The following is a 71,752-nucleotide window of genomic DNA, read 5'->3' as shown; positions in this document are numbered from 1 at the left end:
CATCTCAGCACGCTGTCATCGTACACCGTTTCTTCTCAATATGAACTGCAGCGTACTTTCTCTACAATCCATCCCAGTCAATCGAGCGCTGGGAACGTACCTATCACGTGAATACATACTCGGGTCTCGTTGCAGTCCTCCAAAAGGTCACATGTCACTCACAAGGTATAACGACTGGCTCTGATGGCTCGTAGGCGATCGCCGTTATTCGTACAAGTACAAAACGTCCCTTTGTCACCCTATAGAATAAAGTTTGAACAAAACTTAAGTATATGGAGTATATACAGTGAATACGGAACCCATAAAAGCAAAGATACATGACAAGAAAACAAAATGAACGAAGCGAAGCCGAAAGCTAACATTTAAATACCTACACAGTAGTGATGGGACTGAGCAGACATGTTCAGTGGAAAGAAAAGTAAACGAAGCACAAAATTAAATGTGGAGTAGATTAAAGCAAAGTAATTCAACTTTAGCCGTGTACAGGCAACAAAAACAGTACATCAAAAACAACAGGTGTTTTAGAATTCACGCTGAAGCTCTTTACTGCTTTGTGCTTGAAATTGTGGGCTCTGTCGCCTTTCGCCGCCCGCCGTTGTGGCAGACCCGGCTACGCCGTTTGTTCCTTTGAATAGTAGTAACTTTAGCCAGTTTCAAATCAGTCGGGAAAATTCCGCTCTCTAACATGCTATTCGCGAGGTGTGATAGCATAGAGATAATAATTCTAGCTACATGCCTGAGTGGTTGAGCCTTCAAGTCGTCGTCAAACGCTGCTACGTTTTTCTTTATTTTATTAATGAGCGTTTCTATTTCATCCATTGTTGTCGGGAAGAACATTATTTAAATTGCTTTCTTCGTCGCTGTCATCACGTGAACGTCTGCGTTTGTATTGCCTTGTGATACCGTACGTCCGCAGATATTTATAAAATGCTTGTTCATTTCGTTTACCATTTTAACGCCCTTCACCTCGTTCCCGTTGATTAGGATTTCTTTCACCGCGGTTTTTTGTTCTTTCAGGTTTGCTACGCTATTAAAACTTTCCATACTTTTCTTTGGTGATTGTGAAGAGACGAAAACAATTTTTTTTGTAATATTTGCGTTTGGCCGCCTTCAAATCCGAGTTTACTTTATGCGTAATTTTTTTTTAAAACACTTTTAGTGCATTCAGGTCGCGCGAACGCAAGACTGCGGAATATATTTTATTATTTTTATTTATTTTCTTTACTAAACTTGCGGTTATTCAGGGTTTCCTAATTTTATTACTTTTCTGTTTTGATTGTTTTAAGAGAAAGGATCCGTTATAAGCAGCTTTATACTTCCGACAAAAGATATTGAATGGTGAACTAGATACATATAAGCGTGGTAGGGCTCGATCTGTTACCGCCAAGGGCTTAGTAAGACAACGATTTTCGTCTGTATTTATTCAGTCGAATATAGCCTTTACAGAGTTAGGTCAAAATACCGTCGCATTTCGCCGCAGTTCGCAGTGAATCACCCAAGACCCTGACCATTTTTTCCTTCGATACAGCAGCGGGATACTGAGTGTGAAGAAAACATAGAGGGGAAGTGTGAAAAACGCGAATAAAGAATGATTATGGGCTTCATGATTTCCGCCATCAAGTGCGCAGAAACATACGACATAGTCACCGAGGCATGTCCATGGGGCCTGTGATATAGCACCTCTTTAAGTGACTCTATTCTTATTTTTTGTGAGAGATATTCTCCAACACATGTTCCTTACGTTCGTGACGTAATAAAAAACTCCTTCATTGATTCGCGCGTTTACATTTTTTTAATAATCTCTGTGTCGTTTACTGCTAGTCCTTCAAATGTAAGTTCTATTAAAGCACGTCCTTAAAACTCCATACGCAATCTTCTCTTGACACCTCCTAGGATTCAGCGTTGCCATGGTTTATGGACTGGTATAAAAACGAACTTCATTCTCCGTTACTTCTATAACGCGCTGCCACATTTTCCTGAACTTTTCTTACTCATTTTTTTTTTCGGTCAAGGAAGATGGACCATTTTTCCATTAATTTCGGAGAAAACCTTTTCTTTCGTAGAGCATGCCGCGAAAAAAAAAAAAGAAACGCAAAAAGGATTTTATTAAGAGCTATTGAAATTGAAGGGAACCGACTAGAATATGCGGCGCTCACTTCGTTAAACGCAGCTTGCCTTTATTGTACAGAGCGTGAGGCAGACAGCATTATATCGCGATCGCTTGGTTTGCCTATCTTTCGCTTACAGCTGAAGCGTTTTTCTATCATGGCAGCGCATCCTGGTTTGCATAAGTGAGGCCTTAATTTAAAAGGTAATCTTTGTAGTTTGGCTCTGCACCCTTAAACAAATGTTAGGAAAACATATCGAAACTGCAATAGTCACTATAGTTTTATGGTTGTTACTACCTTTTTGTTAGCTGTCCAGCCACCTGCATAACGAAACAGTCAGTAAATGAACTTTTTTACGAGCCAAAAAATATGGGATTGTAGTCATTACTATATTTATGGGCAACTTTTTGTGGCCATACAGCAAAAGCTATGTGCGCATGGGTTTAGAGGACTTTCAACGCCAATCAAAGTTGTGCAGCAGAACTCTTCACACCTAAAGTCTAACAGAACATTGTTTACGAGTAGAGTATTGTTGGGGACCTACATGGACAAGGGAAAACACGGACATGAAAGTGCAGAGAAGGTATAGTTGCGTCGACTGTAGCAAATAATTTCAGCGTGAATGTTTTAATTTTTCTAAGACATTCATGCCTCGAACCATTCAAAATCAAATTTCACAAAAATACACTACTGAAGAAGAAAAGCAAAATTTTAGCACAATTATTCATTGTTGTGGTCATCAACGAGAAAAGGTGTGCCTTCAAGATGGCGGGTATAAAAGGCAGAAGAGCATTCAACGAAGTAAGCGACTGGTGTGACGTGCTTTCATGCTAGTTTTTCTTTGTGTGCCCCGTGTTTGAGTATGAACCCTGGATGGTGATGCGTACAGCCTATTGGAGGTGCTGAGCTTTTTGACTGCAATAAGAATTAAAATATTTATTGTTATGATTGTGATACCAAATTTGGAGGCAGTGTCCGAATTGCGATAACTGGATACATTGTATGTAATGTGGTCGTTCTCCGCTCCAACCTGGAATTTGTCTTTGTTAGTGGGCAGCTCAGTCAACAAAATATACCATTTTTTGCATGTCACCAGCCGCCGAACGAAACATCGATTTTTGTGACCAAGTACATAATGTTCCTAATAGCGTACGTAGTTCTGACATTCCTATTTTCTCTGTTATTTTTGCTGGGTGACTTTAATCTCGCTAAAATAATTGGCCCACGACAAATCACAAACTCCGTGCAACCTCAGTTGAAAGATATTTTGCGAGCCAATGCTAAAACTTTAACTGCACTCAGCTTGTCACTGAACCCACCAGTACTGGCCCTACGTCGGCAAATGTGCTAGCCATATTTTTCGCATTTGCGCGCACTGGTGTGTATCCCGAGAAACGTTTTCCACTAATCACATTGCTATCAAAGATGCAAGGCACATTTCGTTTCTACAGTAGGCTTCCCTCGAGTCTAGCTTGTGTCCCGTCACAGTTTTGGAACAGTATAAAACATAGAAAAATACCATATGTTGTCGATTCAAGGGATCACGTCATTCGCAGTGAAGAATATTGTTCTGATACGATACGACGTTTTTTCGATCATTTCTCAGGTACTTGTGTACACGCAGTGCCACATTTAGGTAACCGAGATTTATTTATTTACATTGCACCTACATCGCCCTTCGGGAATTATTGTTATGTACTGTAATAATGTTGAGAAAACATTCTTACAAGTAGAAAAAGAAAACGTCGTTATCATCAATGGATCCAATATATATCGGGAGGTCGTTTCACTCTCTCGCGTTTTTGACAAATAATGAATTAGCAAAAATGGCATTCCTGTAACTGGGAACAGCTACCTTTTTTTAGAATGATCACAACGGGAAGAGATGTAGTATGGCGCCATGAGATAGGTGGCGCTATCAATTCCTGTTTTGCTGCGAAAGACACGCCAGAAGAATTTTAGCCTTAGTTTTTTTTTGCTACTAGGTTTGAGTGTTTCCTATCCCAGCATAGCTTTCATGTCTTTAACACTAGCTTAAGGGTGATAGTTGTTCAGTACAAAATGCGAGGCCTGATTTTTATCTTTTTTTCTAGATTATTGATAAGGAAGTCGTGATAAGGGTCCTACATAACGCACACATAATCAAGGATAGTTCTTATCAAACCTAAAGAACGTCTCTTTTAATGAACCCTGTTGTTACTGATTTTATGGAAATTATAATGAAAAATAGTGAGTAATTAAATTAAAGTTTTTCTCTTGTTGTGGCGTTAATGTAATTACCCCAAAGTTTTGGGAAAAAATCATTGAAGTGTATTCATCTGTCTTTTCATCACACATATTCACACAAGTTTACTCAGTGCAACACAGTGCCATTGGGTTGGAAAGAGGGGAAGGTAATTCCTTTTCTCAAGCCATTTCAGTATGGTTTTCAGCGATAATATTCCAGTCAAACACTGCTCTCCTATATTCATTACGTAGCGTCAGTCCTTCACCATAGATCGTTTTTCGACTGCATCTTTTTCGACTTTGCAAAAGCGTTTGACAATGTACATCAATAATCCCTCCTCCCTAACAGCACCTTAAATATTGAGCCTAACGAAATCAAATAGATTAAATACTTTTCAATTAACCTCACCAAGTTTGTAACCACGAATGCCTGTGCCTCCTCTCATTGTCCTGTGAAGTCTGGCGTCCCTCAGGGTTCTGGTTTAGGCCTTTTGCTTTTTTAATATATATTTATTACCTTCCCCTTGGCATTCAGTCCACTAGAAAGCTATATAGCAACGACTGTGTCCTTTGCCGTGACATAATCAATCAACGTGATCACTCTCTTCCCGAATCTGATCTCAACAGTATATCTATATGGAGAAATAAATGGTTAATGACTTCTGACATTAGCAAATGTAGGAGCTCGAAAATTGCCGCCTTACTTATTCCTCCAAACCCTTTGTTTATAAAGTTCCCGGTGCCCCACTAGAGCATGGCATATCACACAAATACCTCGGAGTTCACGGGACTAATAACTTTTTAATGTGTAACCACGACACCTACGTCATAAGTAACGCTAAACGCACCCTCGGCAGCCTACGTTGCCATTTTCGTAAAGCCACTTTCTCTCAAGTTGATTTTGTAACCCACACGTATTCGCCGGAAGATCCAATTTCCGTTCGCCATATGAGACCTGGTTCAACGTGTTCTTATCGATGCTATGAAAATTGTTTAGCATTGTTCGGCGCGTTCTATCCGCTCTAGCTATTTACGTCTCACTAGCGTTTGACTAATGAAATCTATTCTTCCGCTCCATTAACTACAATTTCGAAGAAAAATCTCGCATCCCTCACGTTTGCATAACATTTTCTTTTATAATTCATCACTGTTGCACGAACTTCTTTTACAACATTCATACCTATCATCCCGCATTGATCGCAAGTTTAACGTTGCAATTCCTCATTGCAGAACAAATAAATTTAGTGAATCATTCCTGCCCAAATCCAGCTCAGAGTGGCACCGCCTTTCCCACTCAATCGCCTTCATTGAAGACGTCTTATTCTTCAACATGATGGTCAGCTTAAACTTGTGTCGGGAGTAAGAATTAAAGGCAGAGAAGAAACCAGCTGACTATCAAATAGCTTTAGTGAGGAAACGTTTTTATTTTTATCTTTTACGCATCCTTTTCCTGTTCAGAAGTATCAATACACAAATACATCGATTTACACACAACAAACGTAGTCTGTACAAACACAAAAAAAATTAAATTCTGATCATTATTCTAGAACACCTTCGACTTAGAAAACTGCTAACCACACCGCACTTTTGATATTACCCGCCGAAAACCAAGCTATTAGTCAAATGACATTGGCACACCGCGGCTATTTTTTTTTTTGTATGGATGGAGATAGACGGGGGGCAAACACACTTATCCGCGTGGTCTTTTATGGCCAGTGCCTCGGACATCTTTCGAACAAAACGGTTCTTCTTTGTTGCAAGTATCGCGATGTCTTGGAACGTTGTAGTGCATTTGCAAGTTCTGCAATGGGATGACAAATGGCCTCCTGACGTGCCTTCTAAGACGCCGCGTGCTCCCTGGTTCTGCACTGGATGCATCTGCGTGTTTGTCTGTTAAAATACTTTCTGTAGGACAGCGTAATTTTATGGACAACCCCCTTCATATATGGAGCATATTTTGTTGGGTGGGCGATGCCACACTGTCACAGACATTTTGTTTTGTTATCCTTTCTGCACATGGCATATAATTTATTTGGTGCAGATGCATCGACTGGAACATTCTGCTTTTGGGGATCTTCTTTAGCTCGTGTGAAATACCATGCATGTAAAGAATTATCGCATTTTTGTCAATGTCCTTCTTTTTGTTCAATTTTTGTCTTCTTGCTCTTGAATTTTGTGCAGATCGATTCATAAACGGCTCCCAGGCGACCCATTGGGTGGTCAGATTCCCTTAGACAAGAAATTTGTCTTTCAATACTTGGTCCATTTCGATCATAGCATGATTTGCTTAGGGCGGAGAGTACCGCCGTTTTGGTAACACTCCTTGCAGTAGATATTGAATAGCCCGATTCAAAAGAATGAAATATTTTTTCCGACCTGCGTTCATACTGTCACGGATGGGCAATAACTAGACCAACGTAAACTGAAATTAAAGGTTTATCGGCGCAGTTGGGCCAAACAATACAATGAACGGGCGTCGAGACAGCAGGAGAGCGGGCGGCGATTCGGCGTAACAGCAAGCGAGGGCGAGAATGACTCAACATGGTCACGGGCAGTCCTGACTAAGTCAGCGTCAGCATCGCGAAAATTCGACCCAGGAGGTTCAAGCATTGAGGGCTGGGGGTTAGAATGAACAGGTACTTTCGACAATATTATGTATCCCAGGCAAGGACTCAAGCTCGGCGTAGACAAGCGTCCGGACGTTACTTTAATGGCGCCTAGGATGCCCGTCTCGAGGCCCAGAAACCCGTGCACCAGGCCCGTGCTCTTGAAAGCGCGGGAGTCCGCTCACGTCCTGTCCTGGCCCCCGGCCGGTACATTACACTTCCCCCTCACTTAGTTGCGACTCCTAATCTTTCCGGTGGTCTTCGCACATGGTTGCTGGTGCGTTGGTGTGTTTCACTACGCGCGGGCTCCGGCCTCGGAGGCGTACGTGGTGTCTCTGGGTTTGGGGGTGCGGATGACGGCTCGTCGGGCTCCAGGATCAAGTCCCACACTGGAGCGGGTGTACTGCTGTTTCTGTACTGCGAGGTGCAATTCCTTGGACGAATATGATCCATGTGCCGTCTTTCGTGGCCCTCCTCGGTGTCGATCATCCACGACCGGGGACCTAGACGGCGTGTAATAACGCCAGCTGTCCAAGTCCTTCCGCTTGGAAAGTTCCTGATCCACACGGCCTGACCAACCGAAAAGTCCTGCGAGTGTGTCGAATCTGAGGTTATCAACGTGGTTGGAGGGTCATGAGTAGGCCGCTGCAGCAGTCTCTGTAGCGGTGATGGCAACTCTCGACTAAGAAACATCCACGCCGGCGTCTTGCCCGTTGCAGTGTGTACCGTGGTATGCTGCTTGTATAAAAACCGTGCCAGTGTATGTTTCACCGTGTCTTTTTCTCCCTTCGCCAGAGCCTTCTTTAATTGCTGTACCATTCTTTCGGCTTGGCCGTTCGTTGCCGGGTGATAAGGTGCGCTTGTTACCGCTGTGATTCCATTGGAGTGGTAAAAGCTTTTTATCTCTTGCGATATGAAAGCGGTTCCGTTATCCGACATTACTTTACGTGGTATGCCGAACGTTGCAAAAATGTTGCGTAATTCACAAATCGCAGTTGATGACGTCATGTTTCCAACTGCACGAACCTCTAACCATTTAGAGTATGCATCTACCACGACAAGATAGAGACTTGTCCATCTACAGGCCCTGCAAAATCCAAATGGATGGTGTCCCAAGGTACTGTAGGTCTGTCCCAGGTGGGACTGGTGGCTTTTGGTGGTGCTTTCTGGTGTAGCTGGCACTTCTCACATTGAGCTACACATAATTCGATCTCTTTGTCTATACCGGGCCACCACACGTAGCTTCGGGCGTAGGCCTTCATGGCTACGATGCCTCGGTGTCCTGCATGTAGAAGTCTCATAGCCTCGGGTCTCATTGACGCTGGGATTACCACGCGCGCACCCCAGGTGAGACAACCACGATGGATGGACAACTCAGTTGCCTGACCTTGAACGCGTTGAACCGATCGCCCACCAGTCTCTTTACCTCGCCATTCTTGACTGCTCTAAAGACCTCAGCCAGAGTGGAATCAATTGCCGTTTCGTCTTCCAGTTCTTTTGCAGTCATGGGAGGCTTCGTCAGTGCCTTCAACATCAGGACATCGCGGGGGGATCCTGTTCGTCCTGCGTTTCCGGCACCGGTAGTCGGCTCAGAGCGTCAGCATTTTGATTGTGTTTTCCCGCTGTGTAGATTAGGTCATAGTTATAGGCCGCGAGCCTGATACACCAGCGTGTCATGCGTGGTGAAAGCGCATTCGGTACTGGTGATTTCGGGCCCATGATGCCCAACAATGGTTGATGGTCCGTCGTTATTTTCACGGGACGTCCCGCGACGTAGCGATGAAAACGGTCCATTGCGAAAATGATAGCCAGCCCTTCACGGTCCAATTGCGAGTAGTTTTTTTCAGCCTTGCCGAGCGTTCTTGATGCGAACACGATCGGAGCCTCATTTCCGTCTGCATCTAACTGTGCTAATACTGCGCCGACGCCGTAGGGGGAAGCGTCACATGACACGATCAAGGTTTTGTTCTCGTAGTAGTGCGCGAGGACCAGCTGCAGAAAGGCTCGTCGATGATTTTCTTTCCATTCCCAAGGTCTGTCTTTCTCTAGCAGTGCGTAGAGATATTTTGCTATTGTTGCCCGATTTGCCAAAAATCGGTCGTAATAAGGTAGAAGTCCGAGAAACGACTGTAGCGTTGTTCGACAGGTCGGCTCTTGCATCTCGTGGATAGCTTTGAGTTTTTCCTCAGTCGGGTGTATTCCGGCAGCATCGATGGTGTGTCCGAGGTATTGTACTTGTTCCACTGCGAAGCGGCACTTAGATCTTTTTAGTCGTAGACCAGCTTGAGCAAGTCTCGCCAATACTGTGTCCATTCTAGTCATGTGCTCGGCATTGTTGGCCCCACTGATAATCACATCATCGAGGTATATCCCTATACCCGGGATTCCTGCTAAAACAGTTTCCATGAATCGCTGAAAAATTGCTGGAGCAGCTGCGATGCCAAATGGCATCCTCTTGACTCGATAGAGGCCTTTTATAGTGCTGATGGTCAACACGTCAGCCGTCTCAGTTGTCAGTTGTAGCTGTTGATACGCTTGGGTGAGGTCTAGCGTCGAAAATACCAAACCTCCTTGCAAATTTGCCAGGATTTCTGGAACCGTCGGTATGGGGTACACTGCGAGCTTTGCTTCCTCGTTTACCGTGCTTCGGTAATCTCCGCATAGCCGGATGGTGCCATCTTTCTTTCGTACTACAACCTCCGGTGTGGCCCACTCGGAGTGTTGCGTCGCTTCCAAAATTCCTTGATTCTCGAGACTCCGCAGCTCGGCCTCCACCGCGGTGCGCAGTGCAAACGGCACAGGTCGTGCTTTGAGGAAGTGGCGAGTCGCGCCTTCTTTTAATTCCAGTTTTACTAGTGGCCCTTTGTGTCCCGAGATCTTGGCGTCAAAAACATCCTCATGTGTCTTCAAGACTTCGGCGACGCTGCCATGGTTGCCGAGGTGATGGATTCCACTCACCCGGATCTTTAGGTCTCGAAACCAGTTCCGTCCTAGAAGGCTGCATCCTGAGCCTTTTGTCACGATTAAAGGCAAGATGTAATCCTTCGATTTATGTCGGACGTGTACACTTGCCGTCCCAAGCACTTGTAAGCCCTCTCCTGACCATGTATGGAGGGCCAGGCCCTCCTGGTTTAGCTTAGGGGCCTTCTTCGGCCAGAGGTGGCGATATGTAGCTTCGCTGATGATTGAGCAAGCAGCTCCGGAGTCGACTTCGGATTTGAGCTCTTTATTTTCAATCCTCAGTGTCACCATTAACTTTGGCAGCGTCTTCGATGCTCTAACCATATTCAGCTCGTGCAGCCTCCATGGCGTATCCGGATGATCATCGTCAAATTCGGGTAGCTCATCTGGCTGATCGAGGCTGTGTGTCGTCCGCGATAGGTGCTGCGTTCTTGACTTTTTGAAACAGGCCTTTTCGATATGTCCCTTCTTGTGGCAGAAGCTGCACCGTGCGTTTCGGGACCGGCAGGAGTAAGCCGAATGTTGTTCTTGGCATCGGTAGCATGTCTGTAGATCCTTCTGTCTGCTGCCACTCGTACTCAACTGCCCAGGTGGTAGCTGTTCTTTCTTAAAGGGACCATGAAATGACCTTTTCTACTTTTGCCCGATAACCTTTACATTAAACCGTCAATGCTCACTGAATGCCGAACAGGCGTCCGTTTTCGCATCGGTTCATTAACTTTTACACAAAAAATTAATGAAATATCGACTTTTTCTTTCTCTCCCACTGACCGCAAAACAAGTCGTGACGTACACTGCTTCCGGAACCGGAAGTTCTCCCGGCAGTAGGAGAATGGGAGCGTTAGCAGCGGCGAGTTGGCGGTGTGCCGGTAGGTTTTAGGTTTACTGCGCTGATGGCGCTGATGTCATCGATGTTTTTCTGAATCGGCGCCTCTCATCGCTGCGATAGCCATGAATACATCGCAACTGAGCGAGATGCAATTAGATATGTTGCGCTATAGCGACAGCATGGGACTAGTCCTATACGCCGGTATGCCTGTTGAGAAGTGCGGCGAGTCTTTCGACGACGACTCCAGTTCTTCATCGGAATCGGACGACGAGGAGTGGGGCGGCTTCAAAGTACGGAATGGTAGGTTAAGTTTCGGCCGTATATTCAGATGCACGGAAGTAACAAAGATATAAAATGATATATTTCTTTGAAGGTGCACTTGCAAGTGGTGCATATTAGCGCCGACCGCTCGAGAGTGCTTCTGCTGCCGGGAGTGCGCCGCCCCCGTCCCAATTCAAAACAACGGCTGCATCAACCATGCATATTTTCGCATTCTATGTCTGGACCCCGTTGTGCTACGGTTAATGTAAGTACTGGGAGCTGCAAGAGCAAGGGTTCCAAATGAACCGTGGAGCGAGCAAGTACGTAAGCTCTCAAACTTTGATTCGGCTGTGGTGCAGCAGTGCGACGGCCCGGCACCAACATTGTTGATTCATTTCGTGCGAAATGCAAGCGGTGCTTCGCCGACTATATGTATTATATTTGTTCTTTGCAGTCGGCTATGTTTTGTTGCCTACCGGCAGTTCGCCAGGTGGTTGTGGCAGAGGCTGGGCTGGCATAACAGGCGAGTTCTACCTGCGTGTGTTGTGGCACGGATTGGAGAATTCGTGTCCGAGCAGTACACAAGATTTTTGGAGGCTCATTAAACGCCTAACCTGGTTTGGGGGATTTTTTCAATCATTTTACTCTTACCAGCTCACTTGTGTTTTTATGCCATGCCATTCTGTGTCTGTACCTTGTTGTGCTATGGGTAATGTAAGTACTGGGAGCTGCAAGAGCAAGGGTTCCAAATGAACCGTGGAGCGGACAATTACACAAGATCTCAAACTTTGATTCGGCTGTGCTGCAGCAGTGCGACGGCCCGGCACCAACATTGTTGATTCATTTTGTGCGAAATGCAAGCGGTGCTTCGCCGACTATATGTATTATATTTGTTCTTTGCAGTCGGCTATGTTTTGTTGCCTACCGGCAGTTCGCCAGGTGGTTGTGGCAGAGGCTGGGCTGGCATGACAGGCGAGTTCTACCTGCGTGTGTTGTGGCACGGATTGGAGAATTCGTGTCCGAGCAGTACACAAGATTTTTGGAGGCTCAGTAAACGCCTAACCTGGTTTGGGGATTTTTTCAATCATTTTACTCTTACCAGCTCACTTGTGTTTTTATGCCATGCCATTCTGTGTCTGTACCTTGTTGTGCTATGGGTAATGTAAGTACTGGGAGCTGCAAGAGCAAGGGTTCCAAATGAACCGTGGAGCGGACAATTACACAAGATCTCAAACTTTGATTCGGCTGTGCTGCAGCAGTGCGACGGCCCGGCACAAACATTGTTGATTCATTTTGTGCGAAATGCAAGCGGTGCTTCGCCGACTATATGTATTATATTTGTTCTTGGCAGTCGGCTATGTTTTGTTGCCTACCGGCAGTTCGCCAGGTGGTTGTGGCAGAGGCTGGGCTGGCATGACAGGCGAGTTCTACCTGCGTGTGTTGTGGCACGGATTGGAGAATTCGTGTCCGAGCAGTACACAAGATTTTTGGAGGCTCAGTAAACGCCTAACCTGGTTTGGGGGATTTTTTTCAATCATTTTACTCTTACCAGCTCACTTGTGTTTTTATGCCATGCCATTCTGTGTCTGTACCTTGTTGTGCTATGGGTAATGTAAGTACTGGGAGCTGCAAGAGCAAGGGTTCCAAATGAACCGTGGAGCGGACAATTACACAAGATCTCAAACTTTGATTCGGCTGTGCTGCAGCAGTGCGACGGCCCGGCACCAACATTGTTGATTCATTTTGTGCGAAATGCAAGCGGTGCTTCGCCGACTATATGTATTATATTTGTTCTTTGCAGTCGGCTATGTTTTGTTGCCTACCGGCAGTTCGCCAGGTGGTTGTGGCAGAGGCTGGGCTCGCATGACAGGCGAGTTCTACCTGCGTGTGTTGTGGCACGGATTAGAGAATTCGTGTCCGAGCAGTACACAAGATTTTTGGAGGCTCAGTAAACGCCTAACCTGGTTTGGGGGATTTTTTCAATCATTTTACTCTTACCAGCTCACTTGTATCTTTTTGCCGTGCCTAATGAACCTGCCATAATAACAGCACAGATTTATTCGTAACATACTTTCAGAAATGCTTGTCCGTCAACTTTCTTGCGGGGCGCTTGAACAGCCAATTGCTGTGGTCCGCGGAGCAATCTTAGCAAATGACAAGGCCAGAAATATGTTTAGACGCAAAAAGAGAGGCTTGAAAGCGACACTGCACAGTTTTTGTCTTGAACGTACACCATTAAGAACCTTTGGATCACCCGAGACCCAATTCATCTGGTACAAATAATAAAACAATGGAAAGCTTTGGTCCAACAGTTCCACTACTCGAAATTTAAAGCAAACACTTATGACAAAAATTCGTGCAGGTAGAGAGTTTTCCTATTCTAACATGCGACAAAATTTTGGCACATTCTCACTACAAATGAACAGAAAACCGTGGACTCCGTTAGAATTGAAGAAACCATGAGTCGCAAGCAGAAAATGGCCACTGATTTTAATCTGTTTTCACATCTTGGCCCGCGACAGACTTCTTTCGATAATTCAACCAGATTAGTCAAGAGTTCGTAAAATTTGAAGCCGAAATCATTGTGTGATCCTGATAACATTCGCCACGCCTTCCTTCGTCGTCACGCTGAATCACTTGCTACGTTCCTTGTTGTCATTTTTCATTCCTTGTTTTTATGTGTTGTTTCCTTAGGTTGGCATATTGCACATGGTGTACCTGCCTTTAAAAGGGGACATTGTTCACTGTTAACTAATCACCATCCCATAAAACTTACCAGCACATAACGTAAGCTCTTAGAACATATAATTTCTAATTACATGACTGAATTTTTAGGTAAGCATGACATCATCTCGCCTTTCAGCATGGCTTATGTAGAGGCCTTTCCACTACCACAGAACTTATTTCTACTAATTCTTTCGCTTCAATAGTCGACAAACCCGGCCGAGTCGACGTAATTTTTCTTGACTTGAGCAAAGCATTTGATAGGGTTTCTCATTCCGGTATTTTATTCAAACATAACAAACTTGTCATGTCAAACTTCTAGCTTATACCACACTAATAAGGTCTCGGTTGGAGTACGCTTGCACTAGATGGGATCCTTTACGAAAAAACATATTAACAGGCTTGAGCAGGTCCAGAGACTAGCAGTTCGTTTTACATATAATTGTTATCGCCGGCATGACTCTACTACTAAATAATTAGAACCAATATCATTCCTCTAGAACAGTGGTTCTCAACGATCAATGTTTTGCGGACCCCTTTTGGATCGGCGGAGAGGACGGAGGACCCCGTTCATGATGATGAGTGAGGAAAAGCTTGGGTTAAATATAATACTGATTAAATAAATGGATATAACTAAAGGCTAGTGTTAAGCAGACCTCTCTTATTGACAAACACACGTAAAAGTTCGCCCGAAAACTGAAACATTTCTTCTCAATCTGAGAAAAGACAACTTTTATTGTTGGGCTTGACTGATGAGGCCGGGCTTCGCGGACCCCTAGAATGCCTTCGCGGACCCCTTGGGGTCCGCGGACCCCCATTTGAGAACCACTGCTCTAGAAGATCGCATGAAGGTAGCTAGATTAAAATTCAATTTTCAGTTTTGGCATCACAAACTTCGCCTCGAGTCATCATCCTACGTTCAGCCATCTACTAAACAGACAAGACATGACCACACACAAAAAATAACTCCCATATTCGTTCGCACAAATGCTTTTAAATACTCTTTTTTCCCCAGAAGTGTAACAGATCGGATTTCCTTGCCTCCCCATGTTTTTACTTTGGAGAATGTTCTATGATCAATTGAACAGCTTATTAAAGTGTACCCTGTGTTTTATGTAGTTTATGTGTTTTCAATCGCCCTTCCTTTTCGTTTTATGTATAAATTCTAAGTACCGTGTGAAGAAAAACAGCATCCATTTCTGCTTGGGCCCATCACTGGCCTGCGGTATATTATAAATAAATTTAAAAAAATGTTTTAAGTAGAAGACAGCTGAAGAGAGCCACATGATATTGGTAGTTCAGATCGTAATGATAAGTTAGACAATCTGCGGCTTCGCCTTGGCAAAGCGGCTGACTCTGGAGTCAATTAACTCTTTTTTTGATGGCCGTTCCGATTGGTCGCTCATATTTGGCTTTGGAGGTGTTCTTGTGGCCTGGAACTTCTTCAGAAAGGTTGAAGAGCCGCACATTCCAACAGCCACAGCCATCAGCTCCTGGACATAGCCTGAAAGAAATGAGACCAGAAGTCATCAAGAGACAGACCAGGTTTTACTTTAGAAAGCATAAAAGAGTGAACTGGTGAACCGTCGGAGTCTAGTAAAAAAATAAAAATGGCTATCTGCGTCTCCAAACACATACTTTTAGACCCTCATTAGAAAGTTTTGCGATTTATCTGCCGCACGATTTGATGTGGAAGGGCCATAAAAAACGCAACTCTTCGTCGAGGGGGGTGGGGAGCTGCAGTGCTGTCAGCACTAGCGCGAGCACCCATAGTGCACAATGTGAAAACTGGCTTTCCATAGCTTGCATACTATGGCGACTAATGACTAACGCACTGTGCTGTCTGCCGGCCAGCTAGAGCCATTGCAATGATCACTAGCTGTTTCAGTCCGCTGCCCCGATGGTATCGCTCTCTCCAGATTCTTGGCCTGTTCAAAGTTTATTTAGCATGCAAGAGTTTCGTAAATATTTATCTATACTTTGTTTCACTTTAGACGTTGCAACCCGATGGGGCTAATTAGGCAGCGCCAAATGAACTTTGATTATGGCCTCGAATAACACCACTCGATTTGATATCTGTGTCAAACACTGACAATACTCGTAAGTCTCGCAAATTTCTCATGTTCGTGATATGTTCAGGCAGGTTAGCTCTGTTGTGCCATGCTTTGGTGCACTGCAGTGAAGCAAAAACCGCGAAGCAGGCATCGCAATTTTGCGTCTTGCCTTGTCGCAGGTACCTAATATTATTCTGTTCTAATATCACGTTGGTTTACCTTTGACTGTGTACCTAAAGAACCATTCACGGCAGTTTAGACTGTCCTTCATCAGTCAGCATGATGTTGTGCCTGGTGTTTCTATTTTGAAGTAGACATCTAGTTTTGTTTTTAGAGCGAATCAAACCTGCCATACAATTGATGTCAATAAAAATTTGCACGGAGGTCGGAAGACAAAATAGACAGCGTCTCCTAGTTAGACAGGTCAACGCAAGAATCTTCAGATATGCAGTGGTAGGAATGCAAATGAGGTGTGTGCCTATAAGCTCCAAAAATTATTTTTGCAGCTCCGAAATTCACTTTTGGATGCTCCGAAAGGTGCTTCAAAATGACTGAAGCCAATCACATCACCAACATTGCCTGAAAGGGTGATGTAATATATGTGCATAGTTACCATATGTTATCTCTGTCTTCACTGGACACACGACATGGTGCCCCTTCCTTGCCTTCGGTGACTTCACTTTCCACTGATGTTCTCCATCTTTCGTCATCGCTTGTTGACGTTCCGCATTCTCATTAAAGTGCAGTGCTGCCAGGCGGGTCCTAAATGGTGTGCAAAGGCCAGGTATTACGACAAACCACAGCATTCCATTTGTTTGGCATGGCTTTGAGTTTATTGTGCCGCTTCCCCCTCCCGTCCTTCTTTTTTCCCAACACTAAAGCAACCAACGTATGCAATAAAAAGATTTCTGGGATAGTCTCTTTATGATTTTTAGATGCAGCCTCAGCATTCAAAAACCTAGAAAGTATGGCTCTGTGTGCCTTCTTTTCTCATTTAAAAGTGCTGTCCAGCTTTCACGGAGGGAGAAGCCTATACAAATGGCCAATTGAAAGGACTGCCCGTTGGGTAATCCCAAATTGGCTGAGCAATTTTTTGATCTGCAGGCTGCTTCAGTTGTTGGGACTTTGATAGCCTTATCCCTAAACTCACAAAAAGAGTCTCTGAGCTGGATGTCAGGGGGTCGAGTTCCTTGTGGGGGCAAATAGAGATTTCTTTCCGAAGCATCAAGAGTCAGCTGTCAAATTTGTTGTTTGGTGCTTATACAGCAGTCAGTTAGTCTGCAAGAGGTTTTATGAACATTCTTACTTGCTGTAGATGAGAAATTTAGCCAGTGTAGTATGTGCACATTAAAGACCGCTAATCTGGGCTCAGTAGTGACACAGGACCGCATGCTGGTACGACGCTCATTCAGATTGAAGTGTGCTGGGATGAGGATTGAACCCACGGCTCCCGAGTTTTGCAGCACGAGCTTATGCTTTACTTCAATCACTGCCGCATCAAGAGGGACTGATGTGCTTTCACCTTGATTGCAACATCATTGGATACTTATGATCACATCATGTAAGTCACTGTTCTGTCAATTACGGCGTGATATAGCAGCCTTGAGTTAGTGTATAGCTGGGTCACATATTCACATTACCCTGGATACGCAGACAAAAATGTCATGGTGAATTCCACTGTAGATCTGGAGCGCTTTCCAAAATCCGTGAGGGAGGCAAAATTCCGCTCCGTGGGACCCGCTCCGAATCGACGAAGGGAAGATAAACTTGCATTTTTGGAGCGACCTCCCCCACACCCCTCCCCACCCCTTCTCCCTCCGCCGTACAAAATGGCCGCTGCTCGAACTTGACCAGCCCACCAACACCTCAGCCGGCTGATCTTTCCGACGACCAGTGACGACTGTCACTGCTTAGCTGCAGAAGTAACACGCAACACAGGCCGGGCGAAATTATACGTACCACGGCACCCATGTCACAAATAACGAAGACGTCCGCGTTCGGCACCGTCGCATACCTTTCGGCCGCCTCGAAGCGGCGGGGCACTGACAGCGATTGCCAGCAGTGGAGTTCAGATTTGTAGTACGACTTTAATAAACCCAGAGGTAACACACCATCACTTGCGCGGTCGTTGCCTAACTACTTCTTGCTTTATTTCACGGGAAAACGCCGACGGAATGCAGTGTAAAAAGGTAAACAATCACTGGCTGCAGAATGAATAGGCCTAACCTTGCGTCTGCCTCCGGCTTTTCTGTCATTCTTTTTCTCGTTCTTTCTCTCACGATCACAGATGTCAGCGCTTACGATTTGCCACACTCCACATTCCCGGCTTTTTATCCCTGATCTATGCGAGGTAGAAGCGTTCGAGCCGTCACAATCCAGAGTAAACAACCCACGCACCCGAACAGAACCAACTCCACGACCCGGCCACCCGGCCGTGGCCCTACCGGCCCGCCAATCTCTCCAACCTTGCCGCGCGTGCGCACCGCCGATTTAGGCGGAAATCACGTGGGCCGCTCTATCAACTTCCGGAGAGATCTGTGAAATCCCGCAGAGCAAGTTCGGCGGAGTTTGGGGCGCTCCGTGGAGCGGGCGCTGCCAGAATCTACGAGTGGAAGATGACCAACCTGAGCCAGATCTGCGAGCGGAATATGCGCGCTCCAAATGGGAGCGCTTTTGGAGCGCTCGAGATCTGCGAGCGGAATTCACCATCAGACTTTAGTATTGTAAGATACATTATGTTGATCAAAAACTTTGGCCATGTCACGTATGTTTGTGTATATGTGTGTGTATGTATATATATATATATATATATATATATACCAACCTGGCAAGCATGCCCTCTGATGAGAATGCTGTCGACTTAGGAGCGAACCCATTCAAGACGTTGTGAAATGACTCCAGAGAAAATGTCTGGGTGTCGGGCGACAACTGGCGCAAGTCCTTCAAGAGGCGTTTCGAGGTCACGATGGCGGCAAACTTGTCGTGAGCAGGCATCCCTAAAAAGAGGGTAAAGTCCAAATGAGATGTGCCCATGATATACTTCAACTACAAAAAAAGTTGCACCACTGAAGGTGTCCGCATCTCACAAGCACTTTCGCCACCAAAGTAAGTTACAGTTTAAGAAGATAGAGTGATGGAAAGGGAGACGGGAGGAGGAAGCAGACAGAATGCTTGACAGAGGTTTCTATCTCTCCTCTCCAGCCTTCTGTTTGCTTTGTCCTTTCCAGCCTTACCTTTCCTCGCCCTACCGTCTTTACCTGCAGCCTACTATAGGTAGAAAAAGAGGTATGGCTGCTCACAGTGCTTGTACTGCCGAGACAGCTGTCTGACACTGTCCGTTTAAAGTAAGATTTAGGAAATTTAGATATGTCATATGAACAAAGATTGTCACATAGCTTTTTTAAAGTGCTCTGGTGTACCACAATAACGCATGCCAGCATATACCTTAAAGGGATACTTTAACGAAATTTGAAATGTGCCCGTCGTGTTCAAAAACGGGTTGAATATGATCCACAATATCCGTAAATGACAATCGCACGTTTGTATTTTGAGCCTGGTGGCTGTATTTTTTTCTCATAAACGGCCCACTCTGGCAAGCGCTCGGAGAAAGCCCAGTGGAGACCACGTGACATCCAACGCAATCGTGACGTAGGTCGTCTCGGGACGAGCAAAGCTACGGCGAGGCTGACGTCGAGAGGATGGCCTAGTCGTTCCAGCCACCGAAGGGCTGCTTTTGTACGAATTTCGAGTGACGGGTTAATCTTCTATAATCTTGTAGGGGGACAATAGCAACTTGTGCGACGCACAAAAGACATTCTCGGGAAGAGAGGAGTTCCTCCTTCCCCCTTTCTCTCGTCGTGGCCGGAGGCAAGACACTCACCATCACTATAGTCGGTTACAAGTCAAGAAGGTAGCAGCAAATGCCCCTCAAAGGGAATCTTGTATTCCTCCGCCACCAATCGCGCCCCGTTGTTTCCGTGACGTCACGACCTGCCCGAACCAATCTTGTTCTGGCAAATGAATATTTTCAACATGGCTGCTGGGCAGATTTTCTACGACTCGAGTATCTTGCAGTAATTATTCTGTTTTTTAATGCGGTTTTTCACTTACCCGAGCATACGTCGCTAAGTCGTAACCGCGTCCACTTTTATTCGCAATAGGTTCTGCGCGACAGCTTGAGAATCTAGCGATAGCATTGCCATAGAAAATTTCGATGCAGGAGTAAGGCCTAGCATCGTACATACGTCGAACGCCGTCTGCTTCTCTGCCTCAGGTTGCGCCTCAACATCGTGAAGGCATCGGCTTTTCTTCGCAGTGGTTTCCGTGGAGCGACGTTAAATTGCAGCGGTCACCAAACTCTTCTTTATAAGTACAGTGGGCTGTGCGGAGGGGCATAAGTGAACCGCAAACACAGTAGGTGTCTTTACCCAATTTCGACCGTATCTTTGCTGGCGTTAATAAATGCTCTGTCTACTGAAATGACGCCTTCGAAGCAGTATGCATTCATCTGTGAAACGTGGCATCCTTTTCGAGTTTCCGCATTGCAATCAGCTGCACGGTAATCTATGACTGCGATAGTACCCGCGGGTGCACCCTCGTTCGCAATAATGAGCTGTTACATACAGGTGGCACACAAATGATAAAGCCAGTGATGCGTATGTTACAAACATTTAATTGATATTGTTTTGGACGTTAAGAAGCTGATGTCTTCTTTTGGAGCAAATACCAGAGAATTTGAGGGAAGCAGATTCGGTTCTCTCGAATGCTTCCGAACATTCTGCTTGCTCTCGAGGCGGTGACAGTCGTATGTTTATGCTTCGAAACCCGGGTACGTGACGTGTGTACCTCCACTCGCGTCGCATCGCGGCCTGAGGTATTACCGGTAAACACGCACCAATTTTTCCAATTTACTTTAGAAGTAAAATGTGTCCACAATATTGGATCGCAGCATTGGTTTGATAATTTGTAAAAGATGAAAAGTATGTCAATGAAAATTGATTGTAAGGGCAGCTTCCCGCTTCATAAATTGTGGCTTTGTTATATGCGAAATATTTGTTTAAATCAAGAATTGAAAACATACCGAATACTCGTGATGTCCTGATCTTGGTCCGAATGCAAGTGGCAGAATGATTTGTCTTTATAACAATAAAATCAACAATGTTTGAATCAAGCAACAGCTCAAACCGCCTTAATTACATTTCTGATCTATGTTAGCAGTTAGAGTTAGCTGCCCGCAGTGCTGATGCACGTTATTGTTATTCTCAGAGCGGCCTCAATCGTGTGGATGGCCACTGACGTCCAGTTTATGCTTCGAAACAGGTCACTGGCAGTTAGAGTTAGCTGCCCGCAGCGCTGATGCACATTATTGTTATTCTCAAAGTGGCCTCGGTCGTGTGGATGGCCACTGACGTCCAGTTTATGTTTCGAAACAGGTCATTGGCAGTTAGAGTTAGTTGCCCGCAGCGCTGATGCACGTTATTGTTATTCTCAGAGTGGCCTCGGTCATGTGAATGGCCACCGACGTGCAGTTTATGCTTCGAAAAAGGTCATTGGCATTAAGAGTTAGCTGCCCGCAGTCCTGACACACATTATTGTTGTTTTCAGAGGGGCCCTGGTCATGTGAATGACCATAGGCGTTCCCTTTAGACTTTGAAACAGAGTACTGGTACTGCGATTTCGCTCTCCGCTGTGCTAACACACGGCTTTGTAATTCCCAGAAGCCTCAGTCATGTAAATGGCCACAGACGTCCCATTTATGCTTTAAAGCAGAGCACTGGCAGTGATATGTTGTGTCGTTTTTCTTAGACAAAAAAGAGCTTATTTGCAATCAAAATTCCATTTGCTGCGTGGCAAAGATGTTTAGACAGCAGGAAGGGTCAATATGGCATCTGATGTCTTTGCCATAGATGGGCTGCAAACTTTTGTTTTCGTTAAGTTGAAATCTATACTGGTGATTCATGGCACAGTGCAATGTATTGACCAGCTTAGACATTATCGCAACAAAAATAAAAAGTTTGTCTGGTAGCTGCATATCGAAATGCTATACGGCAACGAGCAGAGAAGCATGACAACATGAGACACGGGAGGTTAGTGGTGATCAAGAACAACAATCCGATCTTAAAGCAAATGAGTGGTCCTTAAAAGGACCGTTTTGTGTTCTGAGATGTTCCACGCTTTCTCCATAATGGTGGCCTTAAGCTTCGTCAAGGGGCTCGACACCAGACAGGTCACTCGGACGGGATGTCCTCTCCATTGAGCTGGATGACGATGGGCTGGATGTGGGCACTTCTGGCACCGCCTCGTCGGAATGTTGCCTCAATGTCAATAACGTGCCTGACAGCGTTAATCCAGTTGTCAGTGGTGACCTTGTCAACTTCTTCGTTGAGGAGTCTCCCCACGTTGACAATCTTGAACGTCGTGTTTCAAGCAGCAGCGCCGTTCTTGATCTGCGCCCATATCAGTTCAATGGGGTTGAACTCGCAGTGATACGGTGGCAGCCTGACCACAGTGCAGCCAGCTGTCTCGGCAGCAGTGTCCCTACGATACTTTAGGTGCTCTGGCTTCACCAAGGCCACAATGTCAAGCAGCTGCTTCTTCACCATCTTGGGGTCCCATGAAATTTTCTTAGACGTGAGCCACTGTCGGATGTCATCCTTCCGGGAACTCGTCGTCGGCACTGCTTCCAACCGCCGTGAATAGTAAGAAGCGTTGTCCATGACGATAACGCTTCCTGTCGGCAGTTTGTCGAGGACACCGTCGAACCACTTCTCGAAGCGGGCGCCATCCATTTCCTCGTGGTAATCACCGGTCTTTTGTCCACGGAACACGTCCAGGCAGCCGTCAACGAAGCCTTCATCGCTGCCGATGTGGGTGACAATAAGACGCTGGCCCTTCCCCGATGGCTGCTTGAGGCCAGTCGAGAGACCACGCGTGAAGGCGTCATGAGACGAGGCCACTGTCGTGTCTACCCACACCCTTGAGACAGTGTGCCCTACCGTCACCCACGTCTCGTCCAAGTAGAAGATCTTCCGACCATCTTGTCGGTGACGTGCGATCTCATGCAGGTACTTCTGCTGCCAGGCAACTATGTCCTCTCGTTCAATCAACCAGGAGTTTCGTTCCCTCTTGTCATGCTCGAATCCGATGTCGTGGAGAAGGCGACGCACAGTCCAAGCCTTCAACGAGGGAAGTTCAGTGCTCGCGCAGAATTCGGCCGTTATTTTCTTGACCGTGGGGACCTCGTTTCGTCGAAAGAAACGGTGGACGCACGATCTCAGCACGCACAACGTGAACTCGCCGTACCTGACTTTGCGCCGCCTCTTGCCTTCACTTGCTGGGCGCTTCTGCGAAGGTGTCACAACTTGTCCCTCGGTTTCTTTCGCCTGCTTCCTAATCTCAAGGACGGTGCGTACACCAACGCCAAGCAGTTTGCTGACTCTGATGCAGAACTCCTCCACAGTGAGGCCGGGCTGGCCGGACTTGACGGGCGGTTCGTGTTGCACCTGAACGTACGCGTTCATTATCAGCTGCCGTGCAACTCGGTTGAGGACAACGCTGCTCTTATGCTTCTTGTAGAGGCACCTTGGCGTAGGCGGCGAGGCTGCACCAGACTCTCTTGAAGAAGAAGAATCGGAGGAATCGCATTCCGCTGTCTCCACGTTGGGATTCATAACGGAAAAGGATGACTTCGGCATTGTCGAAACGCGAATCGCAGGAACTTTCAAAACCCGAAACGCAGGATTTTTTTAACAAACGCAGAAAATACACGGAATGTACCTAATTCGAGTAGGAAGGTTATCAAGCTAAAACCAACAACCATACATGCATTACTTATAAAAGTTACAATTTTCGTTGCACTGAAGCCGTCTTTTTACGTCAACCTTCTGGAGCGAGTAATTTGCCTCGGCTAGGTGGCGCAAGCTGCTGCCTGCTACAAGGTCTGTCTGTAGTCAATATCCATCCATTGAAGCAGAAGGGGCGTTTTCAGCGAACTATTTTCTCGACTGCGGAGGCGTCTAAAGCGGGCGCATCACGCTTAGTGGGGAGGGGCTTCTACTACCTTCTAAACTTGTAACCGACTATAGCTGTCAAGGTTCCTAGACGGGCATTACAAGCGAGGCGTTAGCGACATCCACCAGGTGCTCTTTTCGTATCGTTTAATTCGTTTTAAAATTCCTTTTCGAGACTTTTTCAACAAGATATTGGTATGTTCGATATGATACTGCTGTGCCGAAATTTGGTTGTAGTATCCCTTTTTTTTCTTTTCTTTCTTTCTTTTTTCTCACCTGGAGGAAGCCACTCTACGTTATCCAGGGGTCCGTGGAGGCACGTAGTGTACAGACCGCCATGGCCATTGTGGATATCAGCGACGTGGCGTGCTATGCTTGCCCACGCTTCCACGAGCAGGTCCCCATTGCCCCTGCTTGCTGCGGCGCACCAATGCATATGGTTTGCAGCTGCCTGGACCCAGTCATGAAGTGCGCTGAACCCCGGGGTCTTGCTTGCCGCTGTGATAGCCTTCTTTATACCTGGAGTGAAATACACAACTCAATGATGTGATAGGTCTAGGTCGTTTTGGAGCAGCAAAAAGAACTTTTAGTGCATGATTGCACACTTCATTTTCATTTATAACGCTGCAAATATTACTAAGATTCATGTGTTGACATATCCAACTAGGCAGTGTCTACTTTGCCTTCTCACTAATGTGCAACCTTTTGTTATCATTGATTGCACAGCAGGATGATTTCCTCAAACACAAAACTAGCTGCTTAGTTGCGTATAGAAGCACCAGACGGAGTAACAAGGTGACTGATGACGGACAGCACAAACTGCGGTGAATGGTTATTTTAGGTACGGAATCCAAGTGAAATAATGTTAGAAGTTCTAGAGGTTGTGATAAAACTAAAATTTTTAATTCAGAAAAAAAAAACTAATTTGATTGTGAAATTACAATTTATTTTATATCTAGAACTAAAATTATTTAATGGGCTGATTAATTAAACATAGCAAACAAAAAACAAAAGTCCCTGTCTTCTTCGTACCATGCTCTTGTGCTACTTTTCGTTTATTATATCTAGAACTTCATAACAATTGGCTTGTAAACAATTCATACACCTCCATAAAACAGTTCTGCCTAACTCGTTGTGGTTCTTCCCAAGCTTTCATTCATTACTCCTGCTAATTTAGTTATAACTTGCTCATTCCTATGTAAAACGTATGACTAAACCAAAAAGTTGGCATAAAATACACCTAACCCTGTTGGAAAATCTCGATGATGGAAAGATGACGGAAAAGGCTCATACAAGCGTAACCGTAATATGGGACATCCTATACAAGCGAAAAAGGCGGCTCCAGTATAGTGGAATAAGGTGGAATGATACAGGTGGGCGGAACCATACAAGCGTGTCGTATTATGGGACATCCTATACCAGCGTAGTGGATATAGGCGGAACCACGTAGGCGGACGGAACCATACATGCATAACGTAATATGGGACATCCTATACCAGCAAAAAGGCGATACCAGCATGGTGGAGCCATATGGCTCCAGCGTGTTGGTTTCGCCTTTTCACTGTTGTACGGGGCGATTTAGTTTCAAGCTTTACATATATGTTTAGAAAGGTCGTGAAAGCTATATTAATGCGGTTTGTGCAGGCGAGTTATACGGCCAGGCGTACGTAGTATAGGGACCTAGTCGTAACGATCAGTCAGATAATTAAATACAATTTGTTAATCAACTTTTTAATTAGTGAAAATGAAAATATGGTTTCAATTAGAAACTTGCTGAGTCATTGAAAACCACAAAATCAAGTTTTTTTAGAAGGATATAATTCAGGGGTAGCGTTTTATGCATTCTGTAAAAAGCTTTATTTGGACGAGTTTCTAGGTTTCAGTTTCTTATCAGAGCTCATCTCTGTGCCCACGGTCCTGTTCCCCAGGGGCATAGACACGCAACACACATGCGCCTTGCTTCCCTTCATCCTACAAGGGAGGCGAGGGGGCGGCTTCGCACTGCGGTCACCGGGCAGCTGGACCGCAGGTGCAAAGATGCGCTCTGGTAAGAAACCGAAGTCTGGAAATGCGTCCAAATTGACCATTTTTTTATAACGCCATATAATGCTACTCGTCTATCTTTACAAAGAAAATTGATTTAGTGTGTTTTGATGATGCTTAGCAGGTTTCTAATTGGAACCATGGGTCTATTTTCACTGATTAAAAATTTCACGAACTTACTATACTTAGAGAGAGGCTGAAGCAGTTTTGTATTTGAGAAAACACTTTTAAATCTTCTTCATTCGACCTCGAGAATCTCAAATATCAAAATTATTTGCTAATTTAATTAATCAAGGCTGCATAGTCATTTTTAAAGCGCTGTGAAAGCACCTCCCTAGAGAGCGACGTCACAACAGCAGCTTTCAAAATCTTTGTTCACGCATCTTCAGCGCCTATCAAAGCTATGCACGCACGTGTTATTTTTTAAAAGGGCAGAAAAATGTGTCACGACTGGTGCCAGTGCCGGAGAATATACCTAGAAAACTTGCGATTGGACGCGCGGCCCTTAAGCGACACACGCTTGGCGGCCGAAAGGTCTTCTTACGATGTCACTGTTGGTGGGATGTTTTTTGTGTTTTCTCACGTTTAGTTATATCTTTGAGGAAAACGAACGGGATATTCAGATTCGCGGGATAAAACTACGCTAGAATGAACCTCCATCTAGTTTTCTGAAAGAAGTCTGGCATATCTCTGTAATAAGCCGACGGATCATTACAAATTAGCCTTTTATGCTATGCCGCCCTGGCCATATAACTCATGTGCACAGACCGCGTAAATGTAGCTTTTACGGCTTTTTTTAAAAAAAATCTGTAAAACATAGAAAAAAAACTCTGTAGAATGTCCCCCAATACGATACGATTGTATGGTTCCTTCCCCGCTTGCATTGTTCAAGAAAGACTTGTGGACATCCAGCGTTTCATTGGAATGCTGGATGTCAGCGAGTCTCTACATCAATGAGTGGTTTCAAACAAGCATGGTGTTTGCACACCAGTAAGCTCTTATCCGAGGCTCACCAGGACCACTAAGAGCAGAGGCGAAATGTCGTGACCTGGTAAATTTGGTTGCAGGTATTTATTTTTACAAGAACTGCATGCAGCAAAGCTTAACTTTGCTTAAAAGAAGATTATTAAAAATTCAATACTGAACAATGGTGTCCCTTGAGCTGTCAGACCAAACTCCCACTCTTGCCACTCAGGAGTTCCTAACTTGTGCGTAGAGGATCAGCACAACCCAGATTTGTGCTGTGAGCGCACCTGCAATATAAAAGTTGAATAAACATGAGATGAAATATGAGACGTTTACAATTCTCTGTAACGTGAAATTAGAGCACAGATCTTGAAGAGGAGGATGGGAAGGTATGCCCCTCCTCCCCCTCCCCTCCTCCTCTTCTGCTCCCTCCCATTTAGCAGGAAACTTCCCTGAATTTAGCGGGAAAATTTCCCCACTAAATTTAGCTGGTTAAGTTTCCCACTAAATTTAGCGCAGAAATTGATGTCACATGACCTCAACACAAATGCAGTTTTTCCGCTAAAAGTAGCGGGGAAAATGACATCGCATGACCGTGTCACGTCATCCATAAAAAAATTCAGTTTCTCAGCTAGACTTAGCGGAAATATTAACGTCACATGACCACAACGTTAATTCAATTTCCTGCCAAGTTTAGTTGGGTGGTTACGCCGACAGCGACGCCGCGAAACGCGGAAACGGGTGCTAAGAGCTGCGCTAAAAACTAAATGCATCAGGTGAAATAAAGTGAACATTAGAGATACTGTAAGAAAAAGAAGAGAATCTAAGATACCGTTCTCAGATCCTTCCTTTTGTCCGTTCTCAAATGTTTTGATTTCAAGAAATGTTTATCTCTTTATTCATACCCAGGGAACCCCTCCCAGTTTCAGCATGAATGCAATAAATCAATGCAGACTAGACCTTGTAAACTATAATCCACATGAAAATTAATGTTTGCCACATAGTCATGTATGAGTCAGTGGCTCAGATCTCTAAATACATTTGTATTGAGGAACATTCTTGAATAAAACTTCTGGGCTTCGAATTCAACAGTTTGTACTTCCATAAGAAACACTGTATGGCACTGATTTTTTTTTTTTTGTGACACATAAGAAACAGCACAGCACTCATCCTCGCATACCTAACAAGAATTTGTATTTTTTTTTTTAGCATGGCATGTGCTATTCTAATGCCCATACAGCATCCTTTAACAAAATTTCCTTTGTAGAGCTTTTTATTGGTTCTTATTTAGCTCGCACGACAGATTTGGTACCTTGAATTCTCACTCGGCATCAACAGTTTTATATATTAATGTAATAGCGAAAGACAAGATGTATGGACTTGAGTACGGCTCAGCAAGCACAGATGTTGAGAAAAGTACTGAAGAAAACTCAAATGTGAAAATAAAAATAAGCTGGAATGTGGAATTATGGACATGGACATGAATACTGTTAGCAGATTCAATATGAAGAATATGTGTTAGACGCACGCTCAAAGAAACCTGTTGCATCTATATTCATTCAAATTACTTTGCAGAACCCAGCGCTGCAGTCTCAGGTGGGAGTTCGCTGAATGAGTCTACTGAAAATGAGTGTAGACGGAAAAAGCAGTTTGATCTGCAATAATGAACATTACATAAGTGACATGTCATTATTACTGTTACAGTGCCGAATGTTCCAAACTGTCAGTCGCATCATTCTGTGAGTTCCCTCCGTACATTACAGGGTTTGGCTCTCTCGAATGCTTTGCGAGAAAAATGATGAACTGGAAATATCTAGAGTAGTTCTAGAAAAACTATTTCCAGAATCTTATCTCAGCATCGCAAAGAATATAAAAAGTTTCTAAAGACAAGGTTAGTGCAGGAGTTGAATAAACTAAATACTTTGTTTTTCGAAACCATCTTGCCGTAGTAAACGTATGAAGTTCCCCTAGGTAGAGCTAGTCATTACGGATGATTGTGCCCATTGCGTACCATAAAAATTTAATTTGCGACCTACAATATTTACAAACTCAATTAACTCTGAATAAGTGGACCACTTGGCATTAAAGATTGGCCTCACCATGCCTGTCTGCCAACATCTACATAATAATTTCCATGAACCTATGTATTTCAAGAAAATATTTGGTGCGAGCTGCTTAAAACACAATAGCACTTTTTAGCAAGTGCTGATTGTTGGGCAAGTTGGTACGGTACGTTAGAAAACATGATTGTGCTTTGAAGACGGGGACATAGGAAGGACAGACACCACAGAGTGCTAACTTTCAACTGATTTAATTCAAGAACCTCGGCGTAGAAACACACTGCGTCACCGCACCACATCTCAACCAATCCGTGGCAGGGCCACGGATTGGTTGAGATGTGGTGCGGTGACACAGTCCATTTCTACGCTGAGGTTCTTGAATTAAATCACTTGAAAGTTAGCGCTCTGTTGTGTCTGTCCTTCCTATGTCCCCGTCTTCCAAGCGCAATCATATTTTCTACCGCACTTTTTAACACTTATAGAAAGCCTGTAGTGGGCCACAACTTAAGCAGTTTTCACTTCATTATAAAGAGCAATTACACATATGTGAACCATGAATATAGGCCTGCACTGAATTTTTTTCTTAAGCTGAACGTGCTATGCTCTGTTTACTATATAAATCTTTGCAGAGCTGACAATGTGCAAGTTCCTGTTTTTTTATATTTCACATGTCCCGACTGGTGAGTGTGGTAGGGACATAAGATTGATGACACCAACGAAACACAATGATTATTTTAAGAATTTGTTTGGGTATAGCACGAGCAAGGCGATCTGCGGGAAGTTATTTCTGTGACACCGTCGAACCTACATCCGCGGGCTTTAAGTTCACATGTTAATCATGTCTGCAGACTCCTTTTTGTAATTGGAATTTCATCCAACCCAAGATTTGAATATGTTTTTTTGCATTTTAGGCTTAGTAGTGCTTTTGCTGTTCTATTAATAGGTAAGAAAAATGCTTATTTCAAGTGGCATACCTAACACCTGGTGGCACGAGGACTCCCGTGTCGTGACGCAGACCGAAAGTCACAGCCAGGGAGATACTGCGATGCTCTTGTTGCTGGGATTACGTCCCCCATGGTCCTGCCCAGACCACAGAAAAAGATTGAGTCCAAGCTTGTGGCCACTAGGATCTCCAGATCTTGAGGCACCCAAGTAGCTGAAAATAAAAACAAATCACAATCAAGTACTTGGCAGAGCTACATTAGAATGGCTAGCATATTCTTTCGTGATCAGCACATAGATCCTCTTATTTTAGTCATAGTCACCCCCCAGGACAAAGCTACGTAGGCGTTAAAATGATGGGTACCGAATTTAGGTGAATGATCAAATGCATTCATTTAACCCCCTTTCGCCCCAACCTGAGACTTCTGTCAAATATTCACATTCAACTGTAAAGACTACAAATAAAACTACTACTGCAATGCAAAGCCGTATAGTGGGAGAGTTTAGCCAGCGGGTGTGGCAACGAAGGCGCCGGAGAGGAGGAAAGGGAGGAGAACGCCGAAGGAGGGAGAGAGAAGGCAGCAGAGAAAGAAAGAGGAGACGACCACCATTTTGACGCAAAGCTGTCTGCACGGAGCACTGTTGAGGCTACGTGTCGTCTGCTACGGGCTTATTTATTTTTTTTGCCTAAATAAAAGTGCATTCAAACATGGAGGAACTTCTTTCTTTAGGTTCTTAAGCCACCGAGGAATAACACTATATCATTTTATTGCCAGAGCCTGCCAAATAAAAGGAAAGAACCGAAATTTGAATATCGATCCCATGCCGGGCGAATGAATGAAAATGGCGGCCCTCCCCGTTCAGCTGGGAGCAGCCTAGAGTTCACGCGCATGCGCTCACGCCTCTTGCTCTGTGCCACGGGCTGATCAGCTCACTCGGAAGGGAGACGTTACGGCAGCGAAATCATAGACTGCCAGACTCTCCCCATATATGGCTCTGCTGCAATGGAAAGATTTTCCTACCCTCGTGCTCAGCGAGTGTCGACTGTGGATACAACTCCGGTTCATACACTCGCTGAACATGAGGGTAGAGTGTACCAGCAGAGGGCAGGTGTCTCTATACAAAGAGTTTAGTTGGCACACCAAGAGGCTAACGAATAAGAATGGGTACCACTCTGAGCAAAATGCCAAAAAAGCGTGGATCTCGGCTTGACACTAACAGCGGCACACAGTATCTATTTTACTGACAAAGGGGTACTAAATCATTATTTTCAGCTTCCTAACTAAACTAAATATTCTTCCCGGCTTGCTTTTTAGGAAAATCTCCAAATTTACAAGAACTACTAAGACAAGACAGCGTCTAAAAAAAAAAAAAAAAGCAATGGCAAAACCAGCAATCGAATTCGCCTGCTCTCCAGTAGCACGACATCTATGGCAGGCAGACCTGCAGAATGAGCAAGCAGTTTAAGAAACAGAGTATGTCCTATGTATAATTTTTTTTATGCTGCAAAGCAAGCGCTGGAAGGAGGTTTCACGACCTTAACGAAATTTCTTGCAATCAGTTGAGAACAAATTAGAGCAGTGAACTTGTCCTTGCTTCTGGCATAACGTTTTAGTGTTGCCCATGGAAACTCACATAAATTTGAAAATAAAAACAAAAAAGACTAACCTTCATAAAAAAATCTGTAACTTTGGCAAAGAAAAGTTACCTTGGAAAAAATATGTACAATACAGTTGTACAGAGTGCATTTGTGTGCTTAACCAATTTTGAGGCAAATCGGCGACAATGAAAAGAAGACGTTTGAGTACAATTAAGCGAAAGACAGAAAGGATGCATACCTACAACAAAAACATTTAGAACGACCACGGGCAGGAAACTCTGGTGAGGCTCTCGGAGTGACTCCCTCATATGGGCCTGCGCAGACCACAGAACAAGATCGGTCAAAGCTTGCAGCCATAAGGTGCTTCATACCATGAAGTTACAGAAGCGGGTGCAATTGGAAGCAAAGTGCATTTCATTTCTCTGAAAAACGAAGAGTTTAATAGGTAGCTTGCATTCATAAGGTGATACAGTCATGAATGCACAGACTTTTCAATGCAGCGCTATATCACCAACTTGTTAACCATGCCGGGCAACACTAAAACTGAGAGCATTATTTTAAACTATCTCAGCTTAAAGTTAACCACGACAGAAGCTTCAAGCCATCCTTGCAAATTCAGTGCACAAAGCAAGCCATGTGACCTTCTAGTTGGACGCCATGGTACGTCGAGCTTATAATCATGCGTCATGCTGTTTTTGCTGCAAAGGCTTGTAGTTTTAAAAGTGGTCCAGGTTAAAGAGACTAAAAGTATAGACGTTTACGAGTGGGGCCCTCACCTAGTCTGCAGCTACATTGCGAAATAGGACGTTCCAACCGGGATGTTTGCTGCCTGTAACCACACGACCAGCTTGTGCCCAGCGATTGTTCGAGCTGAATACATGTCCTCGACAGTGCCATTATTTGACAAGCATTTCTATGACTGTTAAACATGACTGACTTACAGAGAGACTCCACCTCAACGACTAATGACTTGGGATACCTAACTGAATACTGATATATCAACTAAATGCAAAACAATTACCTGGCAAGCATTAAATTTTTCAAGAGGCTGGGTCGACTCCGCATTAAGTTGAAGGAGTCGATGCGTAATAGGACAATACAAACAAAAATATGCCTTAGAATTCCTTTTGCACCCCCAAAATGATGTGTTTTTGAAGGTAAGGTACACAATGTTCTTGATTTAGAAAGTGCCTCAGCTGTACAAATGCATATGCAATAAGGGCACTTGCCAAGCCTATTCTACTCAGCTCTGTGCAGGTTAAGCTAAGTTAGAGTATAGAAGTACATGCTCACTGACACCAACAGAAAGGCAGGGAGAAGTCTCCGTTGTTCGACCTCCAGCCCGTCTGCTACCTTCGATGACGTTTCAGCGCCTCATGAGCCTGGAGCGAGCACATCTGTCTAAAGCGGGGTGAAAAGCACAAGCATGTGCTGGAGGACGCCCAGCCATTCTCTTTTTGTCATCGGCTATACTACATATTTTTAGTAAGACATATTTTTAAGCGAGGAAAAGTACTGCAAATATGCAGTCCACCTTAAAGATAACAACAGTTGCCATTCACCATTTTCCAAATAAGTGCTCCCACGTACCGGAACACCTACACATGTGGTGCGTGAGTAGGTTCAGGACTGAGAGGCTAGAAAACGAAGCGCTCGCAAGGCTTGTCTGGCCCTTCCAACCATGCGGGTACATTCGTTGCAAGTTCCCGATTTGTAGACAAAATGATTTAGAATGAGCAAATCTTGTCTACGCCCGAGGTAGAACATTGAATTGCGATTCCCCCATATTGTGCGAACCATCCTTCAAACTGCGGTACCACCTGCAAATAAACTATGTTGTGCTGCGGCACGCGTCCATGCTGCCTGCTTCAGAGGAAAACCACTGCTCGTGTTGAAGACGACATCCCACAGTGGACAGGTAACAATTTTTAACGAACAAAAACAAAATTGATATCATTCAATAGACACAGATAGGCTCACAAAGTGTCGGCACCATGATTGTTGTTGTCGGTTTTACTCTTGCATACAAACAAAGGTGACTTCCTCTCTCCTCCGATGGACAGTAAAACCCCCTTATCTCGGTAGCCCCTATTTCTTCTCGAATCGGTCACAGAGGACATAATCGCAGCCACTGAATTCCGCAAAATTAAAGGCCGCGAAAATTAAAGGTTCGCCAACATTAAGGGGTTTACTGTTCTTCTGAGTGTCACATGATGTTAACATTTCAAGGAGGCTGAAGGTATTGGTTTAAGAAAAAATTTACCTATGAAAAAAATGCCCTTCTCCAGGTTAGGCACGCGAGGTTCTTTTGCACTACGTATAAGGTGGCAAGTTTATTTCGGCAGAGCTTTTGGTAAAACGGAGTCACAAAAGTAGCTATACTTGGCGTCAACTATTTTGTGCTGCATTATAAAGCCAGAGTAGATTCCACAGTGCGTGCTTCAGCAGAGCACTGTTTGTTGCGAGAGCATATGTGGTTTAGTGTTGCATCCCATTTGCATAATCTAGAGAAACTAGCGCTGACAGAGTTGGAGCACTCCAAATATTAACAGCCGACTGTAGAAGCATTGAGAGATGCACACATGCGAACTGTGCATTTCTTAAAGGTGGGTTCGAGCAAAGGTAAAAACAATATCTATACTTACGGCGGCCATACTTGCCTTTCCCAAGCACGACCACTTTTCCCTCGGTAGCACCATCCAGTAAGAAGCACCAGCAACACGCCCATGAGACGCCGCCGCCTCCTGGATTGAATGACGACCCGCCTGAGGTCTTGGAAGGAGATCCGGAACACTGCTTTAGGCCAGATGTTGTATCTGGTGGGGCAGAGACTAAAAGCAAAAATTAACAAATTTATCTGAAGCGCTACATTCCTATAGGACAGCAGTATTTTTTTAGGCCAGTGATTCGCTTTAATTAAACACAAATGGTTGGTTTATATGATGAACCATCAGCCCCTATTTTTCTTAAGTGTAACGCAGTGTCTAACGTTACGTCCGACGGAACCCGAAATAAAAATTAAAGTTACGCCCAACATAACTGTCAAGCATTCGAGTTACGTCCGACGTAACCCAAAATAAAAATTAAAGTTACCGTATTTACTCGAAAATAGGTCGAACTCTATTTGTTGGACCCACCGAGAATAAAAAAAACAATTCAAATATAGGTCGACTTTTTTTTATTTTTAAGAACAGGGGAAATTTTGGGCAAAAGAAAGAAACCTTTATTTACATCACTTCACAGCTTGGTAGACATCCTCGCAAATCCGCCACAATACTTCACTGACACCGTTGTAAAATGACGACAAGAAACGAAAGAAGGTGCGAAGCAACGAAAGACAAACTACAAAGACGCAAACAAAGCCGCCGTGTCGCCATGAGCAACACGCGAGCCGAGCCGCCTCAAGCAACTAACAAAAGTAACATCTTTTTTTTTTTTTTCTTTTTTTGTGCGCGTTTGCGAGGATGGAGGACAAAGTGCATGGCGCATCGCGTTCCTCTCCTTCCCCATTGCCCAGCAAGGGGAACGCTAGAGGTGCGATGGCGAAATCTAATGCCCCAAGAGGTGCGCGCGATAGCGGCACCAGCCACCGCTGTTGTTTTCGGTTGTTTAACAAAAGCTTTTGGAAACAAGAAGCGGCGCAGCTCTACGGCAACGCCGGCTCGGTGACTCGATAGCTTCATGCCTCCGGTACGGTCGCAAAATTTGGTCGCGAATGTAGGTCGAAATTCTTTAGTCACAATTTCCGGGAAAAAAAAAAAAAAAGAAAAGGTCGACATATATTTGAATAAACACGGTAGTCAGCTGCGCGACGAGACACACATTATGAAAGCGATTGGTGCGAGCGATCAAGGCGATGAGCGACGTTTTCTAGAAGCCCAGGAACCGAGCGGCGCAAGCAGCGAGAGTGAGAAATCTTCGTCGCTCGGCGCCGGCACTCGTACCTTCTCGTCGTCGCTCGTCTCGTTGATCGCTATATTGCTTACATGCTGTTCAGAAAGGTGCTCTAAGTGGTTACCATTGCATTGGGGCCAGCCTCGCATCCAACCGTAACCAGTCTTGACTTTTTTTTAAGCCGCCCAGGTAGAAGTTAACATCGTACATACATCGTTTTCAAGCATGGCTCCTCGTTCATTGCTCGATTTACTTTTTCGTAAATGACAAACCGCAATGAAGCACAATTATTCTAGTTCAAAATTGTCACGAACACTTGGCACGCATGCTTACACTGTAGCGCACCTAACGTAATTTAAAAGTAGAACGAAAACGGGGCGAGATTCGCTTACCGCTTCACGGAAACAGAGTCCTTCGGATCCTAGGCCTAACGGCCGAAATCGGAAGTCGCCTGCGGTCCGGCGATCGGACGAGTTGAGCCGGCCGCGCTGTGCTGACCCCGGCTGACCACGCCTGGTTGAACCATGAGAGGCGTCGTCGAGTTGAGAGCCAGAGACGCAGTAGAAACGGACCGTAAAACATCTGTCCCGCAAAACGCAGGAGCCAGCGCCAAAACCGCTACGTCTGGCTGCGTCGCCATGTCCGCGACGACCGGAAGCGTGTAAACCGGGACTGGCCGGGAAGTTAGAAAAGGCGCGGCAGCGGAAGCCACTGGGCGGAAGCTTTACGTTTCGGTTTCGCTTTTCTCCGACATCGGCCACGGTCGCGGGCTGGTATGTTTGCGGCTGGTTGCGACGACGCGAGGGGCCACGAAAAGACGCCGAGTTGGCCGAGTACGAGTCACGGCCCACGATACGAGCAACGGGCCATTTGCCCCTGTCGACCGGCGATGCGGTATCCGCGGCTTAGTGTCACGATCGGTTTGTTGCCGTGCACGTTGACTCAAAGCTCGAAGTTATGCAGTTCCGTCAGTTCCGTTCCGGCACCACCCGCACCACGTTTTCCGGTGCATCGCACGTGGAGGCCTTTCGACGCATTCAGTGAACGTAAAGATCGCGCCCGCTGTCTTCGGTGCTGTGGAAGAAGTTGGGAGACGGAAGAAGCATCAAAACCAAGGCGTTTAGGACTCCAGTCCGGGCCGCCGGTCCACTCTGAACGAGAGGCGACGTGTGTGTGCACGCTTTGAGGAAGCCTCCACGTTTCGCCGCGCCAGACCTCGCCGATCGCGACCAGACCCCGAGTCCGAGAAGCTCTTGCGCAGCCAGGAACGGCAGCGAGGTAGGAGCTGCTCGTTCTGCGCAACCATGCAGTGCTCTACAGTGCTCGGAGCTCTCGGTGTCATGCGTGCTTGCACCGAAGCCTTTGTGACCCCTTCGGACGCTCAAGTCGTACTTCGCAAAGGTTTGGACGGGGCCGCCCTCACCGAGCAGCTCCACTAAATTCCGCTTACTTATGATCGCAATAAAAGCTTGCGTTTGTTCTCGGGAAAAAAATTGCGGGACCGCTCTCCGCGCCGCCGACGAGGTTGGCCGCCACCATGTTCTCAGCTGTTCACTCGCTCCCGCAGCGAGCGCCTTCCGATAATCCTCCCCGTTCCAAAATGCGATGCGATCTTCGTTTACATGGGCTGAATGAATGCGCACTCGCCATCTCGATCCACCTCTGTCTAGCGACTTTAATGCGATGCGCTTTGCGCATTATGCCGTTTCATGACCGCACATTGAATGCGGCAACTGGATTCAATGCGACTAAGTCGCATTCATGTAAACGCGGCTTATGGTATTTTTCGACATGTATGATCTATGTAACGATACCGGTGGTAAACGATGGACGTTTTTGTTGGAAGATGGCGGTCGTCTTTCTGCATGTATGGTTTAGTTATACCGGTGGTCTTGTGGTATAGGCGTTTCTTTGGAAAGATGGCGGTCGCCTACGTCATCGGACGCAAAATCATACCAGCCATACCGAGTCATATCGGCGAGCAAACCGGCTGCCAGTATAGACAGACCCGGAGCCATAGCGGTGCCGGTATCTCCAGTTATGGAGAACGCAAAACCAAACTAGCTGCATGTATAATAACAATAAATTATGGTGGTGTCATACCAGGACTGTACAAGCAGCAGGTTTGTTTCTTGTACGTTTTTCCAATAGGGAAAGAAGAGTCCATATAAAATTTTTCTGCAATAGAGAGCTATACTTGACAAGTCTAGAATTGGAAGAAAGGTACCGCCAGGATATCACAGTCAGTCGATCATATATAGAAGTCGCAGTTTTATTAAAAAAACGGTCACGTCTCGCTTTGGAGGAATGCTTTGCCCTTAGCAGAAAGGTGCGCTGCAGCTAAGCAACACAAGCAAAATAACGATGTCAACTCCGTGGTTGCCGCTTCACAGCAGTACACCAATTTTTGGTGAGAATGCACTCAACGAAGCTAACTAACCTGCCAGAACAGAACACAAACATAAGAATTATTGAGGAACTTCAGTACTGCGAGGGCTTGATGCAAAATCGGATCAAATAGTGTGTTTTTCACGTGATAATCTAAAGTTCTAAAAACTCACATTCTTATAGCAGCAATGGGCCAATTTGCAAGGCCTCATATATTATATTTTCAGCATCACTTTTTGAAGTCAAGTTTGGCCGCAACGTTGGCACGAATTCCTTACATTTTGGTAAAATGCAGCAAGATGTAGCAGGTTACGCACTTTGGCGCAGTTTGGCCCAAATAGCGCAGCAATCACATCACTGTTCACTACAAAATGGTGCTTATTGATGGGGGCCAACTGATCCCCTTCAAACAATAGCAAAAACGTGAGCACAACCAAGACTACATCGAAGTGCGACCCTATGGTTCAATGGGACTTGTAGCCAGGGGGGCTATGTTGCGCTTTTTGCACTCCCAGGAGACCAGGGAGAGGGAAGTGACGTCAACAACACAGCGAATGCAGATTGGATGTTGATTTTGTTTTCTTCTGTCAACATCCAATCTGCATTTGCTCTAGTCGTTGACGTCACTTCCCTCTTCCAAGTCTCCTGGGAGTGTAAAAAGCGCAACATAGCCCCCCAGCAACCACGCTTGGGGATATAAAACTCGTACAACTTTTGCTCATGCAGCTTCTTGTCGTATTTGAAACAAGTGTTTCAATCGCTCAGTAAGCAGGCAGTATTCCGAAATGTGCCCGTTCTTTCTTTATCAACCACCGTCGGCTGGCATGTCCAAACAAGCTGCAGTGACAACAAACTCCTAGTCATCGCTGATTCCGACTTTCCGTCAGATAAGGTGCTTTCGGGGTTTCCTTTGATTATGCTAAGAAGAAAATGAATATTAAACTTACTTTTCGATACGTGCCACACATCAAAGTAGTGAAGAACTTCAGGCTCCACCTCCCTCATGTGCTTCGCTATTGAGCGGTGTCGGTCAGTTGTCAAAGAGCGCACCTTGATGTCCTTGGTCTTCAGGAATTCCAGACAGCGAATAAGTCCCTGCTTCTCCATCTGGACACTGGCCCGTACTTCCTCACACTGCATAAGGTACACAAATGCCCGAATTCTACCCTGAATCATGTCTTCTCAAACTAGATACCCAAAAACTTAATGGTTCCACAAACTTCCACGTTTTCTTGTCATGCCGTTTAAAATATGAGACTGTAGTGCAGAAAAGGAAAAACTTTTAGTCGAAGTGACAAACCTGTATCTGTTACTTCGGCTAAAAGTTTTTCCTTTTCTGTAGCATATAGTATCAGGTGTTGCTACATGATTAGCTACCACCAGCTTGCCTGTACACTCAGTCTTTACATTTTCTTGGTTGTTCCAGCCTCCAAGTATAGCTTTTCTTCCAATCTAGCAGTTATTTCAGTAGATCTGAACCAGACGTAAATACAGAGCCATGAAGTGCTCCCTAGTTTGGGCACTATTTACCAAGTTCGCAGGTTTTTGCATCACTTTATTCTATCACTTCTGAGACTGTGGAGTGGGTTCCTTGGCTGTTAGCTACATATGCTTAGCGCCTTATAATTCTGACAGGGGAAACAGCCCTATTGGAAAAACGTACAAGAAACAAACCTGCTGCTTGTACAGTCCTGGTATGACACCACCATAATTTATTGTTATTATACATGCAGCTAGTTTGGTTTTGCGTTCTCCATAACTGGAGATACCGGCACCGCTCTGGCTCCGGGTCTGTCTATACTGGCAGCCGGTTTGCTCGCCGATATGACTCGGTATGGCTGGTATGATTTTGCGTCCGATGACGTAGGCGACCGCCATCTTTCCAACGAAACGCCTCTACCACAAGACCACCGGTATAACTAAACCATACATGCAGAAAGACGACCGCCATCTTCCAACAAAAACGTCCATCGTTTACCACCGGTATCGTTACATACATCATACATGTCGAAAAATACCATAAGCCGCGTTTACATGAATGCGACTTAGTCGCATTGAATCCAGTTGCCGCATTCAATATGCGGTCATGTAAACGGCATAATACGCAAAGCGCATGGCATTAAAGTCGCTAGACAGAGGTGGATCGAGATGGCGAGTGCGCATTCATTCAGCCCATGTAAACGAAGATCGCATCGCATTTTGGAACGGGGAGGATTATCGGAAGGCGCTCGCTGCGGGAGCGAGTGAACAGCTGAGAACATGGTGGCGGCCAACCTCGTCGGCGGCGCGGAGAGCGGTCCCGCAATTTTTTTCCCGAGAACAAACGCAAGCTTTTATTGCGATCATAAGTAAGCGGAATTTAGCGGAGCTGCTCGGTGAGGGCGGCCCCGTCCAAACCTTTGCGAAGTACGACTTGCGCGTCCGAAGGGGTCACAAAGGCTTCGGAGCAAGCACGCATGACAACGAGAGCTCCGAGCACTGTAGAGCACTGCATGGTTGCGCAGAACGAGCAGCTCCTACCTCGCTGCCGTTCCTGGCTGCGCAAGAGCCTCTCGGACTCGGGGTCTGGTCGCGATCGGCGAATTCTGGCGCGGCGAAACGTGGAGGCTTCCTCAAAGCGTGCACACACACGTCGCCTCTCGTTCAGAGTGGACCGGCGGCCCGGACTGGAGTCCTAAACGCCTTGGTTTTGATGCTTCTTCCGTCTCCCAACTTCTTCCACAGCACCGAAGACAGCGGGCGCGATCTTTACGTTCACTGAATGCGTCGAAAGGCCTCCACGTGCGATGCACCGGAAAACGTGGTGCGGCTGGTGCCGGAACGGAACTGACGGAACTGCATAACTTCGAGCTTTGAGTCAACGTGCACGGCAACAAACCGATCGTGACACTAAGCCGCGGATACCGCATCGCCGGTCGACAGGGGCAAATGGCCCGTTGCTCGTATCGTGGGCCGTGACTCGTACTCGGCCAACTCGGCGTCTTTTCGTGGCCCCTCGCGTCGTCGCAACCAGCCGCAAACATACCAGCCCGCGACCGTGGCCGATGTCGGAGAAAAGCGAAACCGAAACGTAAAGCTTCCGCCCAGTGGCTTCCGCTGCCGCGCCTTTTCTAACTTCCCGGCCAGTCCCGGTTTACACGCTTCCGGTCGTCGCGGAGATGGCGACGCAGCCAGACGTAGCGGTTTTGGCGCTGGCTCCTGCGTTTTACGGGACAGATGTTTTACGGTCCGTTTCTACTGCGTCTCTGGCTCTCAACTCGACGACGCCTCTCATGGTTCAACCAGGCGTGGTCAGCCGGGGTCAGCACAGCGCGGCCGGCTCAACTCGTCCGATCGCCGGACCGCAGGCGACTTCCGATTTCGGCCGTTAGGCCTAGGATCCGAAGGACTCTGTGTCCGTGAAGCGGTAAGCGAATCTCGCCCCGTTTTCGTTCTACTTTTAAATTACGTTAGGTGCGCTACAGTGTAAGCATGCGTGCCAAGTGTTCGTGACAATTTTGAACTAGAATAATTGTGCTTCATTGCGGTTTGTCATTTACGAAAAAGTAAATCGAGCAATGAACGAGGAGCCATGCTTGAAAACGATGTATGTACGATGTTAACTTCTACCTGGGCGGCTTAAAAAAAAGTCAAAATGGTTACGGTTGGATGCGAGGCTGGTCCCAATGCAATGGTAACCACTTAGAGCACCTTTCTGAACAGCATGTAAGCAATATAGCGATCAACGAGACGAGCGACGACGAGAAGCTACGAGTGCCGGCGCCGAGCGACGAAGATTTCTCACACTCGCTGCTTGCGCCGCTCGGTTCCTGGGCTTCTAGAAAACGTCGCTCATCGCCTTGATCGCTCGCACCAATCGCTTTCATAATGTGTGTCTCGTCGCGCAGCTGACTACCGTGTTTATTCAAATATATGTCGACCTTTTTCTTTTTTTTTTTTTTTCGGAAATCGTGACTAAAGAATTTTGACCTACATTCGCGACCAAATTTTGCGACCGTACCGGAGGCATGAAGCTATCGAGTCACCGAGCCGGCGTTGTAGAGCTGCGCCGCTTCTTGTTTCCAAAAGCTTTTGTTAAACAACCGAAAACAACAGCGGTGGCTGGTGCCGCTATCGCGCGCACCTCTTGGGGCATTGGATTTCGCCATCGCACCTCTAGCGTTCCCCTTGTTGGGCAATGGGGAAGGAGAGGAACGCGATGCGCCATGCACTTTGTCCTCCATCCTCGCAAACGCGCACAAAAAAAGAAAAAAAAAAAAAGATGTTACTTTTGTTAGTTGCTTGAGGCGGCGCGGCTCGCGTGTTGCTCATGGCGACACGGCGGCTTTGTTTGCGTCTTTGTAGTTTGTCTTTCGTTGCTTCGCTCCTTCTTTCGTTTCTTGTCGTCATTTTACAACGGTGTCAGTGAAGTATTGTGGCGGATTTGCGAGGATGTCTACCAAGCTGTGAAGTGATGTAAATAAAGGTTTCTTTCTTTTGCCCAAAATTTCCCCTGTTCTTAAAAATAAAAAAAAGTCGACCTATATTTGAATTGTTTTTTTTATTCTCAGTGGGTCCAACAAATAGAGTTCGACCTATTTTCGAGTAAATACGGTAACTTTAATTTTTATTTTGGGTTACGTCGGACGTAACTCGAATGCTTGACAGTTACGTTGGGCGTAACTTTAATTTTTATTTCGGGTTCCGTCGGACGTAACGTTAGACACTGCGTTACACTTAAGAAAAATAGGGGCTGATGGTTCATCATATAAACCAACCATTTGTGTTTAATTAAAGCGAATCACTGGCCTAAAAAAATACTGCTGTCCTATAGGAATGTAGCGCTTCAGATAAATTCGTTAATTTTTGCTTTTAGTCTCTGCCCCACCAGATACAACATCTGGCCTAAAGCAGTGTTCCGGATCTCCTTCCAAGACCTCAGGCGGGTCGTCATTCAATCCAGGAGGCGGCGGCGTCTCATGGGCGTGTTGCTGGTGCTTCTTACTGGATGGTGCTACCGAGGGAAAAGTGGTCGTGCTTGGGAAAGGCAAGTATGGCCGCCGTAAGTATAGATATTGTTTTTACCTTTGCTCGAACCCACCTTTAAGAAATGCACAGTTCGCATGTGTGCATCTCTCAATGCTTCTACAGTCGGCTGTTAATATTTGGAGTGCTCCAACTCTGTCAGCGCTAGTTTCTCTAGATTATGCAAATGGGATGCAACACTAAACCACATATGCTCTCGCAACAAACAGTGCTCTGCTGAAGCACGCACTGTGGAATCTACTCTGGCTTTATAATGCAGCACAAAATAGTTGACGCCAAGTATAGCTACTTTTGTGACTCCGTTTTACCAAAAGCTCTGCCGAAATAAACTTGCCACCTTATACGTAGTGCAAAAGAACCTCGCGTGCCTAACCTGGAGAAGGGCATTTTTTTCATAGGTAAATTTTTTCTTAAACCAATACCTTCAGCCTCCTTGAAATGTTAACATCATGTGACACTCAGAAGAACAGTAAACCCCTTAATGTTGGCGAACCTTTAATTTTCGCGGCCTTTAATTTGGCGGAATTCAGTGGCTGCGATTATGTCCTCTGTGACCGATTCGAGAAGAAATAGGGGCTACCAAGATAAGGGGGTTTTACTGTCCATCGGAGGAGAGAGGAAGTCACCTTTGTTTGTATGCAAGAGTAAAACCAACAACAACAATCATGGTGCCGACACTTTGTGAGCCTATCTGTGTCTATTGAATTATATCAATTTTGTTTTTGTTCGTTAAAAATTGTTGCCTGTCCACTGTGGGATGTCGTCTTCAACACGAGCAGTGGTTTTCCTCTGAAGCAGGCAGCATGGACGCGTGCCGCAGCACAACATAGTTTATTTGCAGGTGGTACCGCAGTTTGAAGGATGGTTCGCACAATATGGGGGAATCGCAACTCAATGTTCTACCTCGGGCGTAGACAAGATTTGCTCATTCTAAATCATTTTGTCTACAAATCGGGAACTTGCAACGAATGTACCCGCATGGTTGGAAGGGCCAGACAAGCCTTGCGAGCGCTTCGTTTTCTAGCCTCTCAGTCCTGAACCTACTCACGCACCACATGTGTAGATGTTCCGGTACGTGGGAGCACTTATTTGGAAAATGGTGAATGGCAACTGTTGCTATCTTTAAGGTGGACTGCATATTTGCAGTACTTTTCCTCACTTAAAAATATGTCTTACTAAAAATATGTAGTATAGCCGATGACAAAAAGAGAATGGCTGGGCGTCCTCCAGCACATGCTTGTGCTTTTCACCCCGCTTTAGACAGATGTGCTCGCTCCAGGCTCATCAGGCGCTGAAACGTCATCGAAGGTAGCAGACGGGCTGGAGGTCGAACAACGGAGACTTCTCCCTGCCTTTCTGATGGTGTCAGTGAGCATGTACTTCTATACTCTAACTTAGCTTAACCTGCACAGAGCTGAGTAGAATAGGCTTGGCAAGTGCCCTTATTGCATATGCATTTGTACAGCTGAGGCACTTTCTAAATCAAGAACATTGTGTACCTTACCTTCAAAAACACATCATTTTGGGGGTGCAAAAGGAATTCTAAGGCATATTTTTGTTTGTATTGTCCTATTACGCATCGACTCCTTCAACTTAATGCGGAGTCGACCCAGCCTCTTGAAAGATTTAATGCTTGCCAGGTAATTGTTTTGCATTTAGTTGATATATCAGTATTCAGTTAGGTATCCCAAGTCATTAGTCGTTGAGGTGGAGTCTCTCTGTAAGTCAGTCATGTTTAACAGTCATAGAAATGCTTGTCAAATAATGGCACTGTCGAGGACATGTATTCAGCTCGAACAATCGCTGGGCACAAGCTGGTCGTGTGGTTACAGGCAGCAAACATCCCGGTTGGAACGTCCTATTTCGCAATGTAGCTGCAGACTAGGTGAGGGCCCCACTCATAAACGTCTATACTTTTAGTCTCTTTAAGCTGGACCACTTTTAAAACTAAAAGCCTTTGCAGCAAAAACAGCATGACGCATGATTATAAGCTCGACGTACCATGGCGTCCAACTAGAAGGTCACATGGCTTGCTTTGTGCACTGAATTTGCAAGGATGGCTTGAAGCTTCTGTCGTGGTTAACTTTAAGCTGAGATAGTTTAAAATAATGCTCTCAGTTTTTAGTGTTGCCCGGCATGGTTAACAAGTTGGTGATATAGCGCTGCATTGAAAAGTCTGTGCATTCATGACTATCACCTTATGAATGCAAGCTACCTATTAAACTCTTCGTTTTTCAGAGAAATGAAATGCACTTTGCTTCCAATTGCACCCGCTTCTGTAACTTCATGGTATGAAGCACCTTATGGCTGCAAGCTCTGACCGATCTTGTTCTGTGGTCTGCGCAGGCCCATATGAGGGAGTCACTCCGAGAGCCTCACCAGAGTTTCCTGCCCGTGGTCGTTCTAAATGTTTTTGTTGTAGGTATGCATCCTTTCTGTCTTTCCCTTAATTGTACTCAAACGTCTTCTTTTCATTGTCGCCGATTTGCCTCAAAATTGGTTAAGCACACAAATGCACGCTGTACAACTGTATTGTACATATTTTTTCCAAGGTAACTTTTCTTTGCCAAAGTTACAGATTTTTTTATGAAGGTTAGTCTTTTTTGTTTTTATTTTCAAATTTATGTGAGTTTCCATGGGCAACACTAAAACGTTATGCCAGAAGCAAGGACAAGTTCACTGCTCTAATTTGTTCTCAACTGATTGCAAGAAATTTCGTTAATGTCGTGAAACCTCCTTCCAGCGCTTGCTTTGCAGCATAAAAAAAAATTATACATGGGACATACTCTGTTTCTTAAACTGCTTGCTCATTCTGCAGGTCTGCCTGCCATAGATGTCGTGCTACTGGAGAGCAGGCGAATTCGATTGCTGGTTTTGCCATTGCTTTTTTTTTTTTTAGACGTTGTCTTGTCTTAGTAGTTCTTGTAAATTTGGAGATTTTCCTAAAAAGCAAGCCGGGAAGAATATTTAGTTTCGTTAGGAAGCTGAAAATAATGATTTAGTACCCCTTTGTCAGTAAAATAGATACTGTGTGCCGCTGTTAGTGTCAAGCCGAGATCCACGCTTTTTTGGCATTTTGCTCAGAGTGGTACCCATTCTTATTCGTTAGCCTCTTGGTGTGCCAACTAAACTCTTTGTATACAGACACCTGCCCTCTGCTGGTACACTCTACCCTCATGTTCAGCGAGTGTATGAACCGGAGTTGTATCCACAGTCGACACTCGCTGAGCACGAGGGTAGGAAAATCTTTCCATTGCAGCAGAGCCATATATGGGGAGAGTCTGGCAGTCTATGATTTCGCTGCCGTAACGTCTCCCTTCCGAGTGAGCTGATCAGCCCGCGGCACAGAGCAAGAGGCGTGAGCGCATGCGCGTGAACTCTAGGCTGCTCCCAGCTGAACGGGGAGGGCCGCCATTTTCATTCATTCGCCCGGCATGGGATCGATATTCAAATTTCGGTTATTTCCTTTTATTTGGCAGGCTCTGGCAATAAAATGATATAGTGTTATTGCTCGGTGGCTTAAAAACCTAAAGAAAGAAGTTCCTCCATGTTTGAACGCACTTTTATTTAGGCAAAAAAAATAAATAAGCCCGTAGCAGACGACACGTAGCCTCAACAGTGCTCCGTGCAGACAGCTTTGCGTCAAAATGGTGGTCGTCTCCTCTTTCTTTCTCTGCTGCCTTCTCTCTCCCTCCTTCGGCGTTCTCCTCCCTTTCCTCCTCTCCGGCGCCTTCGTTGCCACACCCGCTGGCTAAACTCTCCCACTATACGGCTTTGCATTGCAGTAGTAGTTTTATTTGTAGTCTTTACAGTTGAATGTGAATATTTGACAGAAGTCTCAGGTTGGGGCGAAAGGGGGTTAAATGAATGCATTTGATCATTCACCTAAATTCGGTACCCATCATTTTAACGCCTACGTAGCTTTGTCCTGGGGGGTGACTATGACTAAAATAAGAGGATCTATGTGCTGATCACGAAAGAATATGCTAGCCATTCTAATGTAGCTCTGCCAAGTACTTGATTGTGATTTGTTTTTATTTTCAGCTACTTGGGTGCCTCAAGATCTGGAGATCCTAGTGGCCACAAGCTTGGACTCAATCTTTTTCTGTGGTCTGGGCAGGACCATGGGGGAGGTAATCCCAGCAACAAGAGCATCGCAGTATCTCCCTGGCTGTGACTTTCGGTCTGCGTCACGACACGGGAGTCCTCGTGCCACCAGGTGTTAGGTATGCCACTTGAAATAAGCATTTTTCTTACCTATTAATAGAACAGCAAAAGCACTACTAAGCCTAAAATGCAAAAAAACATATTCAAATCTTGGGTTGGATGAAATTCCAATTACAAAAAGGAGTCTGCAGACATGATTAACATGTGAACTTAAAGCCCGCGGATGTAGGTTCGACGGTGTCACAGAAATAACTTCCCGCAGATCGCCTTGCTCGTGCTATACCCAAACAAATTCTTAAAATAATCATTGTGTTTCGTTGGTGTCATCAATCTTATGTCCCTACCACACTCACCAGTCGGGACATGTGAAATATAAAAAAACAGGAACTTGCACATTGTCAGCTCTGCAAAGATTTATATAGTAAACAGAGCATAGCACGTTCAGCTTAAGAAAAAAATTCAGTGCAGGCCTATATTCATGGTTCACATATGTGTAATTGCTCTTTATAATGAAGTGAAAACTGCTTAAGTTGTGGCCCACAACAGGCTTTCTATAAGTGTTAAAAAGTGCGGTAGAAAATATGATTGCGCTTGGAAGACTGGGACATAGGAAGGACAGACACAACAGAGCGCTAACTTTCAAGTGATTTAATTCAAGAACCTCAGCGTAGAAACGGACTGTGTCACCGCACCACATCTCAACCAATCCGTGGCCCTGCCACGGACCGCAAGTACGCCAACTCCTTATCCGCCAAGTCAATTGACGCCACACTGACACAACTTGTGCCGGAACTATTTATAGTGTCAGCCTCCATAATCTCGCTAACAGTCCTATCTTTGTGCCTCTCAAGAACAATAGACGAAGCAAATAATGGTTTGCACCCGCAGTCATGACAGTGACACGACAGATCATGACTGCGAGTGCAAACCATTATTTGCTCAGTCTACTGTTCTTGCTAGGCACAAAGATATGACTGTTAGAGAGATTATGGAGGCTGATGCTATAAATAGTTCTGGCACGTGTGTCAGTGTGGCGTCAATTGACTTGGCGGATAAGGAGTTGGCGTACTTGCGGTCCGTGGCAGGGCCACGGATTGGTTGAGATGTGGTGCGGTGACGCAGTGTGTTTCTACGCCGAGGTTCTTGAATTAAATCAGTTGAAAGTTAGCACTCTGTGGTGTCTGTCCTTCCTATGTCCCCGTCTTCAAAGCACAATCATGTTTTCTAACGTACCGTACCAACTTGCCCAACAATCAGCACTTGCTAAAAAGTGCTATTGTGTTTTAAGCAGCTCGCACCAAATATTTTCTTGAAATACATAGGTTCATGGAAATTATTATGTAGATGTTGGCAGACAGTCATGGTGAGGCCAATCTTTAATGCCAAGTGGTCCACTTATTCAGAGTTAATTGAGTTTGTAAATATTGTAGGTCGCAAATTAAATTTTTATGGTACGCAATGGGCACAATCATCCGTAATGACTAGCTCTACCTAGGGGAACTTCATACGTTTACTACGGCAAGATGGTTTCGAAAAACAAAGTATTTAGTTTATTCAACTCCTGCACTAACCTTGTCTTTAGAAACTTTTTATATTCTTTGCGATGCTGAGATAAGATTCTGGAAATAGTTTTTCTAGAACTACTCTAGATATTTCCAGTTCATCATTTTTCTCGCAAAGCATTCGAGAGAGCCAAACCCTGTAATGTACGGAGGGAACTCACAGAATGATGCGACTGACAGTTTGGAACATTCGGCACTGTAACAGTAATAATGACATGTCACTTATGTAATGTTCATTATCGCAGATCAAACTGCTTTTTCCGTCTACACTCATTTTCAGTAGACTCATTCAGCGAACTCCCACCTGAGACTGCAGCGCTGGGTTCTCCAAAGTAATTTGAATGAATATAGATGCAACAGGTTTCTTTGAGCGTGCGTCTAACACATATTCTTCATATTGAATCTGCTAACTGTATTCATGTCCATAATTCCACATTCCAGCTTATTTTTATTTGCACATTTGAGTTTTCTTCAGTACTTTTCTCAACATCTGTGCTTGCTGAGCCGTACTCAAGTCCATACATCTTGTCTTTCGCTATTACATTAATATATAAAACTGTTGATGCCGAGTGAGAATTCAAGGTACCGAATCTGTCGTGCGAGCTAAATAAGAACCAATAAAAAGCTCTACAAAGGAAATTTTGTTAAAGGATGCTGTATGGGCATTAGAATAGCACATGCCATGCTAAAAAAAAAAATACAAATTCTTGTTAGGTATGCGAGGATGACAGTGCTGTGCTGTTTCTGATGTGTCACAAAAAAAAAAAAAATCAGTGCCATACAGTGTTCCTTATGGAAGTACAAACTGTTGAATTCGAAGCCCAGAAGTTTTATTCAAGAATGTTCCTCAATACAAACGTATTTAGAGATCTGAGCCGCTGACTCATACATGACTATGTGGCAAACATTAATTTTCATGTGGATTATAGTTTACAAGGTCTAGTCTGCATTGATTTATTGCATTCATGCTGAAACTGGGAGGGGTTCCCTGGGTATGAATAAAGAGATAAACATTTCTTGAAATCAAAACATTTGAGAACGGACAAAAGGAAGGATCTGAGAACGGTATCTTAGATTCTCTTCTTTTTCTTACAGTATCTCTAATGTTCACTTTATTTCACCTGATGCATTTAGTTTTTAGCGCAGCTCTTAGCACCCGTTTCCGCGTTTCGCGGCGTCGCTGTCGGCGTAACCACCCAACTAAACTTGGCAGGAAATTGAATTAACGTTGTGGTCATGTGACGTTAATATTTCCGCTAAGTCTAGCTGAGAAACTGAATTTTTTTATGGATGACGTGACACGGTCATGCGACGTCATTTTCCCCGCTACTTTTAGCGGAAAAACTGCATTTGTGTTGAGGTCATGTGACATCAATTTCTGCGCTAAATTTAGTGGGAAACTTAACCAGCTAAATTTAGTGGGGAAATTTTCCCGCTAAATTCAGGGAAGTTCCCTGCTAAATGGGAGGGAGCAGAAGAGGAGGAGGGGAGGGGGAGGAGGGGCATACCTTCCCATCCTCCTCTTCAAGATCTGTGCTCTAATTTCACGTTACAGAGAATTGTAAACGTCTCATATTTCATCTCATGTTTATTCAACTTTTATATTGCAGGTGCGCTCACAGCACAAATCTGGGTTGTGCTGATCCTCTACGCACAAGTTAGGAACTCCTGAGTGGCAAGAGTGGGAGTTTGGTCTGACAGCTCAAGGGACACCATTGTTCAGTATTGAATTTTTAATAATCTTCTTTTAAGCAAAGTTAAGCTTTCCTGCATGCAGTTCTTGTAAAAATAAATACCTGCAACCAAATTTACCAGGTCACGACATTTCGCCTCTGCTCTTAGTGGTCCTGGTGAGCCTCGGATAAGAGCTTACTGGTGTGCAAACACCATGCTTGTTTGAAACCACTCACTGATGTAGAGACTCGCTGACATCCAGCATTCCAATGAAACGCTGGATGTCCACAAGTCTTTCTTGAACAATGCAAGCGGGGAAGGAACCATACAATCGTATCGTATTGGGGGACATTCTACAGAGTTTTTTTTCTATGTTTTACAGATTTTTTAAAAAAAAAAGCCGTAAAAGCTACATTTACGCGGTCTGTGCACGTGAGTTATATGGCCAGGGCGGCATAGTATAAAAGGCTAATTTGTAATGATCCGTCGGCTTATTACAGAGATATGCCAGACTTCTTTCAGAAAACTAGATGGAGGTTCATTCTAGCGTAGTTTTATCCCGCGAATCTGAATATCCCGTTCGTTTTCCTCAAAGATATAACTAAACGTGAGAAAACACAAAAAACATCCCACCAACAGTGACATCGTAAGAAGACCTTTCGGCCGCCAAGCGTGTGTCGCTTAAGGGCCGCGCGTCCAATCGCAAGTTTTCTAGGTATATTCTCCGGCACTGGCACCAGTCGTGACACATTTTTCTGCCCTTTTAAAAATAGCACGTGCGTGCATAGCTTTGATAGGCGCTGAAGATGCGTGAACAAAGATTTTGAAAGCTGCTGTTGTGACGTCGCTGTCTAGGGAGGTGCTTTCACAGCGCTTTAAAAATGACTATGCAGCCTTGATTAATTAAATTAGTAAATAATTTTGATATTTGAGATTCTCGAGGTCGAATGAAGAAGATTTAAAAGTGTTTTCTCAAATACAAAACTGCTTCAGCCTCTCTCTAAGTATAGTAAGTTCGTGAAATTTTTAATCAGTGAAAATAGACCCATGGTTCCAATTAGAAACCTGCTAAGCATCATCAAAACACTCTAAATCAATTTTCTTTGTAAAGATAGACGAGTAGCATTATATGGCGTTATAAAAAAATGGTCAATTTGGATGCATTTCCAGACTTCGGTTTCTTACCAGAGCGCATCTTTGCACCTGCGGTCCAGCTGCCCGGTGACCGCAGTGCGAAGCCGCCCCCTCGCCTCCCTCGTAGGATGAAGGGAAGCAAGGCGCATGTGTGTTGCGTGTCTATGCCCCTGGGGAACAGGACCGTGGGCGCAGAGATGAGCTCTGATAAGAAACTGAAACCTAGAAACTCGTCCAAATAAAGCTTTTTACAGAATGCATAAAACGCTACCCCTGAATTATATCCTTCTAAAAAAAACTTGATTTTGTGGTTTTCAATGACTCAGCAAGTTTCTAATTGAAACCATATTTTCATTTTCACTAATTAAAAAGTTGATTAACAAATTGTATTTAATTATCTGACTGATCGTTACGACTAGGTCCCTATACTACGTACGCCTGGCCGTATAACTCGCCTGCACAAACCGCATTAATATAGCTTTCACGACCTTTCTAAACATGCATGTAAAGCTTGAAACTAAATCGCCCTGTACAACAGTGAAAAGGCGAAACCAACACGCTGGAGCCATATGGCTCCACCATGCTGGTATCGCCTTTTTGCTGGTATAGGATGTCCCATATTACGTTATGCATGTATGGTTCCGTCCGCCTACATGGTTCCGCCTATATCCACTACGCTGGTATAGGATGTCCCATAATACGACACGCTTGTATGGTTCCGCCCACCTGTATCGTTCCGCCTTATTCCACTATACTGGAGCCGCCTTTTTCGCTTGTATAGGATGTCCCATATTACGGTTATGCTTGTATGAGCCTTTTCCGTCATCTTTCCATCATCGAGATTTTCCAACAGGGAGGGGTTGTAACTTCTGGCATAAACTATATTTGAAATAACATGTTTCGGTCGTATTGCATGCCACAAGTATTAACATTGACTTCTATGACATCACAATCATCATTATCTCTTACCTCACCAACCTGAACTTGTTCACAGTGCAAGATCTTGTTGATTTGAGGAGCATAAACGGAGTAAGTCAGGTACGTTGCGGAAAAGCCTGGGGAGTCGCATCTTCCATCTCCGCTCAAGTCGACAGGACTGTCTTTTAGCTGCTCCAACAGCTCATCCTGGTGCTTTGTCCGTACCTAATCATGAAGATAAGCACAGCACATCTGTTGCACAATTATGCTATAACAAGCAATATTACAATTTTTCAATTTATTGGGATAGTAAATGGCATCGACAGTAAAGTGGAGATACAGCCAAGTAGGTTCATGAATCATCAAGGTAAATACAGTGCATCGAAGGATAAAGACAGAAAGAAGATCACAGGACGAGTCCTGAACAAATGGCTGAATTTGTATTGAAAAACGGCTTAAGCAAAAAGCCAACAGAGAAGCTAAATAACCTGCCCGAGGTGACGTCTGTGTTCACATGTGTAAACAAATGTTTAAAGAATGGTTCTATAAACAAACTGATTTCATTGAAATCTGAACACTGACGTCATCTTTGACATTTTATTTTACTTTTTGTAAACTTTTTGCATGAGATGTTCTTTTTTCTTTTTAAATAAAACCACAGTTGTTACTTTGGCGCTCGGCCGGTGTGCTTTTCTCAGTCTTTGTCCTGTGCGCTGTCTTCAGCTTAACAGTAGTTTGTCTTAATTCTCACCTTCTCTACAGTGGGGATGAGAAATGCCGACTGATAGTTAAATAACGATTGGTGTAATCTGAGCTAGTTGGTTACTCATTATGAAAAAAACCAGCTGAACTAAGGAAAAGGTAGAGATAGAAAGAAAGACACCCGATCGCTGGACTACCAACTGTTTTTATATATAAACCTCCTCTTCATCCTCTTCCTCTCCTTCTGCATAATTCACTTCGTTCCCCCCTTTTCCCCTTTGTTTTACGTTTTATTTTACAAGATGTTGCCCCCTCGGAGAAATTGTTTTTCGGTGCGCAACAAGGTGATACAGTACATCCTCAGCGTCTTGACTTGGACGTTCATTAGCTGCAGCACACGTAATGTGGCTGTTGGGCTAGCTCCAGAAAAGAAGATTGCTGAAGACAGTAGCAAGCTCCCAGCAGCCTTGCCCTTGATGACTGGCTGACTGCTCCAGGTATGGTAGTGCGAGTCTTTGCAGATGGTCTCCACCTTCACCAGGGTGCCTTTCACAGTTAGGCTGGGCTCGCACTTCATAAGGCAAGTCCGGCAGATGGTAAAGAGTTCCAGCAGGCAGCTTTCGAAGACAACATATTTCTTCTCATCCTGCAGGGGCAACCCGGATTCTACGGTTTCATCCCTAGAAGGAGTATAAATTAATATATGATTAAACAACACCTAAATGTGTTCGTTGTTTCATTTTTTTATCAGCAATAAGCAACAGACAGCTAGGGCCCCTACAAGGCCACAAACAGCTACAGAAAACAAAACTAAAATTTAGGTCAGGTGTAGCTTGATACAGTGCCGCATAGTCGTCGCATGCGGACAAAAAACGATAGCGTGTGAGCGAGGTCGAGCTGAAATATAAGGGGAGTTCCCAACCTGGTTGGATGCCAAAATGTATACAGGGTATTCTTGTTCGTTAGTAAATCGAGTAGGGAACATCAGCTTCTCTTTCACATGAACAGGCATAAAGTGTAGGATTGTCTCAAAGACGGAGATACTAATGTTTACCTCTTCAATATTTCCTTGAACTGTGCCTGTAAAAAAAAAGAAAGGGAGGCACCCTACCCTGAACACGTGTCATCTTCCGACTGCTCGCTGAGTGGGGTCCAGTCTTCATCCTTTTCTTGGCCGCGATCAAGGTCTTCTTCAAGGGGGGAAGCTGGTGAAAGCAGTGAGGGGGTAGGAAGCACGGGAAAGGAAGGCACCCAGCTTTCCGTTTGCACCGCACAGGCCATCGCAGCATAGGCCTCTTTGACCTGCGTGCCTGACCACAGGCAAACAATAAACAATTATTACATCTCTGTTCAGTGTCTCCAGGCAAAGAGAATGTGCAACGGCATAAGGAAAAGTTTAGTAACTATACATGGTATTGTTGGATCCCCCGAGGATTGGGCCTTCGCGTATGACAGTGACTACCAACGAATACATTCCAGAAACAAACCATACAGACTAATTGGATACAGGTATTTTATGGTTGCCATTATATGGCTAGAGAGCCAATGCCGATGTTTCTTGGAATGCTTACCGACTGCCGTTCGACCAAGCAAAGAACCTTGGATGTGTGTAGCTGCTTGTTGAGTAGCCACTGAAGCTTGCACAGATGCATCCTTCATAGCTGCCTTGCCTTGCATATCAACTCGCAGAGCTACGTCGTGTGTTGCTGGCCTCTCTTGTATGCAGCGATATGTAGTGTCTGCTCCTGCTTTCCAGGCTACGCAGCAGCAGCACTCTTGAAGAGGTGCACTCTCCATAGGTGCTTCATTCGCCGATACCGAATCATCATCCTGGTAAAGGAAAATTGACCACATTATACAACCTGGAAGTTGACATATCGACTAGGTTACGTCAAATCTATAAATTTAAATCATCAGTAAAAGTAACAATCAGTAAGTCCCTACAAGTCCCTAGAGGGAAGTGACATATCACATATCCATTGAAGTCCAAAAAGCAGCTTGTTTATTCCTTGCTGCCTTAAGTTCAATTGGTCTAGTAGTGTGACACCACATTTGGTAAAGTAAAATCAAAAGAAAAACAGTAGTATTTAACAGATTAAATTTTATTCCTCGTCTACAGCAGGACTCGTCGTCCACTCGAGGCAGACCAACAGCCCTGCTGTCTTAACATTCCCCAAAAAAATTTATTTGCGCAAGCATAAAAGTCTTGAGCTCATGCTAGTAGCACCTCGAGAGCAACTTTCTGCGGGATTTTTGGGGAAGGAAAGAGCATCTTGTTGCGTAGCAATGATCGACACTCAACGTACGTGCGGGAGCCGTAGCTTGGGGTCGTAGCTTTGATTGCATGCCCACAGAAATTTGACAGAGTACAGCACCGAAGGCGCGTCCTTCGGCTCCCTTCCGAGGTTGCGGATCCGCAATGGCTCGACAGTAATTTAGCACATGCAGATCGTACTGTTCGTCAACAGTAGAGTTAATGCACTCGTTATCCTCCGTATGGTGAAATTCGTTTGATGCTCGCGACGCGACTCACCGTGGTCCTTTGACGCTTGGCGACTCTCTCCTGTTCGGGGGGCGACGGTAGCCGAAGTTTCGGAATCGTATCGGGTTTCAGGTGGAGGGCTTTTGGAACCTGCCCGCATTCACGGAGAACACTGTGGATGTGGCTGTAGTCACGCTCGGTGTCAAAATGCTCCGAGCATACAAGAATGACCGTAGACCCGGGGTCTCTCAAACCGATGAGCCTGCACCAGGTGCTTCTACGTGGTTCATCGAGTGGCAGGCGGTGAAACAGCAGTTGTTTCTTTTTAACCTCCGGACTGTAGGAACTGTAATTCGGGCACTTCGGTACACTGCAGCCCTTCGGCATAGCCACCGAGCGATCGATCACAAACGTAAACACTACTCGAGCAGCCAGAAAACGAAAGTGCTCCGCAAAGAAAGCGCGACCAGAAGCAAACCCGTTTAGCAGACGACGCCGACGACGCTCGGGGATTGAGTGCGCAGGCGTAGTAGGGTCTTTTTCTTGTTTCGTTTACCACACGATAGATGGCGCTTGGCTCTGAGCATTATCAAATTCGGCAATTTTCGTCAAATCTCTAATTATGCTACAAAATGTGGATCTGAATATTATTTAACAAAACTTTTAGAAAACATTCGCCGGCTATTTATTGTTTACGATCGCGGTGCTGGTGAGGTAGGCTCTTACCCAATAGGCGACGTGGATTCGGCTGATGTGCACCGTTTCTGCAGTGAAAAGGCAGAGAGCTTCCGAAGGAAAGAAGGCGCAAAAGAGTCCGGTTTTCTTTTAAAAGTTCTATAGCGAAGAATTTTTTTTGGCTCCCTATTTTTGTGTTATTGTGTTTCTTTTCACACCTTTTACGACGTGCGGTGGATGAAACTCGATTTTAAAATCATTTCATGGTCCCTTTAACCGCATGAACCTCCTCTTTGTGTGTTTTCAAATCGCGTTGATGTTGTGCGGCACTTTCTGTTCGCACGGCCATGTCATATGCCTTTTGAAAGGTTAGATTGGTTTCGGCAAACAAACGTTGCTGGAGATGCTCATCAGTTATGCCACAAACGAAACGATCTCTGAGCATTACCTCAAGGGGTAGCATGGTCGGATTAGCCGGTGTGTGTCCTGTGGTTCCCGAAATCACAGGTGTTCCTTCGCCGGTGGCGCCGGTAGCAGTTGAAGCCAAGCCGACGCTTGTTGTACCGGAAGTTGTCGCAGTCCCCGGTGTCACAGGGATCCCGAAGTTGCATTCTGCGGCTAACTTCTTCAAAGACGCCGCGTAGCTGGATATGGATTCCCCGGGTTGTTGGTCTCTTCTTTGAAACTTCGCTCGGCTGAACAGCTCTGACGGCCGCGGGTCGAACTGTTTCTGGAATTGTGCCATGAGCTCGTCAAAACTGACGTTTGCAGGGGTTCTTGGTGCCACGAGTGCTCGTACGACCTTATAGGTCTTGGGTCCGCAAAGTGTAAGCAGTAGTGCTCGTTTCTTTGACGGCTCTTCAACTGCGTTGGCCTCGCAGTAAAAGCTTAGGCGTTCGGTCCAAGATGTCCAAGCTGTTCTGTGGAACTCCTCCAGCTTGCCTTGAGAAGCCATCCTGCCCGCTGAAGTTCTTGACTGTTGACCTACCTCGTCGCCAATTGTTATGTATCCCAGGCAAGGACTCAAGCTCGGCGTAGACAAGCGTCCGGACGTTACTTTAATGGCGCCTAGAATGCCCGTCTCGAGCCCCAGAAACCCGTGCACCAGTCCCGTGCTCTTGAAAGCGCGGGAGTCCGCTCACGCCCTGTCCTGGCCACCGGCCGGTACATTACAGACAACAAGAAACTGGGACGAAAGGATAAAAGTTTCGTCTTGAGTAAGAATAAACGCGAATCCTCTAGACCTTTTTTTTGACAGGGCGTTGCTCACTCGGCCCTGCGCGCGGCATTATCCCCCCTCCTCCCCCCCCCCCCCCCCCCCCCCCGCCGTTCTAAAGCAGACAGTCTCGATACAACGTGAAAGGAAAACGAAAATGGCTGCATAAATATGGTGAGTGGAAATAAACATGCAGCGCCACAATCCTAACACGCGTAGAACAGCATAAGACGAACCACGTGGACCACTTTGGGTCGTAGCTGGTGGCGTCCTGATGGTCAGATTCCGTCGGGGAGCACCTCGTAGCTCAACTCCCCAAGGCGGCGTATGTACTTGTAGGGTCCACAGTAACAGGATCGTTTGCTCTGCTGGTTGGTTGAGCGACATAAAAAACGGCGCAAAAAGGACGGGACAAAAAGTAGGAAAGATGACATACGGTGAATAACAACCAAAGGTTCACTAGAACTTCCACGCGCACACAGTGGCACAAGAAAGGACATGCTTTTCTTTTTCTTTCGACACAGATAAATGCTTTAACGTTTTAACTGTTTCTCGCAGAGGCCGCGGTGGCGAATGGGCGTCTATACTCATACCCTGTCTCCGGGCTGGAACTCCACGTCGCGGGGGCGAAAGCTGTACCGGGCAACGTCCACACGTTGTTCATCCTTTATCCGAAGGCGGGTTAGCTGACGTACCTCTTCTGTTCTTTGGGTGACGACCTGGACGTCGTCGGTTCCGTCGTCCGTCGGGTAGTGAGGCAGCTTGACGTCGAGCATCGTCGCCACCTTTCTGCCGCGCACAAGGAGAAATGGTGTAATCCCAGTGGTTTCTTGAATCGCTGTGTTGTATGCAAACGTAACGAAAGGCAGCATCTCATACCACGTCTCGGCAATGGTCGTGTTTCATCGCTCTGTAAACTCGTTCGTCTGCGGGTGGTATGCCGTTGTTCGACAGTGGCTGGTGTAGCCGGGCTGGAGGGCCTCCTGAGTTAGCTGTGCCATAAGCGAGCAGTCTCGGTCCGTAACCAGGACATAGGGAGCGCCTTGTCGGAGGACGATAGACTCAACGAAGTAATTGGCTACTTCTACAGATATACCCGACAGGAGTGCTTTTGTCTCGGCCTACAGGGTACGATAATCAGTTACCACGATTATCCAACGTTTTCAGTGCGTTGACGGCGGGAAACGTCCAAGTACAGCCATTTCGATCTGCTGGTACGGTGCAGTTGGGGGCGCGATTGACTGCAGGAGGCCTGCCGGGTTCTTCGGTAGTTTCTTCCGTGTCTGGCACTCGTGGCATGATTGTGTGAAGAGGTGCACAGTCTTCGGGAGCTCGGGCCAGTAGTACTTCTTTCGGATTCTTGCGAGAGTTCTGGTATAGCCAACGTGACCCGATGTTGGGTCGTCGTGGCAGGCTTGGAAGATCTCTTCTCAAAGTCTAGTGGAAATTACAAGGATCCACGTCGAGTTTCTGTCCCTGAAGTTCTCTTCGAGGAGAATACTTCTCCGGACGGCGAATCTTCGAAGGGTACGTGAGAAGGCTCGTGAGTCGTGCCCCCTCGTCCCTACAAATGGTCGATCAGTCCGTGCAGCTCAGGGTCGTGCCGCTGAAACGCTGCCAAAGTGTTAACGCTTACTGCGCCAAGAAACTGATCGTCGTAGTTGCCGTCTGTGGCACAGCCAGTAGCTGACTCAACGGGTGCTCTGGAAAGGCAGTCTGCGTCACTGTGTTTTCGGCCTGACTTATAGACCACGGTCACGTCGTACTCCTGCAGTCGCAGGCTCCAACGAGCGAGGCGTCCCGATTCGTCCTTCAGCCTCGATAACTAGCATATCGAAAGGTGGTCAGTGTCCACTCGAAAAGGGTTTACATATAAGTTGTGGGAGACGAGGGATGAAAACAACGGAATTACGTGCACGTGACAGACGGTCGGCCGGAAACAGACGAGCTGACACCAGACATAGCGTCTTCCACGAGGCTGGGCTGGGAAGGAACGGTGAAGTTGTTCTGACTGGTCTGGCCCATGGCGATCTCCGGAGCGGTTCACCAGCGACGTTCTCACCAGGGCCGGAGGGAACGGCGGGCCTGGCCATACCGGCCTGGCCTATGACGTTCCCGGAGTGGTTCCGCTGCGAGACTCGTGCTATGATAGCATGGGAAAGCAAGTCTGCGTAGCGCTGGCGTGGGAAGGACGATCCGCAGGCCCGGACATGAACTCCGACTGCGAGCTCTGAACGATGGCCGACAACCAGGATTGGCGGGTCTCCATTGTCGGCTCTCGAGGACGAGCAACCGGGAAGTACAGTAAACACATTCGCTGTTTTGTTGTTGTGTTGTGTCACTCCCTGGGAGACGAGCGAAGCACACACCTATTGGGCGGCGATTATTATAGAGCGACATTACCACAGAGAATACCACAAAATATGGACGGAATTTCGTGATTGCAGAGACGAAGGCAAGGCATTCCTTCTTGGTCGTCGAGGAATTTTGTTCCGTTTTCGACAACGTCCGGCTACGCGTAGGCGTTTGCTTTCTTGTACCCTCTTGTCGTTAGACTAGTACAGACTTGTACACGTTACTGAAAAAAAGTAACTGATTACAATTACAATTACTACAGTGAAAAAAGTAACCGATTACCGTTACTGATTACTGCCTCCCAGAAGTAATTGAACAATTACTGCAAAGTAATTGATTACTTTTCAAGTTACTTTCACGTTACTTCTTATTGCGATGACAGAAATACACAAATACACAGTAAAATATTGCGTACACAATTTTGTTTGGTTATTGTTCCCTTTTTTGTTTTCAGACCCGGACCTTGTCGTGTAGCTGACGCGTCGACCTAAGGAACAAAGCCCACTAAAAGTCAATAGCGAGTTCCCGCTTCCCGTCGACTTTATCAGCAATCTGCAACGAGATCCGGAACTCCCCAGCCAAGGCTGGTGGCGCGCTTGTAGAAGAGTTGTGGCGCAAAAGAAAAAAGGATTTGCCGACTAATCCTAGTTTTTTTTTAGATGTTAAAAAAATGTCAATCATTTTTGCTCCATGGCTGAGTGACTATGTTGATTTTTGTGAGAAAAAAAATTGTGGAATGAAAAATGTAATTGGTAATTGTGTAATTGATTTTGTAATTGATTACAGAAAAAAAGTAATTGAATTACTCCGAGCGTTACAGCTTGACAAATGTAATTGAAGCGTTACAAAATTACACTTAACTGTAATTGATTACAAGTAATCAATTACTTGTAACGCGTTACGTACAAGTCTGGACTAGTACCGTGCAGAGTCCTGTATTGCTGGCGTCCGTGTGAACTTCTGTTCGGCTGACTGGTCGAAGTGGCCAAAATGGGTTGCTACTGGAGTCGCTGCTTCAGCTTGTCGAATATCTGTTGGTGTTCTTCTCCCCACTTCGAAGTTCACGGTGTCTTTCGTAAGGTGCGTGAGCAGCGCAGAAAACTTGATGAAATTCCGAAAAAACGGCTTGTAGAACGCACAGAGTTCCAGGAATCTTCGGACGGCTTTCTTATCGGCGGGCGGTGTAAAGGCCGGGACCAGACAATCTCAGCTGGGCCGAATGGGAGAATACCCGCGGTAGTCTTTATTCATTACCTATATACAAAACGTAACAATGAGTCGGCGCCCTCTATGATAGTGTGTTAGAATCATATTAGCATTGTTAAGGGAGACACCTGCCGTTAACAAACGGAAGGTGGTAGAAGTGCCGCCACAGCGCGAATCTTCTCAGTCTCAAGACGAACACCTTCGTTGCTCACAAAGTGACCTACGAACTTCAGTTCGCATAGGCGAACCGGCACTTCGTCGGCTTGAGCGTCAGTCTAGCGGTCCGGATTGCTTGAAGAATGGCTTGAAGGCGTCGCAAGTGCTCGTCGAAGTTGGCCGAAAATACCACGACGTCGTCGAGATAAACGAGAGTTTAATCGCCCCCCTTCCGGGGACATACCCTGCACCGTTTCTCGCTCCCCGACAACCACCCATACGCCTGCTGGCTTTGCCAGGTCCGGATCGTCCACCAGGAGACGCATGAGGCCAGCCGCGGACACACCGACCTCTTGAAGAAGATGGGCCGCCCCGCCTGCGTGGCAACAACAATACAACTGCTTCGCCGGGATCGACCAGACCTCCGACTCCAGCAGCTCTCAGCATTAACCAAGCCGCGGGAAGCCGGAGTCCTGTCCCTGACCAACTGCTCGTCGTCGGAGCCGTCACCGAAGACCCGCCACTCGGCCACTCCCCCAAACACATTCCGGTCCCACCGGTGTTGGCCCCCCGTTCGACAACTGCGGCCCCACCCGCGTCCACCACCACCAGCGAAGCGGAGATGAGCAGCTGGAGGAGTACTTCACCAACAACACAGTGACTCCGAATGCTGCGGACCTCCCCGGAATTCGCGACTTGAGGAGAGGGGAGTGTGGGGGACAAGGTTCCACACGGGACGTGGAGAGACGGCGCCGCTTGTGGGAAGACGAGAAGGAAGAGGTAGATCGGAAGACAAGGCTCGTGGCGGAACGAAGCGCTTGGAGGAAGGAGACGAGGAGCCAAGCCGAAAGGTCGAAGACATCGAGCCCACAGAAATGAGCCGCGCCACTGCCAGCCTCGGCCTACCCCCTAGCGCTCATCGACACATGGGTATATTTTAAACCTTTCTGGGATGATAGCGCCTCCCAGTTTGACTTCCTCTGAAGGAATGGAACACGGCCTGATTGGGCGATATTAACTGATGACCCACAATTTTGAAGCAGTCTTTTTTGCGTCACATCAGCCATGGAGTTCGGAGCCATGGGATTCGGAGCCGGCACACTCTCCGACATGCAGTTAACGCTGCTCCTAATGCTGCAGGTCTTGACCGTGCATGGATCAGCCGCATTGTTCGACGCGGGATCTGCGGAGGCAGTACTCTCTTACTTGCCCAAGCCATCTTCAACCACGTCACCAGGACTGCATGTGTCGGCAAGCCACGACGGAGCGACAGTCATCGCTGCTGATAACCCATGCCCGGACAAGCCATTCGCTACGGATCTACAAATCGCCTTTAACCAACGTGACCCACGTGATCCGACCCAAAGCTACATAAGGGCTGGCGACTTTGGCTTCGTGGGATTCGGAGCCGGCACACTCTCCGACATGCAGTTAACGCTGCTCCTAATGCTGCAGGTTAGTCCTTACTACCCTACCCAAGTGCAAAAACTGTTGTGCACTTTGCCGGCTCCTCCCACTACTCCAAGTGTCGATGACTTTATACATAAGCGGACGCGCCTCGTATTGTCTCGTAGACGTTTTCGCCTTTTTGTAAACCCTGTTTTTTACCTCATTTTATTGCTGTTGCTCTCCGGTGACATAGAGCTAAACCCTGGTCCCCTCACAGAATTCGAAATGGAATTACTAAAATCCCTACAAAGTGGTCAAACAACTATTATGCAGAAACTAGATAGCATTGACCTCAGATTAGCAAAGCACGAAACCATGATGAAAGAAATGAAAGATAAACTTAACAAAACCGAGGGCCAGATAGAGAAGGTTAATAAATTACTGCCAGTTCAAGAGAATCAAATTCGGCAACTTTCTGAGAAAGTCCAGGAGTTACACAACAAGAATGTTGACCTTGAAAATAGAAGTCGGAGACAAAATCTAGTTTTTTACGGAATCGAAGACAACAGTCACTCCGAAACATGGAATGAGTCAGAGAATATTGTCAAAGAAATCTGTAAACAAAACCTGGGAGTTGAACTTAAAACCATAGAGAGGGCGCACCGCGTTGGCCGTTATAACCCAAAGTTCAAGCGACCAATCATAATGAACTTTGCTTCATATAAAGAAAAACAGAATGTTTTGTTAAATGCCAAAAAATTCAAGGGTTCGCCTTACAGCGTTGACCAGGATTACGCTTTTGAGACTCAAGCCACGCGGAAGAGGTTGTGGGAATACGCGAAAGAAAAGAGGAAAGATAGTACTAACCAAGTGAAGCTAAATTTTGACAAACTAATCATTAATGGGAAGGCTTTCACGTGGAATAAAGAGACTGAAGAAGTTGTTTCAGTAAAGAACTACTGACGCCCAATCAAGCCGAAGAAATGTATCCGACATGAACTAATCGCTGTCATAGTCAACTGCAGAAGTATTGTAAATAAAGTTGATAAATTTGCTGGACTTATCGAATCCGTAAAAGCTGATAGTATTTTCGGAACTGAGTCGTGGTTGAGGCCTGACATCGCTGATAGCGAGGTGTTTCCGAGAGATTATAGCGTTTATCGTAAGGATAGGACTCGTCTTGGGGGCGGGGTTTTTCTACTGATTCATTCTTCATTAAACTCATCCTTACTAGATCTGGGGCACGTTGACGTCGAATCGATATGGTGTAAAATCACCTTAGCAGATAGATCCTCGTTTGCAGCCGGTGTGTTCTACCGACCACCAGATTCTAATTTAAACACATTACAATTACTACATGAGATAGTTTCGGAGGCCTCTGGTCAGACTTTTGTACTTGCTGGTGATTTTAATTTGCCGGAATTAATGTGGCAAAATGAAATGTGCCAATGCAAGGTAAACAGCCGCGCTAACCTGGAAATGAAAAGTATTGTGGATACATTTGGGGTCTCGCAATATGTGAAAGAACCAACTCGAAATGATAATATCTTGGACCTTTTGTTTTGTAACTCTCCTAGCTTTGTTAACTCTGTCGTAACTATCCCAGGCATAAGTGACCACCATGCTATCGTTGCGAGTATAAGAACAAAAACCAAGAGGCAAAAATCAAACGCGTCAAGGAGGGTGTTTTTATTCGAAAAAGGTGATTACAGTAATATCTCTAAGGCGCTCCGTGATCATCTGCCTGTTTTTGAGTGCCTAGCTGAGGATTCTGACGTCCACAAATTATGGAGCCTGTTCAAAAGTAAGCTGCTTGACCTTGTCGAAAAATACATCCCAAGCATAGATTCCACTAGGCTTAAGAAACGAAAGAAACCATGGATGACATCAGCTATTCTTTGATTAAGGAAAAGAAGAAGGCGAGCATTTATTAGGTACAAGAGAACCAAAAGTGATACGCACTTGCAGAAGTTATCGGAGATAACACATGAATACGATTTGAATGTCAGAAGCGCAAAGGCACAATATTTCGAAAAACTCAGCGACTGCATGAAAACTAACTCTAAACTTTTTTGGAAATATATAAAGAATTGTGGTTCGGATCCCGTGGGTATCAGCGAAATTGTGCAAAATGGCCAGGTAATTTCAGATGATGCAGAGAAAGCCACGTGTTTAAATAATTACTTTCAGTCCGTTTTTTTGGCTAAATGCAGTTACCAAAGTATTTCATACACTAGCGGTGTTCCCGAAATGCCACCAGTCGAATTTAGTGTAAGTGGCATTGAAACCTTATTGCAGAACATCGATGAAACCAAAGCCAGTGGTCCCGATGGCATCTCACCACGCGTTTTAAAAAGGTGCGCTCAGGCAATCTCGCCCTATCTATACTTAATTTATACCCAGTCGCTGGCTACGAGCGTTCTACCAGATGACTGGAAAGTTGCTCACGTTGTACCTATCCACAAAGGCTGTCCGAAGAAGGATGTCTCTAATTACAGACCTATTTCATTGACGTCTATTTTATGTAAGATTATTGAACACGTTTTTTATTCACAGATAGTGTCTCACTTAAACGCAAACAATTTGATTATCAGTGAGCAGCACGGTTTTTGTAAGGGATTGTCTTGTACAACATAGCTTGCGGAATTTTTTCACGAATTAGTATCTGGTATTGATGAGCGCAGACAAACAGATTGTATTTTCTTAGACTTCCGTAAAGCATTTGACACGGTTTCACACTCGCTTCTTCTCCAGAAACTTAAGATATTTAATTTAGATTCAACTGTTATTAGGTGGATTGAAAGCTATTTGTCCCAGCGGCGTCAATGTGTGGTTTTGAACGGCAAGCAGTCTGATTACGTTGATGTTACATCTGGAGTCCCCCAGGGCTCCGTCTTGGGACCCCTTTTGTTTTTAATTTATATTAACGACATTTCTAGCCAAATAACATCCCGTATTCAACTGTTTGCTGACGATTGTGTTTTATATAGAAGCATTACGAGTGAGCATGACGCAGAACAATTACAGAGTGACCTGGTACGTGTTGAAAACTGGTGTTGTAAATGGAAGATGAATTTGAATCCAAAAAAGTGTGTCCATTTAAGTTTTACTAGGAGTAAGAAAAAATCGATACTCAGTACAGTATAAATAATGACTTCATCAAAACAGAATGTACGTACAAATATCTGGGTGTTATATTATCGAATGACTGTTCATGGAACGCCCAAGTCGATGATGTAGTCTTAAGGGCCGGCTGGGCATTAAACTTCATTCAGCGAAATTTAAAATGTTCCGAAACAAACTTGAAGAAAACGGCATATCTGACATGTGTTAGACCAATTCTAGAATATGCATGTGTTGTATGGGACCCTGCGCAGAAGTATCTAATTGAAAAACTAAAAAAAATTCAATATAGGGCAGCGAGGTTTGTTCTGGGACGATATGGGCAAAAGGATAGTTGTACTGACATGAAAAGAGAATTAAATAGACCCTTTCCGAAATTCAGTGCCATCTGGTGGCTGAAATGGCGGTTTAGCTTTTGCCATACGAATGGCGGCAATGAACCCATAGCCTGCAGTATTTTATCGGGCACCGTCACTTTTGCATGTCAACGGCAGACGAGAATAAACTTTTCGCTATCCAGGTTTTTCTGGATCATCTCTTCCAGTGTCGATTCCCACAACGATGCAACCAGTCAAAACGAAGCGCCAACCCAGACAGACGCCTTGATAAAGTTCTATAAGTCAAGGGGTTTCGAAGTCGATTTTGTGCCACTAACAGGTTCACTGGGCTCGAATTAGAGAAATGAACCCTTACGCAGCGCTTGCATTCAATTCCGGTTTCGCAACGCGCTAACGTCTAGAATGTATAGGCCTCGAATCCTCAGCTTAGGAGTATCTCCAACATGTTCCTTCATCAGTAGATCGAAAGCCGCCATTGGTATGGCACATATGCCATTTTTCAGATGATGATGATTGTGATCAAAGTGGCCAGACTGAATTTCGGAAAGGGTCTATTGGGAATTACTCTCAGCCCGACGGAACAAGTTAAAACTGAAATTTTTGTTTTCAATATTTATTGGTCGACTGGGCATTAACAAAGACGATTACCTAAAGCAACCGCACTATATTTCAAGCCGGACCGATCACTGTTTTAAAATACGGGAATACCGTGCCAGAACAAACATGTACGCTAATTCTTTTTTTGTCAAGACCATCCAACAATGGAACAAGCTGTCGGAGGAACAAGTGTGCTCTGCAACCGAAGAATTGTTTTTTTCACGTTTGTAACCCCCCTGCAGTAACGCCTTCGGGCAATGCGGGGTAACTTATGAATAAAGAATAAAGAAAGAAAAATGTTGAATAAACGAACGTGACGGCATTGACAGTGTTGCAGACAGAAGCCGGATTTCTCCAAACATGCTATATGTTTATATATTAAATATGATATTTTAGAGCATCATTGGAACATAGATTTTGTATCACTGGTACAAAACACGAACATATTTCGCCAAGAGCAAGGGGTACGCGCCTTGTACTATTAAACTCTTTGATGCACTGTTTTTACGATTCGTAAAAATTATTGTCAGGGCATGTGTCAAAGCCCCCTAGCCTTCCGCTGCGGTTCAACACAATATAAAACGAAGTATACCATTGACCATGACGCGCGTTCTCCCTCCGTCGCCATGGCTACCGCGCCTTCGCGGTCTCGCGCCGTCTGCAAGGGCTGCTTGCTCCCTTTGCTTTGCCAACTCCTCTTTGCTTTTCGCCATCTTATGATCGTTTACAACGTTTTGTTTCGGTAGCATCGCATACTCTCCTCGCGGACTTCGTAACCGCACGCAAAATGTGGAATAAAATAAGAGACGGTTTACGGATTCGACGCACGGAAGCGGTTCATGCAAGTTTATTCGCATCGCAACCATCTGAAGCAACATCTGCGGCCCGCCTCTGCGCGGCGGGCCACCGCTGCTCTTTGAGTCGCTGCTTGCGATGGTGAGTCTTCTATGTCATTATCCGTCGACATCAAACAGACAGAAGAGCGAAAGGCCTATAAAGTTCGCAAGGAGACTTCCAGCTGCTTCGTAGGATAAAGCCGTTTCACGCGGCGGAATCCAGCTATCGAATTCCCTGATTTTCGGTTGCAACATTTCTTGCTCAAGAGGGAACAGATAAGTAATTGCTGTACTTCTGCATGCGTGTTGATCCGACAGAATTCTTGCAGCACGAGAATAAAAATCTATCCAGAATGTCCCAATTTAGAACGGGCTCAATGCTCAAATTGGGTGTCCAGCATTAAACTGCCTTTTTCTCAAACTAGATGTTTTCGGATGTTATTGGCCATCGTGCCAGCTATATCTCGGGAACTGTTTAATGGATTCGCATGGATATGTTTTATCAGAGTCCTAACGGACCTTCTGTGGGCTTGACAATCGTCTTTTTTTCTGTGTGTGTTACAAACTTAGAATGCACACATTCGGAGGTTTTAACATGCCTTTGCTATGAATTCGATTGCATATTAGGAATGGGTATACAACAAAGTTCACATTCGTACTATCTCTAGGACGAAGACAAAAACAAATATTATAAAAAAAATTAAAATTAGCATCCGCATCTTAATGAAACTGAGTGCGTAGTTTTATATATGTGCTTCTGATGTGCTTCTGTTTCCTACATATAGCTCTAAAAATAAAAATAAAAAGTTTAAGTTCGATGCCATTCGCACCTTAACAAAAGGGGGAACAAAAAGGGGGAACAAATTCGTAGTCTTCATCAGGAGTAGTTTTACTATATACTATTTCCTAGCATATGTGTGAGAGTTCATTGCGAAATCCTTCTAATGTTAGTGAATTAATGTCTTGAAATGTAACAGTATCACTTTCTCTATATCATTTAAATATTGAGTTCTGATTAGTCATGAGAAAGGTGGGCAAGTGATCGCTGACGTCCACCCCAATACCACCTAATACAAGATTTTGAGTGTTTATATTTGTAATAAAAACATCAAGTAGCGTTGCAAAATCATTCTAAATACGAGTTGGCAAAGTAATGGCCCTAGTACAAGCTTTTTACTCTAATGTTCTAACGAGTTCGCACTGTGTTGTCGTCTCGTTTAACATGTTAATAATAATATCGCCACCTAAGACAAGGTAATAGCTATTTTCGTTTACTCAACACAAAAAATCATCCAAAAACAATGCGAAAGCAGATATGCTCCGTCCAAGGGGGCGGAACACTACATAGAAAATGTTTTGATTGCAAATTACAGTTAAGATTTCAAAATCATCTGTTACTGTTGTCAGATATTGAACTACGCCGAATTTCAACTTGTTCTTTGTTATTAACAATATACCACGCTCCTTCTTAACAGAGCGGTTGAAGTACAGATTTTTTATGGTCAGGCATCCTAAACAATTTATTATCCTGCTGATACCACGTCTCGGAAAGCATCACAACATTGAAAGAAAACCTGAAACAAAAAAAAACAATCCCTGCAAGTCGTTGTCCTTATTCCGAGCAGACTAGGTATTGAAATGAAAAAAAGATGTACATATTTGTTTTAGATTGACAGATTTCACTTACGTCTGATGGCGTTAACAAGTTTTCAGGCATATCTGCTTAGTGCAGAAAGAACAATACCCGAGGTCAGCACGTATTGGATGTTGTCCAGGACCTGCGTGCAAGTTACACGCAACATACACGACGTGTCTGTCTTCCTTGCAAAGACCTTGCACTTCCTCGACCAAGCGTACTTCCACTGTATTTCGTTCTTTTCAGGCACTAACCTGACCAAACGGCGTCTTGAGCACCGGAGATAGATGGTGATTTACGTAAACAAGAGAGCGGTTTAAAAGACCCAGGTTAGAAGTAAAAACTCGCTTCTTGCGAGCCTCGCTTATCGCGCGAGTGAAATTGTACGACAATGTTCATTGGGCATCCTCCGTCTCTCCTCGGCACCCTGTGGCAAACGTCGATGTTCGCCAATGACGTCACCGAGCTTCTTTAGGACATCGTGTAGGTTTTCATTGTGCGTGGGCGAAACGCCCTTGATCTCAATATTCCTGTTCCTTGAATATTGTTCGAGATCTGTTAGCCTTCGCTCTGAGCTCTCAAGTTGCTCCCTGAGCAATTTACATTCATCAGATAGTTTAGTGTTTACAACAAAAAGAGCAGCATTTGCTTGTTTAGTACTGCATTTTCTTTTTCGATGTTCAAGTAGCGCTGCGACATACCATCGAACTGCTGACTCACGAAGTCATTCAAACTATTTAGGTCCTTGCACTCATTTTCAAGTTCTCTCTTGATTACCCCCTTTATGTCGCGCATTTCTTCTTTAAAATCCTTCAAAAGTTTTATGATATCAGCCGGCATGCTGAATATTGACAAGTACTTTCACAGTGGCAGCAACGCCGGGAGAATTAAAGAAAATAACAAGGGAAAACCAGCAGGGAGGTAATGCACCGACCTGTGATTAAGATGTGCAGTATAAGTACATCATCTCCATTTGGCAGCCGCCGCCGCTGCTGCCAAATGAAGACCCGGTGGTTGCCGGCACCACTTTTGCAGCCGGTGCGCTGATGGAGTAGCAAACACAGTTCTTGGAGCACAAACGTCACCGCACAAGCCGCGTCAACAACTCACGAAGATGTTAGGCGTGCTGCGAGACAGGTGTGCTGCCACGACGAGAGTGCCGCTATAGGCCTCAGCAGCTCCGATGAAAGCAAAATCTATGATTAAGATGTGCAGTATAACTACGCAGTCAACTGCTGCCGCTGCTGCCAAATCCAAAGTTTTAGGTTCCATTAAGAAACCTAATATATTGAGATCTATGCCGCACACTTCGCAAGTACCTTTAAGAGTATCGGCCTATGGGCCAGGTACATCCGACGTACCTTCAGGAGAATCGGTCGGGTAATTCTGACATGCAACTAGATATATCGCGTCAGGTCTCCCTCAAGGAAGTATACTAGGTTCCTAGTACACTTCCTTGCCAAAGTTTCAGCCTGATCCGATAACTTAATGAAAAGTTTTTTCTGAAAATTTCAATGGAAAAATGGCGGCCGGCGGAGTTTTCGATCACACACGGCTCTATGGCACCAGAAACCGAAATCGGGCAAAAATGGGCTTCATTTTCCCATTGAAAGTTTCAGAAAATGAATTTTAACTTTTGAAATAGGTATCGGATCGGGCTCAAACTTTGGCATCTGGTTGTGCCCTCTAGCACTACCTTTGGTCCGATTATGAGCGTTAAGCGATGCCTATTTTTTTTTTTTCGGTAAGAAAACTTTGTGAATTTTTTTCGTGACACCCTGTTAATGTGAACAACATAGTGAACATATATAAAACTGATAATCTAGTTATTTATGCGCACGATACTAGCATACTCATTTCTGCTAACGAGTCAAATTGACTGACAGCGCATGCAAATAGAACCTTATCGAAACTAGAGCCTTGGGCACAGGCAAATTATTTAAAAATAAATACAAATAAAAAAAGCCAATCTTTTTAGTCGGAAAAATAAAGCCGTATTATGAACTACTTCCCTCATCTTAAACATGACGGCCCTTGCAACCGTTGATAGCTTTAAAACACTGGGAGTTATGTTTTCTGAGAACATGTCGTGAGATTACCATGTACAGTATGTAATCTTTAAAGTATCTTGTGTTGTCGGGTTAGCAAACCGCAACCACCTTATCTTACTAACTTCTGCCAAACCGACCATCTACAGCTCTGTTTTTTACTCCGACCTCGCCTACTGCCACTTTATTTGGGGCACGACCACAGCCGAAAAATGAGAAAATATATTAGGGTTAAACAAATTGTTAGGATTATCTGACACTCTCATAATGCAACTTTCATAATGCTGGTTTGCTAAAGAAACACTATTATAACCATACATTGCTTGTACAGTTCCAAGTTTACCGCTGGTTTTAGAAGAGAGAAAAAAATGCAATTCTCAATTTTTGGCAACTCTCGCGACGTAACTTAGAAACGTTGTACCCTACCCAACAGGGCACGCCGAATATTGCGGTATGGTTCCTCATAGAACTAACTATGCTCTGCCAATAATAATCTATTCTTTAAAACATTTACCTCACAGTTTCATTAGTCGCAACATGCAACTGAACTCGCTTGAGTAAAACCTTTGACGTAGTCAACCACAACATCCTCTTATACAAGCTTTCCTCGTACGCAGTTTGTGGTTCGATATGCAATTTGTTCAACAAGCAACAAAAAAACTATATCTCTGATAGGCAAGTCTACGTCAGCACTACTGTCTCGTCTTTATAAAAGGCAAGCTCTGGAGTGCCTCAGGAATCTGTCTTGGTCCCCCTCCTTTTTAATAATTTTGTATATTATCTCTTTCAAGTTTAATCAAATTCTTAATTTCGACAGAACGCTGATGATATAAAACTTTACA

General features: G+C 45.2%; 2 protein-coding genes and 1 long non-coding RNA gene across 3 annotated transcripts; all 3 read right to left on the bottom strand.

Moving 5' to 3' along the window:
- Positions 1–15,031: 15,031 nt before the first annotated feature.
- On the bottom strand, positions 15,032–24,217 carry LOC120841733. Its single transcript, XM_040212701.3, has 4 exons — positions 24,055–24,217; positions 18,594–18,765; positions 16,383–16,531; positions 15,032–15,219 (listed from the first exon to the last, which is right to left on the bottom strand). Exons 1-4 carry the CDS (start codon positions 24,212–24,214, stop codon positions 15,032–15,034), a joined length of 669 nt encoding a protein of 222 aa, XP_040068635.1. The 5' UTR covers positions 24,215–24,217.
- A 46-nt stretch (positions 24,218–24,263) lies between these two features.
- Positions 24,264–52,273, bottom strand: LOC120841732. Its single transcript, XR_005715800.1, has 3 exons — positions 52,203–52,273; positions 38,619–38,805; positions 24,264–24,297 (listed from the first exon to the last, which is right to left on the bottom strand). It is a non-coding gene; the product is annotated as an uncharacterized LOC120841732 (long non-coding RNA).
- Positions 52,274–52,376: 103 nt separating this feature from the next.
- Positions 52,377–55,777, bottom strand: LOC120841726. Its single transcript, XM_040212687.3, has 5 exons — positions 55,387–55,777; positions 54,425–54,683; positions 53,965–54,163; positions 53,210–53,533; positions 52,377–52,419 (listed from the first exon to the last, which is right to left on the bottom strand). The coding sequence occupies exons 1-5, from the start codon at positions 55,720–55,722 to the stop codon at positions 52,377–52,379; spliced, it is 1,161 nt and encodes a 386-aa protein (XP_040068621.1). The 5' UTR covers positions 55,723–55,777.
- Between the last annotated feature and the right edge of the window lie 15,975 nt (positions 55,778–71,752).

Source organism: Ixodes scapularis, unplaced genomic scaffold (genome assembly GCF_016920785.2).
Source record: "Ixodes scapularis isolate PalLabHiFi unplaced genomic scaffold, ASM1692078v2 PGA_scaffold5__190_contigs__length_132052651, whole genome shotgun sequence".
Taxonomy (NCBI): domain Eukaryota; kingdom Metazoa; phylum Arthropoda; class Arachnida; order Ixodida; family Ixodidae; genus Ixodes; species Ixodes scapularis.
This window is presented reverse-complemented; position numbering and strand designations above follow the sequence as displayed.

What these genes read in the sequence shown, in the direction of transcription:
- LOC120841733 (XM_040212701.3), bottom strand. Translation starts at nt 24,214, where the DNA reads ATGCATTGGTGCGCCGCAGCAAGCAGGGGCAATGGGGACCTGCTCGTG. An exon ending in TCAGAGGGCATGCTTGCCAG is followed by an intron (nt 16,532 to 18,593) that starts GTTGGTATATAT and finishes CACACCATTTAG; the next exon opens with GACCCGCCTGGCAGCACTGC. An exon ending in GAAGACAGAGATAACATATG is followed by an intron (nt 15,220 to 16,382) that starts GTAACTATGCAC and finishes CATTTCTTTCAG; the next exon opens with GCTATGTCCAGGAGCTGATG.
- LOC120841726 (XM_040212687.3), bottom strand. Translation starts at nt 55,722, where the DNA reads ATGCCGAAGGGCTGCAGTGTACCGAAGTGCCCGAATTACAGTTCCTAC. An exon ending in GCTTGGTCGAACGGCAGTCG is followed by an intron (nt 54,164 to 54,424) that starts GTAAGCATTCCA and finishes GCCTGTGGTCAG; the next exon opens with GCACGCAGGTCAAAGAGGCC. An exon ending in GAAGATGACACGTGTTCAGG is followed by an intron (nt 53,534 to 53,964) that starts GTAGGGTGCCTC and finishes TACTCCTTCTAG; the next exon opens with GGATGAAACCGTAGAATCCG.